The 72,089-nt window shown below is 37.7% G+C and overlaps 6 protein-coding genes across 7 annotated transcripts; all 6 read left to right on the forward strand.

The window, feature by feature from the left end:
• Nucleotides 1-8,714: 8,714 nt before the first annotated feature.
• On the forward strand, nucleotides 8,715-17,511 carry LOC139120549 (uncharacterized). Its single transcript, XM_070685024.1, has 7 exons — nucleotides 8,715-8,963; nucleotides 14,212-14,346; nucleotides 15,538-15,674; nucleotides 16,180-16,236; nucleotides 16,637-16,700; nucleotides 17,042-17,086; nucleotides 17,399-17,511. The coding sequence occupies exons 1-7, from the start codon at nucleotides 8,852-8,854 to the stop codon at nucleotides 17,509-17,511; spliced, it is 663 nt and encodes a 220-aa protein (XP_070541125.1). The 5' UTR covers nucleotides 8,715-8,851.
• Nucleotides 17,512-18,724: 1,213 nt separating this feature from the next.
• LOC139119777 (uncharacterized) lies at nucleotides 18,725-22,097 on the forward strand. Its single transcript, XM_070683664.1, has 5 exons — nucleotides 18,725-18,955; nucleotides 19,856-19,933; nucleotides 20,215-20,374; nucleotides 21,450-21,665; nucleotides 21,934-22,097. Exons 1-5 carry the CDS (start codon nucleotides 18,830-18,832, stop codon nucleotides 22,014-22,016), a joined length of 663 nt encoding a protein of 220 aa, XP_070539765.1. The 5' UTR covers nucleotides 18,725-18,829; the 3' UTR covers nucleotides 22,017-22,097.
• Nucleotides 22,098-29,337: 7,240 nt separating this feature from the next.
• Nucleotides 29,338-36,165, forward strand: LOC139119778 (fibroblast growth factor receptor 3-like). Its single transcript, XM_070683665.1, has 7 exons — nucleotides 29,338-29,593; nucleotides 30,580-30,761; nucleotides 30,896-30,985; nucleotides 31,707-31,921; nucleotides 33,695-33,832; nucleotides 34,409-34,637; nucleotides 35,537-36,165. Exons 1-7 carry the CDS (start codon nucleotides 29,431-29,433, stop codon nucleotides 35,726-35,728), a joined length of 1,209 nt encoding a protein of 402 aa, XP_070539766.1. The 5' UTR covers nucleotides 29,338-29,430; the 3' UTR covers nucleotides 35,729-36,165.
• A 5,212-nt stretch (nucleotides 36,166-41,377) lies between these two features.
• On the forward strand, nucleotides 41,378-54,723 carry LOC139119612 (uncharacterized). Of its 2 annotated transcripts, XM_070683453.1 has the most exons (9): nucleotides 41,378-41,448; nucleotides 42,209-42,390; nucleotides 43,145-43,341; nucleotides 43,782-43,834; nucleotides 44,929-45,027; nucleotides 46,199-46,369; nucleotides 46,587-46,723; nucleotides 53,259-53,501; nucleotides 54,282-54,723. In XM_070683453.1, exons 1-8 carry the CDS (start codon nucleotides 41,397-41,399, stop codon nucleotides 53,355-53,357), a joined length of 990 nt encoding a protein of 329 aa, XP_070539554.1. In that variant the 5' UTR covers nucleotides 41,378-41,396; the 3' UTR covers nucleotides 53,358-53,501; nucleotides 54,282-54,723. The 2 variants fall into 2 exon arrangements, with proteins under 2 accessions (XP_070539554.1, XP_070539555.1); XM_070683454.1 differs by lacking the exons at nucleotides 53,259-53,501; nucleotides 54,282-54,723 and adding an exon at nucleotides 51,101-51,119 and having other exon boundaries at nucleotides 41,379-41,448.
• An 8,111-nt stretch (nucleotides 54,724-62,834) lies between these two features.
• LOC139120551 (uncharacterized) lies at nucleotides 62,835-63,824 on the forward strand. Its single transcript, XM_070685025.1, has one exon. The coding sequence runs from the start codon at nucleotides 62,835-62,837 to the stop codon at nucleotides 63,822-63,824; it is 990 nt and encodes a 329-aa protein (XP_070541126.1).
• A 627-nt stretch (nucleotides 63,825-64,451) lies between these two features.
• LOC139120553 (uncharacterized) lies at nucleotides 64,452-65,948 on the forward strand. Its single transcript, XM_070685027.1, has one exon. The coding sequence runs from the start codon at nucleotides 64,452-64,454 to the stop codon at nucleotides 65,946-65,948; it is 1,497 nt and encodes a 498-aa protein (XP_070541128.1).
• The last annotated feature ends 6,141 nt before the right edge of the window (nucleotides 65,949-72,089 follow it).

The raw sequence follows: 72,089 nt of genomic DNA on the forward strand, positions 1-72,089 counted from the left end.
TACGCATTACGTTCATCAACATTGCATTTAATTCGCATGCACTGTGCAACACGAACATGAACACTATACAAAATATACCTGCTGCAGACACAGAAAACGGGTCAAGAGTTCAAATCAAAAGAAAAAGTAACAATTTTTTCGTAAATTTACATAAGAACAATAGCCCTTTTTTTTGGCATCCTAAAAATAGATTTGTCTCATTCTGTACCGCATACGCGATTACGGTATACGTCGATCGTCGCGACATTAAGAGGTGACCGGTGGTATTGTGAAGTTACAGTATCTATTTTTGATGGATAATTTGGACGTTAATTGTACCAGAAAACAAGCAGTTTGAAATAATCCAGAGTGCGATGACTGCAACTGTGATCATAACAGTTGTGCAGATGGTGTTGCCCGATGCAGCGAGAGCTGGACGCTGACACTGCTCATTGCATTTGATGTCAAATTTCGTCGCAGTCGCCGGGAGTCATCCCATTGTTATTTTGAACTTCTTGGTTTACATCGCTAGGACATCCTGGTCTGTTACAGCCCAAACTTTGGTAAAGAATATCTACCGTCACTGTGAGGAAGTGTCAATTTATTAGTGTATGAACAATACTAGCTTCATTTTAAAGAGCGGTAGGATATATCACGCCTCGACTCAAGCAAAGTGCACGGTGCATGCGCTGTCGCCCTAATGCAATAATATTTGTAAGTATCTCACACCCAAATGTGCTGCTTCACCAACTTATTTTCACCAAGAGGTGAGTTACAGACCAACACCTTATCTGTGTATCAAACTTAGGTCTTCCGTCTTTGAAACAAAGTGGACTGTTTCGGTTTATCTCGAGGGTATGGTGTAGATAGGTACGTTAAAATGCACCGACTGGGCAATTTTCGAAAATGCTGGCTTCGAGGCCCGTTATACCACCGCTATCAGTGCTAAAGCAGTATTTTAGCATCACTGGAATGAGCTCTCGTCCGATCAGAATGCGCATGGTAGCATGCTATTATGACATACTAGCATTTGCTCAATTACTCCAGCTTGTATGGTCAGCAGATGTTCATTAAGCACATGGAGTAATTTACTCCATGTGCTGAGTAAAGAACGTTTTCAGCAGTATTTTTTGTGAAAGTCTAAAATTGGTGACGAAATTAGTGGCGGCCATTTTGACTTTGAAGTGCCTCAGTGGCAATCTTACCATGATTAATCGATCCAACATAAACAACCAACCAATTAACCATACGGACAAACGAACAAAGCAAACCCTAAATTTGACAAACCAAAAAAAATCCAAATAAACAAAAACGCCTATCAAAACACCAAACAAATAATAACAAACCAACCGATAAAATAAACAAACAATTGATCAAAAACAAATAAACAAATATTGAACAAAATGAAAACGAACAAATTAATTAATAAACTAATAAATATATAGATTTAAGAGAAAACAATAAATTGAGTAAGAATTGAAATAATAGACCTAACAACACATGCACTAATACGTCGCATTTGTAAGGCCAAATAAAACAAATACGTATGTTTCCGAAAACCCGCCCTAACCTAGACAAATCCGCCGACAACGATAAACATGTTTTTTCATGTGTTCAAAATATTTCTCGTAACTTTATTAAATTCTTACGTATTTTATAGGTCTTAGTCAACAAGGAGGACAATAATAAATATTCTCCGAACTATTTTGTTTGGAGGCATGTTTACATCGGAAATACGTACTTTTGGCCTAATGTGTTTGCTTATGTTTGTTTTTGTGTTTTGTATATTGACAAAATATCTTTTACAAGATATTAAATAAAATGCTAGTATTTAAAGTGCCCTAAGTAACGCCAGCTGGTATGGTCGGCAGATTTTCATGTAGTAAACAACGTTTCCATCAGCATTTTTGTTGATTGAGTTGATGAGTAAACATTGTTTTCACCGGCATTTAAAAATCCGATGACGGCCATTTTGAATTGTGCCAATCTTGTCAAGGATAAGCCAGGATAAATAAACAAACGAACAAACAAATAATTAAACAAACATACACAAAGACCCAAACTCGAACAAACAAACAAACAAATAGATAAGCAAAACCAAATGTAACAAACAAAAACACCTACCAAATCCAAAAAACAAATATCAACTATCGAATCAAACAAATAATGAATCAAAAGCAGACATATGAACAAACAAACAAACAAATAAAGTAATAAAGAAATAAATAAATAGATTTAAGAGAAAACAAGAAATTGAATAAGAATTGAAATAATAGACCTAACAACACATGCAATACTTTCAAACAGCCAAGATATGAACCATGTGTGGAGTTGCTGTCCCGTTATTACACATCCACTTCACTCCCCTGTAAAACCAGTAATTTGATAACTTTGTATAAAGACTATTCGATCCGTTTTCAAGTCTTAAACAGTACGTAGATAGACAATTCGTTGTAAGTCACATAAACGTACATTTCTGCTAACCCTAGAAAAATCTGCCGACGACGCTAGACTTTTTTCCGCGCGATTAAGATATTTCACGTAAATTTACTAAATTTTAACGTATTTTATGGGTCTCAGTCAACAAAAAGAAAAATAATAAATATTCTCCGACCCATATTGTCTAGAGTCATGTTACCAGAAGCACAATTTTTTGGCCTGATGTGTTTGCTTATGTTTGTCTGCGACCAAACATCCTTTACATATCAAATAAAATGCTGGTATTTAAGTGCGCTCAATTACGCCAGCTTGTGGTCGGCAGATGTTCATTTAGCTCATTGAGTAAAGAACGTTTGTACCCTCATTTCTTTTGGTGAAAATCTAAAATTTTGTTTTCCGCCTCTGACTTTGATGGCGGCCATTTGGATATGAATCATGGTGTCAGAATTACACCGCGACCGACTACGAATTCTTTAAACAACACTTTAAACAACAGCGCTCTATAGCTCTTAAAACAACAGATCAGAGCATTGTATTTTGAGAACTGTCAGCTTTTATACTGGTATATAAACAGGACATGTTATAAATTAATAAAACAGTTCCCAGTAAATCATTTACATTTGAATAAACAATGACATCTCGGTAGGCCAAAGTGACTTATTCGTATCGCTTTATTCCTAGTTGATGAGGGATAGCTTATCATGCAACATGGTTGGATGTACAACAAGATGATAATTGGAAATAGTTGCAGGGCGAATTACATTGGCAACGAAATATCTTGACATCATTTATATCACATACACAGACATTGAATGCGTGGTATACATATTATAAAACTTCACTATTTCTCGAATCTACCGTAAAGTTCACATTTGTGTTGGCATTCCATACTGAACATCAATATCTGCTCTTATTTTTATTGATTACATGTGTTTACGTATGCAAATGTGATGAACTTTCATTTCAATATAATTTAATTAAGCAATAACCCCCGCCGCAGGAGGGTATACACGAGATTGTGGTACAATGCGCGACATATAGCACGAGCCGATAGGCGAGTGCTATATGGAGCGTATTGTACCAAAATCGAGTGGATACCCGACTGCGGAGGGGGTTATTGCTATTATGCAGCAGTCAATGTAATTCCCAAGGGACCCCACGTCGGGCGATACGGGACAAATATGAGAGATTACACTGTGTTTGCCATGAAACTATGCCTGAGGGGTGGGGCAATCGCCTCATTTTGATCAACCTACTCACTTTCACGGACAAGTGCAGAATTTAAGAATGTCCCATCTATCGGGGTGGGGGATTTACTCGCTTTAGGAGGGGATTTTCCAGATTGTCTTGCCCCAGGGGATGGGGCACTTTACAAATTTCATTGACTGCCACATCATATTATATCAGGTTGTGTGACTTTGTTGTCTCACTCGGGTAATTTCATCACTTTGAGCCCAAAATGCAGAAACGGACGTCTGAGAAATCGAACGTCGGAAATTCTGCGCCCGAGACTGATTATTTTTATAAATTGGGATTACGTAAATGCACAGAGTAGCCTACGATAAATACGCATTACGTTCATCAACATTGCATTTTATTCGCATGCACTGTGCAACACGAACATGAACACTATACAAAAAAATACCTGCTGCAGACACAGAAAACGGGTCAAGGGTTCAAATCAAAAGAAAAAGTAACAATGTTTTTCGTAAATTTACATAAGAACAATAGTCCTGGCTTTTTAGGCATCCTAAAAATAGATTTGTCTCATTCTGTATACGGCCTTCGCGACATTCAGAGGTGGTACGGTGAGATTACAGAAGCCATTTTGGGACGTTAATTGTACCAGAAAACAAGCAGTCTGAAATAATCCAGACGTGCGATGAATGCAACTGTGATGAACAGTTCTGCAGAGTGTGTTGCCCGATGACGCTGACATCGCTCATTGCTTTCGATGTCAAATTTCGTCGCATTCGCCAGGAGTCATCCCATTGTTATTTTGTCACTTCTTGGTCTAAATCGTTAGGACACCCCAGTCTGTTACAGCCCAAACTTTGGTAATGAATATCTTACATACCATAACTGTGAGGAAGTGTCAATTTATTAGTGTGTGAACGAATACTAGGTTAATTTCAAAGAGCGGTAGGATATATCACGTCTCAACTCCCGCAATATCAAGCAAAGTACAAGGAGCGCTGTCGCTCAAGTCTAATGCAATGATTTGTGTACATCACACCAAAATGTGATGCTTCAGAGATGTCTTTCATCATCGATCCCAACTTATTTTCACCAAGAGGTGAGTTACAGAACCACACTTTATCTGTGATTCAAAATTCGGTCTTCCGTCTTTAAAACAAGCGGACTGTTTCGGTTTTTCTCGAGGGCCTATGGTTTAGACAGGTGTACGTTCGAATGAACCGAATGGGCAATTTTCGAAAATGCTTGTTTAGGGGCCGTTTTACCGACGCTATCAGTGCTAAACAATATTACATTATACCATGCTACCATACGCCATTCTGATTGGACGAGAGCCCATTCCACCGATGCTAAAATACTGTTGTAGCACTGATAGCGGTGGTAAAACGGGCCTCTAAACCAGCATTTTCGAAAATTTCCCGGTCGGTACATTTGATCATAGGGCCTACCTATCTAAACCATAGACCCTCGAGAAAAACCGAAAGAGTACTTTGTTTCTAAGACCGAAGACCGAATTTTGATACACAGATAAAGTGTAGGTCTGTAACTCACCTCTTGGTGTAAATAAGTTGGGATACATGATGAAAGACATCTCTGAAGCAGCACATTGGGTAGTCTCGGTTTACCCAAACTGCAGTGGGGCTCTTCTTCCGGCCGCCCACACAGAGTGTGGCGTGTGGAGTGTGGGCGGCCGGAAGAAGAGCCCCACTGCAGTCTGGGTAAACCGAGACTAGACATTCGGGTGTGATGCACACAAATATTAGGGCGACATAGCGCACCGTGAACTTTGCTTGATATTGCGGGAGTCGAGACACGATATATCCTACCGCTCTTTAAAATGAAGATAGTATTCGTTCATACACAAATAAAGTGACACTTCCTAACAGTAACGGTATGTCAGATATTCTTTACCAAAGTTTGGGCTGTAACAGACCGGGGTGTCCTAACGATGTGGACAAAAAAATTCAAAATAACAATTGGATGACTCCTGGTGAATGCGACGAAATTTGATATAAAATGCAACGAGCAGTGTCAGCGTCCAGCTCTCGCTGCATCAGGCAACACACTCTGCAGAGCTGTTCATCACAGTTGCAGTCATCGCAAGTCTGGATTATTTCAAAACTGCTTGTTTTCTGGTACAATTAACGTCGAAATTATCCATCAAAAATAGATCCTGTAACTTCACTGTACCACCGGTCACCTCTGAATGTCGCGACGGTCGACGTATACCGTATATGCGTATGTGGTACTGAATGAGACAAATCTGTTTTTAGTATGCCAAAAAGCCAGGACTATTGTTCTTATGTAAATTTGCGAAAAAAATTGTTGCTTTTTTCTTCTGATTCGAACTCTTGACCTATTTTCTGTGTGACTGCAACAGGTATTTTTCGACAAATATAGTGTTCGTGTTGCATGCGAACAAAATGCAATGTCGATATGAACGTAATGCGTATTTATCGTAGGATACTGTGTGCCTGTACGTAATCCCAACTTATAAAAATGCTCGGTCTAGGGCGCAGAATTTCTGACGTTTGATCTCTCAGACGTCCGTTTTCTTCATTCTGGGCTTAGAGTGATGAAAGTACCCAAGTAAGACAACAAAGACACACAAGTTGATATAATTTAATTGCAATAACCCCCTTCGCAGTCGGGTATCCACTCGATTTTGGTACAATGCGCGCCATATAGCACTCGCCTATCGGCTCGTGCTATATGTCGCGTATTGTACCGAAATCTCGTGTATACCCTCCTGCGGCGGAGGTAATTGCTTAATTTAAGCATCGGTGGAATGAGCTCTCGTCCAATCAGAAGGCGCATGGTAGCATGATATAATATAATTTAAAATAAGCCTATTTGTCGGACAACCTATTAGTTTATGCCAGAATTAATCAACTAATGATTCGACGCATGAAATAAACCTACACGGGATAAAACCCCGCCTGAATTTAATTTTAGTATCGCCACACCTACATGACGGTACGGTTGCTTGTAGCTTCAGTACATGTTCGGAGAAGCCTCGTTAGATTCTCGTGTTCAGGAAAACTCATAAGGCAGATAGCGTGTTTACTGTGTATCCAGCTGGCAACATATGGTGGGTATTATTCATATGATGAATGCATTAGCAAACGGGTATCAACTTGGCGCCATACCTGTGATTGACGATCGACATATTAGGTTATTAACTTCTTTTGTGGGTACAAGCATGGAACCTATTGATTTCATTGAAACAGAAGATGAAAGATATACACAAGACGTGAGTTATATCCAAACTACGCGAATTACTGTGTTGGCAATCGCTTACTTGAAAGCTACCATTTGTGGAGACGGTGCGTGAACGCCATTGATCACTGTCAATTCACGATTTATGACAGATATGACTAAATACTGTTGGTTAACATGCGGTTGTACATCACAAAGGTGTTCAAAGCGTTCATGTTAGTGTAACATGTTTCTCAAATATGTTCACGACAGCCCTTATGTTAACCGCAAGTAGAACAGTTGTTATGTTGTGAGTTCGCCACAGATGTGATAATACTCAACCATAGATTACTTGACTTGAATCTGATGCGAAAAAAACACATGCGTAGAAGATACCTTAAGGCACTTAACAATTTTATTTCCAGCACGACCTTTACTTCGGACGCAGTATCAATTCTTCAGTGCCCCTTTTGATTTTACTTTTGTTTCTGTTGTGAAAGTCTGTCTGTCTGTCTGTCTGTCTGTCTGTCTGTCTGTCTCTCTCTCTCTCTCTCTCTCTCTCTCTCTCTCTCTCTCTCTCTCTCTCAGATGTGTACATGTCAGTGCTACTGACATTGATGTGGGGCATTTGAGATAAGTTCAACTTTATTTCCCGTCGGCGCCAGTTATTCGCCATCAATATTGCACTTTACTCAGGAGCCAATTCGCAGGCATCATTAATATTTGATGTACAAGTAATTCATCATGACTGTAGTTTGGGTTTTACATATCATGTGAAAAATTGTATGTGCAAATTGCTCAGGGCTAATAACCTTATTTTGTCAAACATAATTTTTAAATGTAATGCTGGACGACGAGATATCAAATGTGATATGAAGCCCCTTGGAGATGTTCTTATTGATAAGTATGAAGATTAATAAAACATTGACTATTCAATGTTTTTAGAATTTCATATCTAAAATGTTTGTCGAATAAGTATTAAATTTGATTTATAATTTCCTATGAATTACATCATCCAGTGTTGTTCAAATTGTTATTAAATTTTTATATGCAAATTTTGAAGCTAGTTTCTTTTATTTTAGGCAAAATACCGTTTTCTCTCCATGTCATTCAGTTTTGTCATATGCCGCTTTCTCAGCAATATCTGTTTAAAATTTGTATATTTAAATTTTAAATAATTTCTTTTATTATCGTTCGCTCAATTCTGTTGATTGTTTATTGTTCTCTGAAAGATTTTGTTCGATAGTTATCAAGTTCTGTTTGTAAGTTTCAAGCATGCTTTCGATCAGTTTTATTCAAGTGATGGTAAAATAAGCATGTGAAAATTTTTAGGCAAGTTTTTTTATTTGCGGACATTTTAATCTCAATAATATTCAAATTTAAAATAGGCTATTTAGCTTCTTATGGATACATCATTAGTGTTAGGGTCATAATCACTTCCTGGGTCATAATTCACTGTCTGGCTAGTAAAATTACGATTTTAATTGTGCACTTTATTAGTGCAAAGTTCATTATACTATAAATTAAGACTACAATCAGTAGTCAACGCTACATCGCAGACAACAAACTTATTTTTCCGTTGTATCTGACAATATCACATATCAGAATGCATATCTAGAGGTAATTCACTCTTCAAATACAGAGGAACGACACATCATTCGACAGATCTGTGTCAAAAGGGCAATTTTCTCTGGCAACATCGTTGAATTCAATTTTGAGTCGCTAGGTAGTGATCAATTTTTGTTGTTTCAAGCATAAACTAATAGCTGAGTTCTATTGGCCTTTGAACTATATTGTAATTTCTTCGTCACTGTTGAATAATTTTACTTGTCTTTACATTTCGATCGAACTCATAAAGACTTTATTGAATGAACTGAATTACTCTTCACTCCTTTTTCTAGGGTAAAATTGGAGAGCAACAAAAGCAAGTCAAGTCAAGAACAGAAGTAAGGAGTCAACTCACAAGTGGCAGTGACCAGATTGAACAGCTTGAAACCATAGACCCTGGGAAGTTTCTCTAGGGTCTCTCTTTGGATGAATGGAATTTCGAGATATCTGCTCAACGTTTTTAGCTTTAATATTTACAGTTGGCGCAGTACCCAAACCAGGTGCACATGGCGAATATCAAGATCGTGATATGTCCTTATTAGGTAAACTGGTTTCCAATTTTGCATTAATGTGTTTTTAAGGACTTGTTCTGTTGTCGAATCCCTAAAGGTGTCATTTAGCATTAATGGTTACTCTATATACTGTTTCATTGCGAGGCAATCTCCAGGAGGGAATGGGACTGTTCTTAAGGTACAGCAGGTTGGTATGCATATGCAAATTAGACGGTTGTAGCCATTAATAGGCCAGTCGTTAAAAGGAAAGAATTTTCTGCTATGTATATGAAACAGTCTGTAGAGGAACCGTTACAACTTCCACTATTTCCAGTATTATCGTCCTGAACTAAATACATTGAGCACCATATTTTGCCTGCATTGACAACTTAAACGTTTTTCCTGCACACACACACATACACACACACACACACACACACACACACACACACACACACACACACACACACACACACACACACACACATATATATATATATATATATATATATATATATATATATATATATATATATATATATATATATTTATTTATTTAGCAATTGCTTCTCTAACTCATGTTTACGTCCCCCTCGAGGTTTGAAAGGGAAAAAGTAAAAATTTTGGCAAAATACTCTATTTTTCAGACTCTGACTGCATTAACATGATAAATTTCTTATAATTACAATCTTGATAAAAGTTCCTTGGTAAATACTTTTATCGTAAGTCAGTATAAAATGGGCACACCGAACCAATATGATATTCATCAACTACAACGTCATATTCCAAGTAAACACACTTTCTATTTTTACGTTGAATACCTTTTGAACAATCAGTTTTTATCCTCAACTTATGTGTTGAGGATCTCAAACGACACAATGTTGATCTCTGTTTGCTGTCCTCACTACTCGTGAGGTAAGACTCACAAGTGAAAGTAACTTTAAGTACAAAATTATCATGAATTCTCTGCTTAAAATATTAAAAAGTGAAGGTGTTGGCACACAAAGCGAAAACCATACGATAGCAATTTTTTTACATTCAAAGCCCACTATTTATGACTATTTTCAGCTTCTTTGTATCGATATTTATAACATTCATGCGCAAAGCGATTGTGGCTCATATTTAAAATTTTTAACAAATACTTAACAATTCGCTCATATCTCAAAGAGTAAACTTATAAATGTATTCTTCCAAGCTCACCATAAATAATTGGGTTTGAAACATTTTTATAGAGACCCAACACAGTACTGGGAAAATTTACGATGAACTCTTTCAACATTTTCTGACATGTGGAAGCCCCATATTCATTTCGACAAAATTGTACAATGCAAATCTTCATTGAAATCTTTACATCAAGTGACTCGCACCTCGACAAAGTCTTCTTCAAAGCAAACATTGATTTATTTGCTGGATCATCTATTGTAAAACCACTGCTCATAATTTCTCAACCCACCAGCTTTTCTAAATACCATAATTTTAGTTTTACTAACACTACAGCAAAAAACAGGATGGTTGGACAGTCTCATATACATTACGTTTACTTTTTTGTACGTCCCACACAAGTTCTGTGGATAACATTGTAGATAAAAAGAACCGATTCATTTGAGTGAAATACTAATCATGTAACACTCCACTCCACTGTTTATCCTTGTGTGTCTATAAAAAAGGTTGGCATCAGTTGGTATACATTGCATTATGATTTGTCTAGCCAGAGTGCTGTCCTAATTAATTTCGGTCTCTGTGATCAACTCAATGAGTAATTTAGCAATTCCCTTGTGTGTTCTATTCAGACACTCAAATGAGTCGGTTCTTCTTATCTACAATGTAATCTATAAAACTTGTGTGCCACGTACAAAAAAGTAAACGTAATGTATATGAGACTGTCCATCCATCCAGTTTTTTGCTGTAACTTTCAATTTCCATTATGAATATGTTGACAAATTATTCAGAAATCTCTGCAAGCCGATGGCATTATAACTAAATAAAATGAAATCGTCGGCAAAAAGAAGGTAACACGATCGGACCTAATTTGGGATAATTGGATCTTTATATTTTTCAAATTTCTCTAAAGTGTTAGGTGCCATATGGCTGAATGTGGCAATAATACAAATTACTCATAAAAATAAGTGTATAAGTTAAAAAGAAAAGCAGATGAGCTAACATTTGCAGATTGAAACGACCTTACTTCACCATTTAATTATACCACAATAGTTCCAATCGTGTTATCTGTATCAGTTTCAAGACGCCAAAATAAGCTCTAGAAGACGTGTGCTCGAGCTGCTGCTCTAAATCCTTTAAAAATGATGCAAAAGCACAGGTGATAAAATGGCCCCTTGTTGGACTCCACAGATGCATTTAAATGCTTGAGTAACACCATTTGGTATTGCGGAATATTTGCACGGATATATTTGTACATACATTGAAGTGTTCTATTACATTACCATGGAAGCCACACTTCATCAATTTATAATATAATAAATAGTAATTACTTACGATCGAAGGCCTTTTCAAAATCAACAAAGGCACAATACAAACGTCTCCAAAAAGAAAAATATCTATTAATGATTGTCTCAAGTATAAACATATTATCAAAACAACTATAGCCTTTACGAAAACCTGCTTTGTTTTCAGAAAGGGGACAACTTTTCTCAGCTCATATTGTAGTCTATTGTACAGAATTGATGAAACACTCCCTAATAAAGAAAGAAGCGTTATACCACGGTTTATTATTTACATTTCAGGGCCTCCCTTCTTATGCGCAGGGACTGCTAAGCCCAAAGCTCATTCTATATGAAAATAACCTGCAAAGAACAATTTATTAAACATACGACCCAGAAGTCCTTGAACTTTATAGACGAGTTTTTTAGCAGTTCCGCTGGAATATCATCGTAGCATGATGCTTTTCCACATTTTAAATTCAAAACACGTCAAATGGAATCCCATTATCAAGCAGACTACAGTTAATATGATCAGAAACACTGTCACTAAACAGAGGATTAAAGTCATTTGCAATAATTTTAATCTCAGTATAAAACTTATCACTTTCTTCAGAATCACTCTCCAAGTTAAACAAGCCTTTACAATGTGAGAACCAGCCATCTTGTAAAATATTAGATGAAGGGCCCCCCAGAAATTATATTTTCATGAGGAACCATTATTTTTACATCAGACTCAGTAGCAGCTTTCATCAAATTCATCGTCTCTTTTGTTTCATGTTCTTTTCTTTAAAATGATAACAGTTTGCTGTAGTTACGAGGGTTGGATGACAGTTTTGAGCCTAGCTATGAAGGAGCGATGCCAGATCAATGAAGCTTGGATTGCATTTATTTTAACTCTTCAGATGACTAACTGACTGGTTTGTTATCGGTTCGCTTTCACTGCTGATACAAGACTTAAGGGAGGCTATCAAATAAAAACATCGAGGAAAGTTGAGGAAAAAGGTCTCTTGTTCCATCAGGACAATGCTCCACCTCACAAGTCAGTCATTGCTATGGCAACAGTGCGTGACTGCCGCTTCAAACTCGTTCGATACCCACCATACTCTCCTGACCTGGCACCCTCAGACTTTAATCCCTTCCCCAACATGAATAAACAGTAGATACAAAGCATTGTGATGATCATGATGATGTCATATCCGCCGTTCAGGACTTTTTTGAAGACCAAGAATAAATAGCATAGAGACTCATTCCAGTAGGACTTCATAGTTAGGCTCAAAACTTTTCATCCAACTCTCGACTTTGGCGTCGACACATTTTTTATCTTATTAACCTTTACGTATATTAATACCTTTACACTTGGACACTGTACATTCCACTTTCAAACTAGATGCAGCTGTTTACAGCATTTCAAGAAGTACAGCAAGACTGGAGTCATACTCATTATTAACAAGTTCATCTGATTTTTTTTTAAATAATCTGTCAGCTGTTGCACTAATTCCAATAATCGTAAAACTGAGAGGTTTTATCACCTATCCAAATAGTCTTCGTTAAAGTAGAGACACTGTGTTCACTGACAGCATGTACATTTGTAGAATTAGTGTGAGAATTTTAAGTTACAATGCTATGCTTACTTAATCGAAAGATAAAACGGTTGGTGATTAGATTCTATTCTATTACGTGGTAGATAATCTACAACATTAGCACCTGCACGAACGTTCTCTTAAACGATACAAAAATACCCCAACCAAAATCAGCTCTCTTTCAAAGTTGCCTTTAAGAGAGTATACTTTCTCACAAAAACTCAGACAACTACTGCATTGCTCAAGTAACTCATGACGTCATGTCAAGACGCAGTATAATGCATGGCAAGCATTGATAACAATCCTAGTATTGCGTGGTCCTCTCTGAATGTGTTATGTGTCGTTCTTCACATCCGTAGAAAATCATCAGATCGATCATTCTATCTTTAAAGTAACGAGCTTTTAGAAGTTTACAACACTCAAAAAATCAGCGACAGACCTGATGTCGCCTCTTCAACGCCTTCAGTCCGTGGCAATGACCCTCCGCCTCGATGCGTTCAGTAATTGAACATACGGATTGACAGATTAATCTATCGAAATAATTTGATGTACAAATTCTTATGACTGAACTATCTAATGATTCAGAGAAAATTAAATTCATTGGTCATATCAAGTATCATAGAACGCTTGTCATGGCCGCCACTTTTATTTGGTATGATTCCAAAGTACGATTCAGGTATTTCAATTATGACTGTTTTTAACAGTACTATACGTTATTATCCAAAACAAGGAAAATATACAATGTTCTTTCTAGCATTTACTACGATCAACCAGTATTTACACAGTAATCATTCACTGAACAATGAAATAATATGGCCATGTTGTACAGTCTCTGAATACGCCCTCTTTTTGTTTGAAGGTTATTAGAAAACCACGGTGTTTGTAGATTTGAATGATTATGCAATTTACAGACTATTTTGCTCTGAGCTTGTACATTTCAATTTCTTGAATGTGCAGACGACACATTTTAAACTTTGTGTTTTGGAAAGTGATGAAAGTTGGATGTACTTAAACAAAAAAATGTGCCGTTTAGGCCCGAAATATAATTCGACAGCTTCTATCTAATTTTGCTTCGCAATGTTAGGAAGCACACCATGTTGGGATAGCCGAGATGCAACACATGCACACACACAAACACAAACACAGACAGACAGACAGACGGACAGAAAGCACCAGCGAAAACTGTCTATGTCATAAATGTAAATGGTAGGACATTTGTGCACTTAGTTCAGCAAATTTTACTGTATGATAATATTTCTAATATCACATCGTTTTCCAAAGGATCGCCTGATGGACCACAAAGCGCAATTCATTTTCTTGATTTCGACTCTGTTCAAGTGAACTGGAAACAATCAGACGATCAAAATAATCTAAATGCGATCGTGTCGTGGAGATTTAACATCGAAATTGAGATAGGTACGTTTTTTTCTTTTACACTGCAAGATGAATAAAGATATCATTTGTGTTGGATATTTGTTTATCATCAAGAGTTTATCTATGTATGTCCTCAGTATACCGGTAGGCAAGAGGGATGTGATAATTACAGAGTTACAGATGACTTAAAGCTAAAGATTCTAAACTTTATCGTAACTTAATGACCTATAAGTGTTACCAATAAATCATGCTTGTCACTGTATATATATATATATATATATATATATATATATATATATATATATATAAACAAATTACTTCCAGTACAAAGTAATGAAATCTATAGTTTCATGCATCTTGCAATCCTCAGTTAGATCTTCTATCTGAGGATTGCAAGATGCATGAAGAAAATCGCAATCATACCCATCCATAATCCAATGACACTAGGTCAGACTTCGTAAGACAAACTTGAGTACTAGATTTCATTACTTTGTACTTGAAGTAATTTGTTTATTTATAACGCTCTGCTTTAAATCGAGCACTGTAATTTCCCACGAGGACATCTGCATACTTATATATATATATATATATATATATATATATATATATATATATATATATATATATATATATATATATATATATATATATATATATATATATATATATATATATATATATATATATATATATCCTGAATGCATGGGTTTAAGTGCCCGAGAGCATGTATTCAGGCAATAATATTTTTATTGCATGCTTCTTCACAGTAAACGCTATACGACATTTAGTAACATGCAGGGCATTCTCAAACAATTTTACCATTATCGATCAGCATCGAAGAGATTTTAATAAAAGTCAAAATAGCAGTGCGCGCATGGATATTTTACATCTAGCGTTAAGCGTCTACTTTGACATCGAAAACGTCGAAGGGCTTCATCGGACCGGGTAACTATGGAAACCGGTCAGTACGTCGTGCACACAGCTCGCTAGCTCTCCGGATTTTCCTTTCCAAATCAATGCACTGAATTGCACTCACATCGATGCATATAATAAAGTGTTACAATGTAAAAACGGTTTTGAAACAAGAAGAAGTCTTATAGATATCACACTTACTTCTTCGATCTGATTTTTCAACAAGTCATTGTATACAAATGTTACTTTCATACTGCGCCAGCAATGTTCTTTAACGTGCGCGCCTTTTTTGTTTTTGTTTGTTTTTCATTTGTCATTCAGAGATGAAGTCCTTGGTAAGATTCGTAACTGCATCGTCATGTGCGCAGAACGTAACAGCATCTATGACCCTATCCAGATGGTTGTCATGCAACAGGTTACCTGATGAAACGGAGGTTATGGCCATCGATGTTGTCACTGTTAGTAGGGTTTAAAGCATAGTCACATAAAATTAACAGTATGGGAAAAATGTTGCTATTTTGTGCATTGGAGAATTACCGCAAAATTCTGTTGTTAAATAGTATGTTTCCGGTCACCTGATAAAGGCCAGGCATATCTCTATCTCTGTGAGTAGTTTACCGGCTTCAAAAAGAGATAACGTCAACGCAATATTCATGACGTCAATATTCATTTAGCCAGCAGGAGCTAAAAGCAATCGCCGGCTTGAAGGCACGAAATCGCCGTTAATGTAGAAAGCGTTTCCGTGACACATTCTTTCTTCGTTCTATCCCAATATGATTGCCCGACAATGGTGAAAGTCTAGCTTTGTTAACGTGAACTCGGTTCAAAATGTTGTCCAATATGTAGTTCTTCAAGTGAACACATATTGGGAACTTAATGGATGTTCTCTCATTAGTATTTGACTATGAGGTGTGCTTAGTTCCGTGGAATCAGACTTCCCTCTGTGTCTATACTATCTTTCAGAACACCAATACCGCAGTGTTTCAAGACTTGCAGTTCGATACAAAATATTATGTCTGGGTAAGCTTCCTTTCCGAGATTTTAACCGCAAGAAATGGAATAACCTGTACGTTAAGTAAAACTTGGCACCCAATGTGAAGCTAAAGGGAAGATTGCACAGTAGTGACCATCAGATGAAATGTAGTTTTTGTACTATCAAAATAACTAAACCCAAAGCGTTTGCACTGCTAGAACTTAATTTCTCCATAATTTCAAATAACTCATTTTTCTATATGTGCCGGATATTGATCAGGAAATGTATTACAGAAGGGTTATCTATGCATTGTTCATTGAAAGATGATTTAGTGTAGTGTTATCTTATGTTTCTGTAATGTTAAGAAAGCATATGCATGATATGTATACGCATTGATTTAGATTTTTAATAAATCAGTATAAAACGTATTTTGTTTTTTATTTGAAGATTGGCTTACGATTCCCTGGTTCAGGGAACTTATGGCAGACATGTTATGAGCACACATCACCAAGTAAGTAAGACAGGTGTATCGGACACATTTGAGTTGCCATAAAGGCTAGTGATTTCGCTTTTAAAGACACATTCTAAATTAAGCATGCACACAAAAGATGAAATGATACAGATATGGTACTGAATAACGTCATCTAATTAGATGCACTGTCTATTTCAGAGTCATCTTATCAATCCTCGGTCTAATGATCTCCAGTCACGGATACTCTATCTGCTATTATTACTGTTCTTTGTATATTCATGTATATTTATGTTTTCATTTATCTAGTAAGAGTATGCTTAATGTATGTAGTTGACGCTATTTATTTGTCTCTTCACATTTGACACTCGCTGTGTTGGTAGGTTGTGATGAGAAAATATATGGTTATGATCGCTGCAACCGACAATGTAAGTTAAATTCACATTTTTCATCTTAAAAATCAGAAGAAGTCTTAGAATTGAACATATCGACACTGTAGTAAGTTTTCAAGTGATAAACTTTGATGTCCAAGAAGGTCGAATTTACTTATCTATCATTTTCTGAGAATGTTGTTGTAAATTATAATACCCAGACGTGTAAGATAATGTGAAAGGCAACTTGTCACTCACTCATTGTTCGGCTTGTTGGTGAGTTTCGATTCAATGCTGGGGATAGATAAGAAATATTGGAAAAGTGGACCGAGTGACCTTCAGTTGCACGTGCTGTGTTTTCATTACAAGGTCAACAGATTGCAGAACCGCCCAGATATTTCCATGTCGAGAGCATCAGCGCTGTTGATGGAAATACAGTCCCTCTATCCACCGGTCTGGAAACGTGGCTGGTTTCTTTGTGACACTCCGTGATATGAACCAACACACGATTCACACCTTAAACAAAGGACACTGACAATGTTCAACTGGCCGCTATATCGATGTCGCTACCCCACGATCCTATGACAACCGCAATGTGATCGTTCAAAAACATGACGTTTGTGGGTTGTTATTTTCAGAATATCACAAAACATTACAACTTGTTCCCTTTAGAAACACTAAACAATTTATTTTTTCATTAAATGGGTAACGTTGCCCCTCTAGATAAAGCTTGAAAGGGACCACACATTATGGTTGCATTATGATCACGATCGAAAAACAAAATGGCCATGCACTGTTCGCAAGTGTCATGGACTATTGCCCGAAATCAAGAAGACAGGCGAAATCAGCTGAATATTAACATCGACAGCTGAGTAGTTCATTACCAAACTTGTTATTGTGTTGACATGATAGCATTTTGTAAAAGGTATTTACTGTGCCTGAGCGCGAGCGTACGTATCGAGAGTTCGCCATATCACAGTCCCTCTAGTGGATAGAGGGACTGTGGCCATATTGACGCTACATGGGAAAATATATATGCGAAAAAAATCTACGTGCATTTCTGCAGTTGTCGTTCCTATTCTGCTCAGTTAACAGACATAATTTCACAGAATATTACACAGAAAACATATTTAGATCATATTTGGAGGCACTGACTACTAGCATTGCAAGAGAAATGGACGACAAATTTTCCGGTGTGTTTCCAGCCGTGCCTGAGCGAGCGTACGTATCGAGAGTTCGCCATATTGACGCTGCATGGGAAAATGTGCGACCTCACAACTAAAATCTACATGCATTTCTGCAGTTGTCTTTCCTATTCTGTTCAGTTAACAGGCATGATTTCACAGAATATTACACAGAAAACATATTTAGATCATATTTGGAGACACTGACTACTAGCATTGCAAGAGAAGGGGGACCACAAATTTTCCGGTGTGATTCCAGCCGTTGCTTGTGCTACGTACGTCAACACACTCGCAGCGGTCACCCCAGAAATTATCGCACACTATCATCATTTACGATGGGATAAAGATCACGAAAAACACACACCGGTTTCAGGATATGATAATTTCTGTCTTCGTGTTGTAGATAGACGCAGAGAACACTTAATAGAGCCAAAAACAGCGAAAATTCGAGAAAAGCGTACACACAATCGGGGACTGTGGCATGCAGGACAAACCCAAGCTACGCATTATCATGTGACTGGCCCTCGTATCGCGGTTTGGCTGTGCGGTCTAGGTGATTGACACCTTTAAGAATAGGCGTTTCCAGACCAGTGGATAGAGGGACTGTGATGGAAATATGTCAGCCCGTGTGATCTTGGCCTGGTCCTGTCAAGAGCAATACATTAACATCATTGAGGAATACTACGTGGTGATCGAAAACGTGGATAACATGTCACTTGTCTACTACAGAGTTAGGAAAACGGTCAGTATTCTAATTATTAAGGATATTTCTATTGCCCATTGTTTCTGATATGTTTGTGTGATTAAAGGGACAGTAACTGTAACTTTGGTATGTACTAATTTGTATTATTCTGCTATTGTGTTTACCGTCGATCAATTGCTTGTCCAATATATTTTTTACGATTGACTACAATGTGTTATTTGGATTTAGCACTTGTCTCCATTCCTCGTACATGCACCTTAAAAGTAAAACTGGTGCTTCGTACAGGAATGGGGGAATAATTGTTGCGCTGTAAGTGCCATCACAAGTGTTTCATTTGAAATCATTCTTCGTTGACTTTAGATGGACAAAAGTCACAATCAGGACGCTTTCATTTCTGCTGTGAGAAAACAAAGAAGACAGATGAAGGGAAATTGATACGTAAAACTTTCAAAATTAAATGGAAATGGAAGCATCAATACTTGGGATGAGCAGTATGTTGGTAAATCACGTGTGCTGCTCAGAAGCAACTGTCAGAAATGAAAGTTTGGCTTAGCAAAGTTGATACGAACACTCGTCAACAAATTTGAAAGGGGACAGACAAATCAAAAACCAAGTGTTTATGTAATTCTGATCAACCTACAAGTATAAATTAAAATATACTTATAAAATTGAAATTTACAGTAACTGTTGTATATATAATACAGTTGTGTGTGGTTAGTTTGTGTTTGTGTATCTTACATTTAAAGTAAATATATTTTACATGTTCTGGCCATCACTGTCAACATTAATGATGGAACTTCAGGGAAAGTCAGTGTTCTTTGAACTCAAAACTCAGCTGGCAGTCGTTCATGCACGGCACATGCAGTGTTTACGTTTCATTTTCTTTCTATAACAGTCAATGATAATAATGAATATTTTTTCTTCAAACATAAATTACAGGCAATTTCAACTGGTCAAAGCAGACTAATGCAAGAACTCGAAGTTTATTTGGTTGTGCATGATAAATATCGGATTATTGTAAGTATTCGGCAGCTTTGAATCGGTTCAGCTTTTTCAGTTCGTTAGCTTCTTATGTTATGCATGCTAAATATCGGATTATTTTAAGTATTCGGCAGCTTTGAATCGGTTCAGCTTTTTCAGTTCGTTAGCTTCGTTGATGACAATGAGATTGTGATAATACAGTAATGTCCGTCTTTTGGAAGTACAGTTTCCTGCTTATCCCATTTTGTAATGATAACAAATGCTTTTAGTGTACAAGAAGTAGAACGTTTTGTTATTTCATCATTTATGGTTGTCAGGTAATCCCCGTCGTGAGGGATATCTACCACCAGACTCAGTTAGGACTACCGGCAGAAATGCTATTAACTGTTGAACTCTTCGCCCAAACGACCTCAACGACAAGTAGTATCATCAACACAACTAAAAGAGACATGAATGCGATTGCTAATTATACATCAGGTAATGAAATAATATAATTCTCTTTTTGGAATTCACTCTCAGAATTGAAGCTATTAATAATCTTTAAGATATTATCATGATGTTAATAATATTTTACAACATGTGATCCTAGACTTACACAGTTATAACGGCACTAAACTTGTACCAAAGCAGCGTCGAGTGTCGAATCGAAACCGATGGCTAGCATGCTTGTTTCTGTTTTAGGAGAAGTACGTTTTGTTGTTATTATTTTTCTCTCTAAATATATCAAGCGAAGGGAAACATACTTGTACAGTCGTTTTTCATAACGGTATTAACAAACACAGGTGCAACGAACAATTAAAACACGTCCATTGTTAAACTTCCGTCTTATATCTGTACTTTAAAATGTATTCTTGATTCATACACTCCATTTGATATAAATTTGGTATTATGTAGAGATCAAAAACCGAAAACGCAAAAACTTAAGACAAAAATCATGCCCTTATGTCTGTCATTGGTACATTTACTTTCTGCCAAATTCAAATCCCGTTCAGCAACAGTCTTTGGATGCGTATTTTGCCAAAACATCATACATAAATATCCTTACAGAGAAATTTTGATTATCTTGCTAAAGTGAGTCAAACAGAGTTAAAAGAAACTCTGTGGCAAACCAGTTCGTTCTACCTGTACTTTTAACCTTATCACATAACTTAAACTTAATATCAAACGGTGACAGAACATTTAGTCCACTTAAGCTGGCTACTTATCAGCTGATCTTGCTTGGAGCGATTGAAAGGTAATCGAATGAATTCTACTTATAAGAGACCATGCAAGAAGTAGAAGCCCATACATCATGTTGATAAAAATATTGAAATTTAAATAAAACAAGTCCTAACAGATAGTAGTATTAATTTTAATCTGCTAAAAATGTCCTTTCAAAAAGGAAAACTAGGCAATTCCTACTGCATATGAAAATTGCTTTTCAGTATTTAGTGGCGTGACTCAACAACACCACGAACTGCTTCATAGGAAGAGTATAATAGATGAAATCTACAGTACAAAAAAGACTTACATGGGAAACGAATTGATGCAATATATTACCTCCTATCGACAGCTAGAGGACTGTCTTCAAACGTCATAACTTTACGGTATCCGAACACTGGGAGACCGTCGACGGTGTTCTTTTTTATTGTCGGCGGTGTCGTAGCAGCTTCTGTTGCCATAACGACAGCGATAAGTTGTATACTTATGAGAAGATTTTGCAAGCGACATGGAGAAATTGCGACAGTTCTCAACAATGCAGAATCGGGAATACAGATGGTCACCCTCGGTAAAGCAGCCTTTTTTTGACATTTCTTTTTAATGGTCGGTAAATTTTAACCCATTTATGATTTACCTTTACAGTTCAATTATGAAATATTGACCTACTACATAGTATGTATGCGTAGGTTTTGATATGATTTTAATGAATTCAGAAATACTCGTTGATTTGTTAATGACATAAATGACAAGATAAATGACAAGATTAAAGACAATTTTGGTTAAAATGTTGAATGTTGCAATATATGTCCATGTATGTATATATTTCTTTCTAACAGGAAACATTGGACAAAGTTCCACATATTCAGGCAAGTTTATTAAACAGCTTTGCTCTGTGTTGGCCTTGTACTACAGTAATTGACATTTAAACCAGACAATTCTCATGTTGTACTTAAAATGTTTTAGCATTTCCAAGTGTTCACTGAAGAAACAGTCCTTTTAGCTTGCAGACTTTAATAACTAAATTAGCCACTTCCTGTGTAATTAATCTGTCGTTATCTCTTCATTCAAGCACTTCCGGCAGGCATCATTAGCTGGTACACAAGTCAAATCTTGGACAAATTACATATAATAACATCTGTGAGATTCGTTCCTATTGTGTGACCATCCACTTATGTAACAACAGTCGCCTGTTTCCTAAAAGCCCGATCTGTGCCGAAGTACCCATATTTGTGTGTATTCACGCATTAGAATTCACGCATTAGATATATATATATATATATATATATATATATATATATATATATATATATATATATATATATATATATATATATATATAGTTATGTAGGTCATTTCCCCCACACTCATCATGACCTGAGTTCAATTAGTCTAGAACATTCTCAAGGTCACTGCCCTTAATGATCTCACAACCTTGAATTCAATTAGTCATGTTTGGAATGTTCTGGAAGGTTGATTAGTTGTGTAAGGGAGATAATTTTAGAACAGTAATTAGCATGTCAATAAAAATTCTACATTGTTCTTATATGCCTTTATAAAAGGGACGTGCACAGCTTCCTGTCAGACTTTTGGGATCGTGTCTCTTGTGTGTTACTAAACTCCAGCAGTAGTCATTCTCAAGACTTTTCAAGACCTTCACTGCCAACGCTGGATTTATACTGTGGAATTGCGCAACTACAAGCCTGCAAGCCGAAGGACTGTTCATTCATCTGACTGACTGTTACAACTCTGAGACTGGAGCTTTGCCGTCCCAGCTGAGATAAGTTGTCTGTACACTTTTAAAGCTTGTACCCTATCCCTGACTTAGCAATTAGTTTTATTTTTGTAATAAATTTTGTTTAAACTTAACTGCTGAGTTCACCCTTTTGTTCGTTTTCTCTGCACGTAACAAATTGGGGGCTTGTCCGGGATACGAATATTTTGAGCCGTTTGACAACATTTTGACAGCCTTTTCAAAACTACTGTATACTGTGAACTCAGCGAAATTTAATCATGGCGGAATTTAAAAAAGAGGAAATGGATGACCTTGATCAGGACACATTTGATTCCCTCAGAAAAGACGACCTTATTACACTGGCCAATTTCCGTAAAGTAGAAGTCAAAAGATCTATGCGCAAGAGGGAAATACAGTACCGTATTGCCAAACATCTAGTTGATTTAGGCCAATTTGAGGAATCCACCCTGAAAGATTATGAGCCCGAGTCTACCTCTGAACTCAGAAAATTAGAATTAGAAATGCAGACAAATTTGGAGATCAAGAAACTAGAATTACAAATGAGAGAGAAAGAATTACAAATGGAAAAAGAGAGACAGGCAGATTTGGAGCTTAAGAAATTGGAATTAGAAAAGGAAAAATTACAAATGGCAGAAAGGGAAAGGCAGGAAAAATTACAAATGGAAGAAAGACAGAGAGAAAAAGAATTGCGATTAGAGGAACAGCGATTACAGGTAGAAATAAAACGTTTAGAGCTTGGACAGTCAGGAAAATTCTTCCCTTCAGACAAGTTTGACATCACTAAGCATTTCAGGTTAGTTCCCCTTTCCAAGAAATTATGTTGATAAATATTTCCTTCATTTTGAGAAAATTGCTCAGAGTCTGAATTGGCCTAAGGAGTCCTGGTCTATGCTTTTGCAGAGTGCTTTGGTGGGTAAAGCCAGAGAAATTTACATTCAGTTGTCAGTAGAGCAGGCTTCAAATTATGATTCTGTGAAGGAATTAATTCTCAAGGACTATGAGTTGGTGCCTGAAGCTTAGCTACCGTCAGAAATTTAGGGATTGTGAGAAGGTGAAGGATCAAACTTATGTTGAATTTGCTCGAACAAAAGAACAAGTGTTCGACCGTTGGTGTTCTTCGGAAAAGGTCAGTCAGAATTATGACAAATTACGACAGCTTGTTTTGATTGAGGAATTTAAAAGGTGCATCCGGAGTGACATCAAGACGTTTATCAATGAACAAAAGGCAGATACATTGGAGGTTGCTGCACGTTTGGCCGATGATTATTCATTGACCCACAAATCGTCCTTTCTCAACAAACCATCCCAGTCCTTTTCCTACAGAAACAATGCAGGTAAATTTAACTCGTCCTTTTCATCCAAGAATTTCTCAAAGGACAGTAGGAAATCAAATGACAACAGTTCACAGAGTTCAAGTAACACTCCCACATCATCAGATCCCAAGTCTCAATCTCCTTCTGACAAACAGTTTGGTACACTTTCTTGTAATTATTGTAAGAAAGACGGCCATTTAATGTCAGAGTGTTTCAAATTGAAAAGAAAACGTGAAGGTCAAAGTGGTCAAAGTGGATCTAAGCCCACCGGCTTTATTTCTTCATCAACTCAATTAGAGTCTAATAATGTGTGCAACACATTTTCTGAGGTTAAACCCCTCTCATCCCCAATTAATGAGGTCAAGGTCAATTCTTCTCAAGATAGCATTATGGGTATTTTCGAACCATTCATTCATGATGGTTTTATATCACTTTCTAGTGATTTCGCTTCCGCTACCCCTGTCAAAATTTTAAGAGATACGGGGCTTCCCAATCTCTTTTGTTGGCAGATACCCTGCGTTTTCTGAAAAGTCATTTTCAGGTCCTAATGTTCTTATTAAGGGGGTAGATTGCAATGACTACATTCCTGTTCCTCTCCATAATGTCTATTTGTCTTCGGACTTTGTCTTCTGGACCTGTGACTTTAGGTATTAGGCCATTTTTTGCCTTTTGAAGGGATTCACCTTCTTCTTGGAAACGACCTTGCTGGGGACAAGGTCATTACTAATCCACTTGTGACTGATAATCCTAGTTTAGATCAGGATCCGGAGCCAATTGAACAAGAGATACCTGATTTATTTCCACCATGTGCCATTACTCGAGCCATGTCAAAGAAAACTTCTGAGAATCAAAACACTCTCAAAAATAATGTCACAGATGTTGACTTAAATGACACCTTTCTCAGTCAGGTGTTTGACACGGATCATTCCGTTATCCCTCGTGGATTTGAAACTTCCAGTAAAACTTCTGCTGACCAAAGTCAGATATTTTCCAGATCAAATCTCATTGCAGAACAACACAAAGACCCAGATATTTTGTCTTTGTTTGACAGGGTAGATGATGAAGGTAAAACTTCAGATAGCTCTGTTTCCTATTATACAAAATCTGGTATTCTCATGCGTAAATGGAGACCTCCAGACGTTTTGGTTGATGACGATTGGGCTATAAAACATCAAATTGTGGTTCCAAAGCCCTACCGTGCTGAAATATTGCGTCTGGCCCATGAAACCCCCTGGGCTGGTCACTTAGGAGTCAGGAAAACTTATCATAAAATTCTCAGTCACTTTTATTGGCCTAATCTCAGGCAGGATGTAGCACATTTCTGTAAAACTTGTCACACATGTCAAATGGTAGGAAAGCCAAATCAGACCATTCCAAAGGCCCCTTTACAGCCAATTCCTGCATTTCAAGAACCATTTAGTAGGATTCTAATAGACTGTGTTGGGCCCCTACAAAAACAAGATCAGGAAATGAGTACATGTTGACAATTATGTGTACATCAACTCGGTTCCCAGAAGCCATACCACTGAGAAACGTAAAGACAAAGACTATAGTGAGAGCTTTAGTCACGTTTTTCACTTTATTTGGCCTCCCGAAATGTGTCCAGTCCGATCAAGGCTCCAACTTTATGTCTGGTATTTTTCAACAAGTAATGGATCAGCTAGGCATTAAACAGTATAGGTCATCCGCCTATCATCCAGAAAGTCAGGGTGCTCTTGAGCGATTTCATCAAACTTTGAAAAACATGATTAGAACCTACTATTTTGACACAGAGAAGCAGTGGGATGAAGGAATTCATTTTCTGCTCTTTGCTATTAAAGAGTCAATTCAAGAGTCTCTTGGTTTTAGCCCATTTGAGCTTGTATTTGGACATACAGTCCGTGGCCCACTTAAGCTCGTTAAAGAGAAATTCCTATCAGACGATGATGATTGTCTGAATATTTTGCAATATGTGTCAGATTTCGTACAAAACTCTATAAAGCATGTGAATTAGCCAGAGAAAATCTTGAGTCATCTCAGCAGTCAATGAAAACCAAATACGATAAAAACACCTCCAAACGGAAGTTTGAACCAAATCAAAATTAAAGTTCTTGTTCTTCTTCCAATTCCTGGTAAACCACTCCACGCTCGTTACTTTGGGCCATACCTAATTGATAAGAAATTGAGTGATTTAAATTACATCATAATAACACCTGACAGGCGAAAACAAAAACAGCTATGTCACATAAATATGCTTAAGCCATATTTGGATAGGGATAATCCTACTATAACTCAGCCTGTCAGTACAGTCAGTTCTGGCCATTATGAAGATAGTGATACTGAAACTGACTTGAGTGAAAATACTCTAAACTCAAAGCTGGGCTCGGTCAAGCTTCAGAACTCAGAAATCCTGGAGAAGCTGGAGTCTACAAAGTTGGCACACCTCCAGCCAGAACAACAACAACAGGTGAAAGAACTGCTCCACGAATATAAACACCTGTTTCAAGACGTTCCAACGAGGACAAACGTAATCTATCACGACGTTGATGATGGGGACAGTAAGCCTGTAAAACAACATCCATACAGACTGAATCCAACAAAAGCGAAATATCTCCAGGAAGAAGTCAAATACCTGCTGGACAATGACTTTATTGAACCCAGTAAAAGTAACTGGAGTTCGCCGTGCATACTTGTTCCCAAATCAGATCACAGTTATCGTATGTGCACGGACTTTAGGAAGGTCAACACTTTAACAAAGACAGACACTTTCCCAATCCCGAGGATTGATGACTGCATCGACCGAGTGGGAAAAGCCAAGTATGTGACGAAATTTGACCTACTGAAGGAATTTTGGCAAGTCCCTCTGACGGATCGTGCTCGTGAAATATCCGCCTTTGTTACACCAGACGGATTGTTCCAGTACAAGTTGATGCCATTCGGAATGAAGAACTCTCCAGCAACATTCCAACGGATGATCAACGACGTCATATCCGGGCTAGACGGATGTGCAGCTTACGTTGACGACGTCGTCCTGTATAGTGACACCTGGGAGGAACACATCAAGCTCATGCGGAAGTTCTTTGAGAGACTGAGCAAAGCAATATTGACTGTCAACCTTGCCAAATCTGAGTTTGGTTGGGCGAGGGTGACTTACCTCGGACATACTGTAGGACAGGGTGAGGTAAAACCTGTTGATGCCAAAATCAGTGCCATTTCAAGTTTTCCCATACCAAACTGCAAACGACAACTGATGCGGTATGGCTGGTTACTACAGAAAATTCTGTCCAAATTTCTCCACAATTACTGAGCCTTTGACTAACTTACTTAAAATGAAAGTAAAGTTTGTTTGGTCAGAGCAATGCCAACAGGCATTTGATACACTTAAAGCCATACTGCAAAGTGCTCCAGTGTTGTCTGCACCAGATTTCACTTTGCCATTCAAATTAGCTGTGGATGCTAGTGATACGGCTGCTGGTGCTGTTTTATTGCAAGAGGATAGTCATGGTGTAGATCATCCTGTTTGCTATTTTTCACGCAAATTTAACAAATCCCAGAGAAACTACTCTACAATTGAAAAAGAGTGTTACTTTATCTTTGATATTAGCTTTACAACATTTTGAAGTTTATGTTACTTCTTCAAATCAGCCAATAGTAGTTTATATTGATCACAACCCTCTTGTTTTTCTGCAGAAATTTAAAGGCAAAAATCAGAGATTGCTAAGATGGAGTTTAATGTTACAGGAGTTTAATCTTGATATTAGACATATCAAAGGCAGAGACAATTTAATTGCAGACTGTCCCTCTCGTATTTAGAGTTTATTGTTGTTCACTTTCAAGAAATTTTACTTTAGAGAAAAAAAATTTTGAGTACTTAAATCTTTTCAAGATTACATTTGCAAAAGAAAGATTTTTCTTTCAAAAATTTTCTTTTTTTTGAAGAGGGGGTGTGTTATGAGGGTCATTTCCTCCACACTCATTATGACCTGAGTTCAATTAGTCTAGAACATTCTCAAGGTCGCTGCCCTTAATGACCTCACAACCTTGAATTCAATTAGTCATGTTTGGAATGTTCTGGAAGGTTGATTAGTTGTGTAAGGGAGATAATTTTAGAACAGTAATTAGCATGTCAATAAAAGTTCTAGATTGTTCTTATATGCCTTTATAAAAGGGACGTGCACAGCTTCCAGTCAGACTTTTGGGATCGTGTCTCTTGTGTGTTACTAAACTCCAGCAGTAGTCATTCTCAAGACTTTTCAAGACCTTCACTGCCAACGCTGGATTTATACTGTGGACTTTGTGCAACTACAAGCCTGCAAGCCGAAGGACTGTTCATTCATCATGTTCATTCATGTTACAACTCTGAGACTGGAGCTTTGCCGTCCCAGCTGAGATAAGTAGTCTGTACACTTTTAAAGCTTGTACCCTATCCCTGACTTAGCAATTAGTTTTATTTTTGTAATAAATTTTGTTTAAACGTTAACTGCTGAGTTCACCCTTTTGTTCGTTTTCTCTGCACGTAACACTATATATATATATATATATATATATATATATTATATATATATATATATATATATATATATATATATATATATATTTGTGTATATATATATATATATATATATATATATATATATATATATATATATATACACATTTTACACGGCGCAGAGCGGGATTCTGTGCAATTAAAAGACGTATGTATGACAGGCACCACTTGTATGGCTTTATATACTCACTATGCTCAGTGTTTTCCGAACACCTATTGTTTCTCAGTTAAAGGGAGTGGTCTTCCCGACTGCTGCTGCGGAGCGCTTTTGTTGATGTCCATTGCTGCTTTCCGGAGATTGGCGATGAATGTCGAGCAAATGTGAAGCAAATTAAGTATTTGATGCATGTTCATAGTTCATCAGTCTAGTAACTTTCTAATCAATGCAATACTCGGTCAAGTAGACTGCGGTTTCAGCCCTTCGTTTGTACGGAGCTGATTCGGCCGCGGTCACCACTTTCGATGCAGCCGCCATTTCAAAATTTTGGAAATGCATATTAGGGATGTTTGGATATGCTGTGCATAGCAACTGACCCATTGTACAGTGTATGGGTCCTACATGCAGACAGGACGAACCCTCCTTTTAATTACATTTGTCTATATAGCGCTTTATATTGTTTCCGTTGATTCTCCGTATAAATACATTTTTGAGTATGTAAATGTAAATTTGTTACTAGGACTGTCAGAAAGCGAATAGTGTTATCTTCTTTTCTCCACAGTTAACAAAACAGCAAAACCGATGAGACGCAAGAATGTTGTCGAAAAACACGAGTTTCCAAGACAACATCTCATCATTCGAAATGAACTCGGCAGCGGCCATTTTGGAGTTGTGTACGAGGCACTAGCCCTAAAAATCGGTAAAAATGGTGAAAGTATGATTGTAGCAGCTAAGATGTTAAAAGGTACAGCGTTTTGTATCAAATCTATCACTGCATGTTGGGGACAGTGTTAGAACTTCAACAACGATCATAAGATCGGAATCAAAAAAACTAATTTTTAACACTTTGTAACGAAATTTGTCTCTATAAGTCTGAGAGTCTTAAAATGAGTCTTTGATTGCCGTCAAAACAAGGCACGGATAATGCAACATTTGTGACAAAATTTATGTTTTAAAATATTCTTTCGTCGGAGAGGAAGAAGAGGATTTTTATGACGGATATCACAATGTGACCCCTTTTCAGAGCATCAAGTTAATTATCTAGCTCTAGATCCATAAAAGTACAACAGTAAACACAATAATTTCAACTCTAACATTTCCCGTCACTTTTATTTAATTGAAAGGATGCTGAAGGCGTTATTATAATAAGTGATGATTTGTTACTGACCTCTCCTTTCTGGTAATCAGCGAATCGACCTTTTGCAACTTTCGAAGTAATCTCTTGGAATCACAATGTCGCTCGTTAGCTCCAATTCAGCTCTGCGCCTAAAGCGCCCCCATAGACGTGTGTATATGCACATAAATGAGCATAAAAATACACGTCTTTGGGGCGCGTTGGGCGCAGAGCGGATTTGGAGCAAACGAGCGACTGCGTGAAATCAGTACGTCGAAAAAATCATAGCTATGGTGCAAAGAAATCACAGTTTGAGCGCCACAGGTACCGTCTTCGAACAGGCAACACTGTTTTCATTCTCACTTTAGTTGGTAAATATTCTAGCACTTGATTTTGTTTACTTTGCTTCATTCTGTTTAGGAAAGGTAGCACATATTTGAACCAGCTGTGATGCTTTTTGGCCACTGTTACGTTTTTTGTCAGTGCCAATTTCGAGTTCCTTTCACTGACGGACTTTCTGAGAATGACATGAAATACCATGACACATAATAAAATGACAAATTTACACATAAAAGGTTATAAAAATTCAGATGTATTAGTGTGGTTTTACAATACAGATGATGCAAATAGTGACCAAATGGAGGACCTTCTGCGTGAAATCATCACTTTACAAGAGATTGGGACTCATCCAAATATTCTACGGATGTTGGGTTGTTGTACAGCAGACAAGCCATACATCTTAATGACAGAATACATGAAGTATGGAGATCTCTTGAATTTTCTAAGGAAGACTAAAGAGGTTATTATTTATTCACATTATGTCCATCTGGCGTTTGCCTATCGAATTTTAGGAAAGTGTGCTTTTTAACAGAAACTAAAATTTTACTTATGTCGAAAAACAGATATTAACAACGCGTATTTTATTTATTACAGCCAACTTATGAGAATAAGCTTAGTGACCCTACTTACGAGCTGAAAGAAGTGAATTACTATCAGATTGCAAGGCAGATTGCCCGTGGAATGGTAAGTGGGTACATGTAGACGCCTTATATCACAAACTTTTATTTCACCAGAAAGAAATCAATGAGATACAAATAGGAAAAAATGACAAAATTGAATAAATGCATCTACAAATACGCGAATTCAGCAATATTTAAAGAGCATCTGGTGATCTGAGGCGATTCTTCGGGAAATAACTGATTTGTTCCAAAGTAAAATTAAAAAAAAAACGTGTATCGTAATTGCCCGTTTACGATTACCAGTAGCAAACCATCCTGTATCACGGATCGCTATGTTCTTCAACTAAGAGGTGGTTTCCTTGTCATCTTTTATGAGAAAAATTGTTTTGAAAAAAGTGTGTTGGTTACGCCACCTTAAGCAAATGACGAACAGATAGTTCCCCTAACTTCGCAGATATAATAATGAACGCGATTTGTATCGACAAGACAACATTAAGAGTTGCGGTAAACAAGCTTTCTACATTGTTTTCATTTTTGTCGTTATTGTTATTCTACCCAAAGCTTTCAGCCCTCGGTTCTTTACGCTTGCTTTATCAACGATGGCTGTAAATTAGTCTTTGGGATTGGTTCCGGAATTAATTCATTGATTAATCCAGTAAATAGCTAAAAGAGGAAAATAAGATGACGCTTACACTACATCAGTTTGGTATAAGTCAGCTCAGAATAAATCAAATAAACTGTAACAATATGAAAACATTAATCCTTATTTTAATTTTTACTACCAGAATTTCTTAGCACAGCAAAAATATGTCCATGGAGATCTAGCAGCGAGAAATGTGCTGGTAGGAGATGACCTCTTGGTCAAAATTTCCGACTTTGGACTTGCCAATGATGTATATCTGCAGGGGTGGACAGCATGGCCGTCAGGTCGAAGGAGAGCTGCCAAGTGGGTCAGCTTAGAAACTAACCTAGAAGGGTTGTGTACAATTCAAAGTGACGTGTAAGTGAACTATGACATCTACCTAAACACAACTTGTACTCTCTCTAAAGTGGCGAATGTTAGAGTTTTTCAAAGATAATCTATAATTGCTGGTTTGGATTCATAAAAATTAGAAACTTTCCAAGAATTAATGGTGTTTTAAGTTCAAGGTCCTCCTCAAATGAAAGTATATTATGCCGTTTTACTATATTATTGATTACAAAAATGTCTAACATCAGCGAATTATGAAACTCGCTGAAGGCCTATTAGCTACAACTTTTTGTAATCTTTTCGTGATTTTACTTAGAAACTATATTTAGTACTAATGAATTCAATACAGAAGTATGTATGTACAGGTATTGTCATCTGAAGATTGGCAGTGAAATTGTGAATTTGAACTGCAGATGCTCCGATCATTATGAGTACCTTAATGCAGATGCAAAAAAGAGCTGATGTGTTGCATGTACATAAACAATAACAGAGCGTTAGCTAAGGGACGCATGGCTCTGAATTAAAAAAAAACTGTCATGTTTACTTGCCGTTCTGTCACAAATGACTAGTTTTGTAATGAAGAAAAGTCCACTTTATAATGGAAAGCATGCCTATACAATGTCTTGGGAAATGAAAGATGGTTGGATGTCAAAAACCTACGACGAGATACAGCTCATGGGCCTTTACGGTAGATTGGGCTTCAGGAACATGTAGTCGGACTCTAAAATTTTACAGTTAAGGTCGGACTCTACTACTAGAAGGGACTGTCTTTGAAGCTCTCGGAGTAAGAGAAATTTTCACCCTATTAGTTTTGTGAAAACCGCAAATTCAATTTCCGAAAGGGGTTAACATGGGGATGGCGGCAATTTTAATTTTTTAGATATCGGTAAATGTTAGGCAACTTCTTTCTCTACTACTAAATTTACACAGTAACCCATGACATCTTTATTCTTGCTTTGTTAAGAGAATGGTTGTTCGTTGAGGAAAATTCGAGCAAAAGTTCAGGCCTTTTAATTTGTACGCGCGTACTATCTGTAAGTATTTAAGAAAAAACTCTCCAATCATCACCATCATCATTATCATCATCGTCAATACACGTCTACTCTAAAACGTTACCTTAGAGGGGATAAAATTATTTTATATGCTTGTCACAAATTTGTGAACAATGAAAAGTAATATAAGAAGTTTCCGTAAGGTATTATGCGCCTCGAAAGTGAAGGATTTAATCTTTTGTTCAAACTTTCTTCAATGAAACGTCCGACCATTCTCTTACCAAAGCAGAAAGAAGAGTCAGGGGTCACCGTGCAAAATTTTGTACTAGCGAGACAAATTATGTAAGATTTCGCGATATTTAAAATTCAAAATGCCGCCATCCCTATGTTAACTCTACGGGGGATGCAATTTTCGATTTTTTGAACATTAGGGGACGACTGCATTAAATTGCATGGTACCTGAAACCCGAGTCCTTGCCTGAGCAACTCGGGTGACAAACAGAAGACTTTTAATCCCCAAGGTGTGAATGTTCCATTGTTATATTTATCTAATCCAGCTGGTGCTATTGTAGTGCCATTGTAGGAAAGGCAGGTCTGTGAAATTGATCATTTAGGGAAGTAGGGTATTCCTAAGTTAATGGAACCTTCCCATAATGAAAACTAAGACGGTAAAAACTTTTCTTTCACTAAGAGCTTTAAAATGAGCCCCATCAAGTGGTAGATTAGAAGAGAATTGATGAAATTTGAAAGCCCGAATTTATGTCCCCGAGGCGCGTTATCATTAACACAATGTCAATGTTTTCCTCTTCAGTTGGTCTTTCGGCATTGTCTTATATGAAATCGTCACTCAGGGAGAAACACCGTATCCGGGTATGTCAGCAGCTTCAGTGGTGACGTCAGTGAAAGAGGGGTACAGAATGCCGAAACCAAAAGGTTGTCGTGAATCGGTGTACGTGTATCCATTCTTTTCTCACTTTCATAGAATACAGTAGTACATTTATCCATGTAATTCGGGCAGTGCTCTGCCTCGTTCAGACATACATACCTTCCAGAACAACAATGGCTGCGCTCTCACAATCGTCTTAAATACAACGCTGTGCCGCCGCCACAGGATATAGAACACTCTGATTTCTGACATTTGCAAATATCAGGCTTCTTTCTTACAATTATTGCTTTAACAATTGCATGCGTTTCCTTCCACTTACCAACTCGCGACATGAACTCAGAACATGAAGTACTTGACCTCATTCTAGTTTTCATCACAAGTATATCTGGAACTGCGCGCTGTTGACGATTTCAAGACGGGGCTGATGTCACTCAGTGATGCTCTATCGATGCATTATCAGCATTATAGTCGTTACAATTATTTCTGTATTGCCCGGCAACCATTCAAATATTCTGTTTGCCTCACCTCAGCATAATAAACCTAAATATCAACATGTTGATTGTCATTAAAACAAAATTATGTACTATTTCTGACGGGCCGAATAGCTAACAATGAATTTGTAATACCTTCTGGACACAGGTATGCCATTATGCAGCGATGCTGGCGGGAAAACCCAAAAGATAGACCACAATTCAAAGTGTTGATCCAGGAATTCGACCACCTTTTGAGTCAATTTGCCGACTACATCAACGAACCACTTCCCAAAGTTGTTAACAACGACGATAGCTCACATCCCCTAACAACCTGCGTTATCGATCACAAAACCGACTACAATCCAGTTCCCAGTCGCGACACAGGAAATGAGTGGGTAAGTCAACACTCTCTGATAACATGTGAAATAACATGAAGGACATGATTGTGTATTCTATGCATATTTTTTCCATATCTTGTGATTTCCAAGTTAGCCATTCATGGCACAGTTAAGGTGCTGTAATTGCTCATTGTTGGACTAAATGGGGTAGGAAAAATTAATACATTGAAGTAGGCATGCTATTCTCTCAAAACTAAGAAACGTGCTCATCCATATATATCAGATTCTAGCTGAATTTTTCCTGTATATCGTTTTTGTCAGAATAATGTTTTGTCAAAAAGGAAACATTGGCACAAAAAAGTCTACATTACCTTATTTTGTTTTCATGAAATCTTACAATGATATCAGCATGAAGTACAAAACTACTAAACAGATGCTCTTGAGACATTGTGTTGACACAAATTGTCAAGAAACAGAGTCCAAAGTTTCATTTATGGAAATTTTATCATCAGTTGAACATGTGTGAGTGACGTACTCCCTGCAAAGTACAGAGTACAAAGGCCGTCTACTGGGTATCTACAAATAAACATTAAATTTGAGACCTATCAGACTAGTTCTTACAGAGAAATCACATTTTGGCCAGAGGGGAAAATCTCTAAACAAATGCGTAACCTCCATTATAATTTAATAATCAAAGCGAAGCCGTACCTCATGACTTACAAACTAAATCTCATCAGATTTCTCATAGCTGTTGTCGAGATATCCAAAATCAGTGATTAATAAGTTAAATGCTAATTATACAAATCTCATCACCCAATCATGTTTACATCTTCACACAGCTTTGTATTTTGCTGGTATCATTACCTATTACTCTTATGTAATTTAACATCAATCAAGTAACATATTCTTTGCTTTTGCTAATTTTGTTGAATATTAGTTCTGTTATTTCTTGACAGATCAGGGATAAAAGAAACAGAAGAAGAAAGAACTACTCAGTAGAAGAGAGTGCTCTGGGAGAAAGTACATCCACACATTCATTTGATGATGATGATAATTTTCACAGAGATAGTGACATAGAAGACTTTAGCGATACCATCGTGTTTGAGGCAACCTCTGACAGTGGTAGTGACGAAGGATTTGGTTTGTAGGTTGATCAACGTGTGATTATCAAGACAATACTGTAACAGAGAATATAAGTATGAAGTGTGAGACACGTGTCTTCCTGAAAATCTACGGAAAATATTTTCGGTCGTATTCGTACACGTATTTTAAATACATTAAACAACTTCAGTGTGTGTATAATTTAATTTGCATTTGTACACTGTCGCAACATTTCACATATAATCCAAACATGTAAATTTACACTCTTTTATGAAATCAAAGCACGTTTTTTGATAAAGACGTAACTTAATCTTATTTCTTCTTTTTGTGAACATGGATAAAAGTACACTTCAGTACAGCTTTGCTACAGGTGTGTTTTTAACTCGGGTAGCATGTGTTGATCCTTCCGGTAACTAAAAAGAAAATATTATGACTTAGAATAATTGAAATTACCTATACAAAAGGCAGTGCAATAAATGGTCAGAAACAATTGACTTACGTCGATTGTCGATTAACTGTAAAGTAATATAGAGGTGACCATATCAAATGACGACCTGTGTGTTCCAGTATAAATGAGGATTTGTATGTTGTGGTTCCATTCCAGTAAAGTCTCCTTTAGATTTGAACTCACAACGTACAGTGCCTATTATCTTACTGGAGACATCAGAGAATCAATTGACAGGAATGTACTGTACAAGTAGGACACAGCCTCAGCATTGACGGTACAAAGTTACTTTTGCTGTTTTGTGAGAAAGACTGGAACGAAGTGATAGATTATCAATTTCTGTGTGGGAATGACCTTGATGTTGGATGTACACAGAGTAATTATCATGGAAAGGAAGAAGTGTGATTTTTTCTTTCATTTATTCACATAATATTTTATTTACTATGTACTGTATCTGATATACAATAATACTTACAATGTTACAGTTATAATAATAGATGGTAAATAGCCACTGAAACTATTGCATATGGTGAAACCTGCGAGGCGTTGCCAAACTTAAACATCATAAGTCTATGAATACAGTAGTAGTTTTATTCCGAAACAATATTCATGCAGCACCATTATAATTTTGATACCTTTAAAAACTTGTAATTACAATCTGAAAGTCGCATTAAGGCCCCCTGTAATATACCTAGGCCTCCCCTGTAGTCGGTATTTCAGTCAAGCGTAAGCACGTTGTATAGTATAATAATCGCAATCATACCAATCCATAATCCCATAACACTAGGTCAGAATTCGTAAGACAATAGTCGTAAACGTAGACACAAAACAGCACAGAAGAACAGACAGTAAATAGACGGTACACAAACAATGTCAAATTCATGAAAGAAAGATATATGGACCTCTGGCCCAAAGACCAAGAAGTGATGTCAGGTGTTTCGAAAATAGTATTGCATCGTTCCTTGTCTTGTTTTGTCAAATATATTCGATGTTTGCTCTAAATATCAACATTTTTTTCATTCAGTCAAATTATTAGGCTGGGAGAGTGGCACAATAATCATCACTTATTATAGCAGAGCTGTCTTGTTTTGCTCTGGCTGGAACAATACATTTCTGTGAACGGATCAAAAGATATTTTATGTAGTATTGTTCTGGTATGTTTCAAAACATGAACACTAATTTAACCCTTTCGCCGCCGTAGTTTGGCGGAAACCCATTGTTATGAAGGATGGTTGTGGACACATTCTAGTTGAATGGAGGTGAAAAATTACCGTCATTCTTGGGTCTACCTGATGTATATTCTAGTGTGTTTAAAGATTTGTCTTCAGTTTACATCGATATCCATGTACATCACATTGCCAGGGGTTTCATCACTGTGTGCAGACTGAACGTGTGAAGTTAGCGTATGTTTTAGTCACATTTGAGTGTGGGCTTTTGATGAGTCAGAGCATGGACTCGTGAATTAGAAGTTGATTTGAAGCAACGGCCACAAACTTCACAAAGACGTTCAGGCTTAGTGCAGTCCCTACGAAGATGCTTGGTATGTTCAGATCTCTCGTTGAAAACTTTGCTGCATTTTTTGCAAGTGTATTCCTTGTAAAACTCACCATGGACTTCTAAATGACCTTTCAATTTAGACTCACTGTAAAATTTCTTTCACAATAGGAACATTGAAATTCATGGTCCAAGTGAGCATGCCTTAGAGGGTTAGACATATGTGACCGTGTGTCAAATTTGTCACCACAGACTGTATAGACAGCCGACACTTTACTGTGCACACTCTTTCCATGTTCTGATCTGATCCCTTTTGTTGTAAACTTCATGTCACAATATCTATAATGCAGCTTTATTTCACTATGGATGATTTTATGAAGGGTTAGGGCACCGCGACTTGGTAAGACACTCTTGCACACATCGCATTCAAATTTACCCTTTTCGTGTTTTGAGAGTTTGTGACTTGATCTCGTCGCATGGCTAATAAATATTCGATCACAATACCTGCATGGAAACACTGGTATCTGTTCTGCATGAGAATCAACCAAATGCTTTGCCAGTCCTTGAGGAAAAATTCCATTCCACAATAATTACATTTCTGTGTGGCACAAATGCCCAATGACAGATGTAAATTCAACCCTTGTTTTTTATAACCCTTACCACGTAGGTATATGGTTTATCATCAATCATGGCTTTCTGTATTCCCTCTTTGTGAGTTTCCAACCTTTCGTCTTTCGTACATCGACTAATATCATTCACTGCATGTAGACGCTGCAGCATGTTATATATTGGCGAAACAAAGCGTCGCCTTGGCGATCGCTTTGCTGAACACCTTCGCACCGTGACCGACAACAAACTTGCATACCCTGTGGCGAAACATTTCTGTACACCACCCCACCGCGGTCGGTCTGACATGGCAGTGTCTGCTATCATCTCCATCACCGACTCTACCCGCCATCAACTCGAACAGGCCGCCATTTTTAAACTTGGAACTCTGGCACCAGCCGGAATGAACTCATATTTTAATGCATTCGACCGTTCTCTTATTTGATTGGCTGTTTTTATCTTTTGTGTTTCCACGTTTTTCTAGCGAGTTTTAGTACTGACGAAGGGTCGAACCCGAAACGTCTGCGTTTTTATTCTCTGCGCTTTGCAAGTGTTTTATTTCCCGCTGGTCGGTCAGTATTTTACTGTATTTGTTTTAACTTGTTGCAGTTTTTATCCTCTGCCTTTTACAAGTATTTTATCTCTCGCTGGTCGGCCAATTTTTTACTGTATTAATTTTCACTTGCTGCAGGTTTAGCCCTCTTTTAGGTCGTTTGTAAATTTGCTTTCCTGTGCGTGCACGGTACAGCCCTGGGGCTTAGTGGGCTAGGGTCGGGTGTTGGAGTATATTTCTACTCTTTCAACTATCATCATAAATTCCTGACGAACTGTATTTAAAATCCTTTCCCCAAAAATACCACGGACAGGTAAAACAAATCTAAGTTGGCAAAGAGAGGTGCAGCAGCTTATGAGCGCACGCACTTCCATAGTTCTAGCTCTGCGTTATAACGCCGGAAACACACAGCATCGTACGCAGGGCCATCATTGTTCCAACATGGCTGAATTGCGATGTTTCTGTGCAAATTCACTCAGTGTAATTTAATTTTGGATGAAGACAATCAGTACTCGTATGAAATATAACGTCGAGCAACAAGGTTGAAACTATTTGAGCTGGTACTCACTCAGATATTGGTTGAGGTTGATGGGGTACTGGTAGGCCATGGAGATTCGTACGGTGATCGGTTGTGTGCAGCGCAAACTCCCATGATGTTAATATGAGACACCCTAACAGAGGAAAAAAATTTGACGTGCAGTTTGGGCTGGTTTCGCATAGTAAAATGCATCGGAATTTTGAAAAAGTGATAAAAGTGAGCGCATATATCAAAAAGGACCAAAATAACAGATTAGTATTGGCAATGTTACAAAGTTCAACAACTTTATGCAAATATATGAATGAAAAAATCCCTGGACTGCGTAAAACGTTAGTTCAATTACAACTACGGGGACCACTTTGAAGTCGGGGACCACTTTGAGGTCTTCACACACGTGACTGCATCAATTAATTTCTGCAGTATATAAATTCGTTTAGGGTTTTGCCGCAGCTACATGCATTCTTGCGGTTTGGTTTATAACGCTCAACTTTGGAGCGTTCACCTACGACAAAACACATACAGTAGTTGGTAAATTCCTAGAGACGTTCGACATAATTGGTTGTCATTTGTTGTCAATTTTGGGGCAGTATAAATCCTCTGAAATCTTATGTTTGCGACAACCGCTAATGTCTTATTCACTCGCATTTGACTATAACTGTACTTTTATCATGGACGACAGTCACGTCTGAAGTTCTCCATTTTACGAGTGGATGCGCACATTTCTCAAATGGTCGATGACTACATTTGGGGCCGACCAAGCAATGGTACCCTCGTTGAACTCTCTGACGTAACACAGTCTACGGCCATGAGACACCACCCTTCACCCATATTTTTCACGGAAGTAATGTTAAAGAAATTCGATAAAAATTAACTTTGATGATGTAAACTCAGTCACAAATTTTAATAATAATATTTATTTCTTCAAAGCGCACTATACATACTTCTCAGTGCGCTTTACACATTTAAAATAGATAAAAATACCAGCAAAGCATGACAAACTTAAAATGTAAAAACAATCAAATTGTTCTAAAAACGTAAATGGTTAAAAATAATGGAATTTCTGCAGGGTAAAAACAGTCAAAATACAAAAAACATTATTAAAATGCTACAGAGTAAGTAGCACAAAACGTTAAAATAAAATAAATAAATAAATAAATAATAAATCAAGCATCAGCGGTTACGGTAAAATGGTGACCCTTCCAAAACATTAGTAATAGTGCTTTACAAAAAGGTAAGTCTTTAAAACGCGCTTAAAACAGTCAACGGAGCTAGCGTTACGGATTTCTGGAGGTAATGAATTCCATAGGGAAGGTGCGCAGACAGAGAAAGCTCTCTTCCCATATGCTTTGTTGAACATTCCACGCGTTGGCATTAAGCGTAGCGAATCACTCGATCTGAGATTTCTGGCAGGGGTGTATATCTCGATCAGATCCATGAACTAAAGTGGAGCAACATGATGAAATATTTTTAAGGTCGTCAACAAGATTTTGAATTTAATTCTAGCTTCAACCGGCAGCTAGTGTAGATCAATGAATACAGGCGTGATATTATAAATTTTTCGAGTACGCGAGACAAGGCGAGCTGCAGCATTCCTAAGTGATTAAAGACGTCCGAGCTGAAATTTCCCGCCACCATACAAAAGACTGTTGCAGTAATCCAGTTGAGAGGTGACAAATGCATGGACCATCTTTTCTGTAGTGGGTCTGTCCAACAATTGACGGATCTTGCCAACTTGAATTCTACGCAATGCATAAAATCCATTCTTACAGATGTGGCTGATATGGTCTGACATCGAGCCATCATGGGTAAGTCTCACACGGAGATTGCGAACTGTAGCAGAAGGGGCAATATCTGACTCGCCAATCCTTAGACTTGAGAGTTTCACTGCATCGGATCTGAGACGAGACAAAAACTGAACAAACTCTGAGAAAACTGAACAACCTCTTTGAGACAGTGCCCCATAAATATATCAATCACTGTCAGTTCAGTGTGTACGCTGAATTAGCATACAATTGGTACTCATGTCAGCTTCAATATTAATGTTCTCATTATTAAAACCCAGTTACCCTGTAGCTCAACATGAAGGGGTTCGTAGCTCTTGCTTTACTGTTCTTTAGTCACTCTGCCGCAGGTACGTTTATAGTAACTTTTTTCACTTTTTCACGTTGTTCGGCATGATTTTTGAATGTATAATCAAAAAGGCATACTGAACCTAGGAAAGTTGAGTAATGTTTAGATTATTTCAGTACAGACCTGTGCTATTATACATATGTAATAGCTGAGGCTTTAAAAAACAAACAATTCAGCTTTTGAGCTTGAAAGTTCTGTATGTAATAACTGGGTGTATATATAATGTATATCAATCGTTGTTTATGTGATGCAGTACATTTTGAATCAACTGTTAATTTATGAGTCCGAGAATCAAGCTTGAATATAAATTAAAGCCTGCTTTGAAGGAGTGTTTTGATAACAGTTGCCAGTCTCGGCTTAACTGGAGGTCACTGATACTGGTCACAATTTCACACGTCGCATAAATGTAAAGCAATCCAATGCCCGGTCCTCTGAACGCCAATAATTTCTGTACATCTTTGTTTTGTTACGCTTACATAAATCAAGAAGGAATCAAATACAATGAATATGAGGGTTATTTTCATGGAAATACCTAGTCATCCTCCAGAGAATTCATGAAATATGAAAGTCAAATCTGAAACATTGTAAAAGCTGATTCTCCTCATCAACAACTCTGAAGTCATCTCATGATTACAACCGGAAAGGCAATGTGATAACTTAGTTTAAAGGTTACCCTATCTTATTGTTATCATTTGACCTTAGCTATTATTCACCAGGACATTAATATTCATAAAATTTTCTATCACTCAACTTTGTTGCAGGGTCGTTGTTTACCAATGGTGTAGAATATAACGACCTTTATCACCGTCGTGTTCCTTTACACCATGACGAACTCAAATCTATGCTTGGATCTTCAATGCAGTCACAGCGTCTTCTCGCTTTGATGTCTGGGCGAGTCCATGTTCCAGTGGCCCGTGCAATTATGTCGCGTTACGTCAACCAGGTTCGATTATATTATAGAGTCGATATCTTTAAATTATATTTTATTGAACATAAAATGGATGCTTCAGCAATTAAAATTTAAAATGACGATTTAAACTTTTCAATTCAAACCGCAATAATTGGGTATTTGATATATGTCTGTGATTTAAATCAAGTTTCCAAAATTACAACGTATGAAATGCTCTGCAGGCATCTATTTGGCTTTCATACAATATTTTAATTTCAATTTCGAATACATTGAGGATATTTTCTATATCATATATCAACAATATTGAAATCTGTCTAAATATTCGGTCACATTCACTTTAATACCTGTCAGCTCATTATGATACCATGATTGTAAATGAAAGTGCAAATCTTCGTAGATATATCATTTGCTTTACAAATTATCCCTTACGGGTTTTTACGGGTATACTACCATACCAGTTTGTTTACATGTAAGCTTTCTTGACCTTCAAGTATGCTCTGTGGACTCAGCGAGAAGTATGCATAGAAGTTAGCACATGCTGCATGGTTTGATGCTGAGCTTAGATTGGCATTATTGGCATTAAACGTTGCCGTTTTGAATTTTTTCCATGGCTTTATTTATCTCATTCAAAGCTATCAAAGGCTTCAGATTTAAAGGCCGGATCTAAGCTTAAACTCCTGGTTAAAAATGGCGGTCACGAAGAGTGCAATTCCTCAGTGATTTATATCAATTATATCAGAATACATAAAAGCGCTGAAATTGAGTTTTCTGTGCTTATCTCTGGCAGTATGGGTTTGGAACTTTTCTTCGCCCTGCTATTCAGAATGTAAGAAGCCGGGAAGATTTGGCATTGTCGATGATAATGTTCCTACATATGGCAAAGACTGTAGGAAATACAATAATTGATCGACTGCAGGAAGACGCAGACTCCAGGATTTACACATTTGCTGACGAGGCCTCGTGCAACTGCTCGTGGTTTTATGTGTGAGAAAAGCCTTAAATGTTATTGATTTTATTCTTTTTCCAATTTTTTTACATGAAAACACTCGCTTCAATGCGGTATATATGGACAAATGTGACATTAAGATAATTCCATAATCGCAGATTAATTTCGATCATATTTGCGAAGACGCCCAAAATCCAATCAGAAGCATGAAAGTGTTTAATATTAACCATCCCCTAAAAATTAAGTATTTCATTCTATAAAATAAATTCAGCTTCTAATTTAAGTATGATACAGTTACCTTTAAGATATGTGCAGCAACTTATGTTATGATGCAATATGTTTCATCTCTATTAAATGAAGCAGCAATGTTATTTGACCGAACCCCTCCAATTTTCACTTGAGGTTGTGTAATAATAATTATATGTGGATCAAATACGTATAAGTTATATCTGTGCTTTAATCTCTTTTTTTAACGCAGAGACGAGCAGGATCATGAACTGAAAGGTTTCTTTAAAGATTTCGTGCTGGAAGGTAGTATATTAAGAATGTTTTATGATTTACGGAATGCATGAATGATGTAAACTCTTCTTAACAAGAGTAATTCCATTACACTCCTTGGCTTAACTTAGCACTCACAAATTATCGAAAGGATCGATCTGTTTAAGATAGATACAATTTTTCCCTTTGAATTAGGTTACAAACGCTCATGTTTGCAATTCCTGGCAACGTGGCATACCCCACAGCCCTTTGTAACGTAAAAATATGTTTTCCCGCTTTTCAGTATGCTTACGTACATACTTAAACACCTATAATATCAGAGAAATTATTGGTTAATTACTCACTTGTTGAAACATTCTGTCAAAACTTCAAAAATAACGTCACAAAGATCAAGAAAATCACGAATTTCTTATATTCTCCGCGATTGTTGAAAGAGCGTCGGGAGCTATTCCAGTTTGAACAACGTAAGGAAGTGCGTATTTTAAAATGTATTTTATGTAGTTTTTAAAAAATATTCTTTTCGCGACTGTCTGAATCTATGCTGTTGGTCGCGGAAATATATGTTCATATTTAAGAACATAGGTATAAATTTCAATATGTCCTGAATTATGCATGGTGTCGATGAACCATTCTTAATGAGTGATTATCGCTTTTTGAATTTCTCATAAAAAAGTGTGGTGTATTGTTAGCATCTACTCCACTGTCCATGACAACAACATGCTTATTTTAAAGGTATACAGTCACCTGTAATCTAAATATGCCCATATATGGTCAAAGGGGCGTTCCTTGGTATTCAAAATGCCCATGTGATGGCGCTATTTTTAAAAAGTGGACACCCGCTTAAAATCTGTGATTGGTTAAATTTTCTCTTTCTACGGTCACGTGGAAAATAGGAAAAGTTGACAGTATACCTTTAGTGAATCACGCATTCCCCTCTAGAAACAGTATATGAAGTGGGACACTACATTCTACTAGGTTAAACACGTAAGATAACGAGCTAATAAATGGGTCTCGATAATTTAGATTAACTGATTAGCTATTTTAAGGCTTTTGAGTAAGTATTTCACTCGATATGTTCTTGTAAAGCTCTGAACATTCCAATTTTGTTTTTCTTATTGTCGAAAAAGTCTGCAAGGAAGCAAATAAGAAGTGTGTTTTGCAAAATGTGCCCTACAACATGTGTCTTCGTACCGATCCTTCAAGTGACCTAGAAGCTGCTGGAGTAGGTAAATACAGCAATATCTGAAATCTGTAAAGTTGAGTAAATATCTTCCGCAACCAACAATGACAGTTTACTAGATCAGAAATCGAATAATTTATACGGCATAAATGCAAATTGCTAATAAATTATACGAGAAAAAAATCTTAAGCTTGTATATGGAGAGTCCACACCAAGGTCAGGTTTATTGAGACTGTAGATTGTGGCATATTCTCACAAAATCATGGAGAGATGAACAGTTTCTTTGTTTTCTCTCATGGAAGATCCTTTTTTTAAAATTTGCACCTTAATCTCAACAGTTCTTTACAGTGTTAAGTAAACAGTATATGATTCCTGGGTAATGTGACTGGGGTAATATCTTTGCTTAGTAACATTCCATACAGAGTAAACGTAATAGCTAAATTAATGTTTTGGAAGCAAGTTGACAATTATGTTTAACATTGAATTGTTAAATTCTTTCGCGACTTTGGTATGAGCAACGAAAAAACATTCAAGTGTAGAGAACTTAAGGTTCCAAGACAAGCAATTGACCTTTTTAAGCTAACGATTCTCTAGGGGTTATGAAGCTCAGAGCCTCGTAAATTATATATTTTCATAAAGCCTAGATAAAGGGAAATATTTTGGTTACTGTAGCGTGACCATTGTTTACTTAATTGTCACGTGACAGGTAATTTGCATAACCTTTCAAAAATTGGTTTTCCCTATGTTTGGTTTCAATGCTTTGTGATGTGGTTGAAATTTGTGTGTGTGCAAGCTGTCCATGTCCTGAAGATCTTTCAAAGAATGTCGCAGAAATTTTTTTAAACCTTGTAAAACAATTTTATGCCAGAAAAACTTCCAGATCCGTAAATTTAACCCTAGTAGATTTCTTTAAAATTGTACTCCAAACAAAAGTTAGCAAGATATAAAAAATCTGAGACACACTTTTGAAGAGCGTTGTTACAGCTTGCATTCCAGTAAGTTTGAGTCAGATATTTTGAAGTATTGAGAAAAAACATAGCGAAAGCAGATTTTTGAAAGGTTATGCAAATTACCATTCACGTGATAGTTATGTAAACAATGGTCACACTGTGGTTACCAAAATGTTTCCCTATATCTAGGCTTTCAGAAAATGTATAATTTACGGGGGTTCGGAGAATTGTTAGATTGTCATCATTTCATTTTTATCTCTTCGTAAGGCTTACTTGCTGGATATTTCGACGTCTGCGCTTTTACGAAGACAACAGAGCTTGTGCACACCGTAAAGTTATCCGACAAATTTATGAATTATGGTGGAGAGTCGCGATTCTTTGTTCCCGTTGGAAACCCGGGAAATTTTGACCCTAATGATATAAGTGGTAAGACTATAGGTAAGTGTTTGTTACATTTCATAATGATTTTACATTCTGACTCCGTCGATAGGTTACCAAATTGACGTAATCAAAATTCCAGACATTTTCCACCACAGAATTGTTTTCTTTTCAAGTCAGTGTCACATGACATACGATAACCACACAAAATCTTATCTCTCGAAATATCTTCATTGCTATATTCGGGAAATTATTTTGAAAGTCACTTCTCACACAGGTTTTATGAAAGGCTGGTACAGTACCAGACGATGTCTTGTCGCCAATAATGTCGATGGAGCTCAGGCACTAACATTCAATCGAATGCATTTTATGGACTTCCTCACCGATATTCCTCGTAGTTTTGATGAAAACAAGGTAAACTTTATTATATCAAATATTGAAGCAAGATATATTCTCGAACAACTCAGTAAATCGGTTGAAAAATCTTTAAAACACAAAAATTAACTTATTTGGACATTTAACAAATATCTTAAATGCAATTAGATTCAACGATAAATTACAGTGATAAATGTTATATATATATATATATATATATATATAACACGATTTGGAACTAATTTGGGATAATTGGATGGTGAAGTAATGTTAATTTAATCTACAAATGTTATGTCATCTGCTTTTCTTTTTATATTACACACTTGCTTTAATGAGTAATTTGCGATATTGCAACGTTCATGTCACATAACAATTTGCAAAATATGCAATATTAGTTTCAAACTTGTTATATATATATATATATATATATATATATATATATATATATATATATATATATATATATATATATATATTGCTCGATGCTAAAAGCAGAGCGTTATAGATAATAACAAAAATTAGTTCAAGTATAAACTAATGATATAATGTTCCATTATTTTGTCATATAATCACTTCAAGGCAAATGCACACTGTTGTAGCTAGGTTACTGCTTTGTATTATTATTTGACATCTGTATTTGATGTATTGGTCCAATCTATAGAGGAGTTATAAACCTCTTGTGTGTTTGTTTGTGTCTCTGTCTGTGTTTCTATCTTTCTCTGTTTGAGCCTTTGTCTGTGTGTCTCTCTTAAGTTTAACGTATCTAGCAATCTTTAGACTAACTTTTCTTGATGTTACAAGATTGCCAGTTGCATGAAACTTCATAACAGATATCATTATTATTTACTTGAAGTAATATGTGTTATTATTTAAAACGCTCTACATTTCGATGTCTTGAAGGTAAGGTTGCATTCACTAAAAATGGTTAGGGGCCGCTGGAGGAATTCAGGGGGATTCGAAAATTTTTGGTGTAGTAGAGGGGGACTTTAAAATTTTGCTCTACCTGCAGGGGGCGACTTTAAAATTTTTCGGTTTCCTTTTGTGTTTTACATTTTTCAAATTTTTATACGTAATTCAATGAAAAATTAATACCATTTTATGTCATCCAATTGTTGTAATGTTAGTAATAATTTAACAAAATCTAGAACCATTTTGTCACATTTCATGACTTTTATCTCCGAAAAATCTAAACTTGTGTGATTTGTCATAAAAAACAAACTTGAGCCTAGTAAGGCAGAAGCAGCGACTGTTGATGATTTTTGCAATATTTATATGTTATAAACGCAGTTTCTTGTTGTCTCCCTACGGCATGCTCAAACACACAATATTCAGTTTGTTGACAAAGTCTGTGTATATAAATTTGTATTAGGTGATAATTTATTAGAGTCCAGACTGACAGTCAGTTGTCAGTTACACAAGTGAATGGTACACATACACAGGCTGTGATAGCAAGCTGAATACTGGACAGTTCAACGTGCTGTAGGGAGTAGAACAAGAATGCAGTTGTATAAACCGAGCAAAAATATTGTCAAAGTTATCAAAGTTAATACAGCTACTCCCTACGGGCAGTGTCACTCTTACCTCTTACATACTGCCCTGCTACTGCAGTATCACTGTCACTGCATACCTGAGCAGTGAAAGAGATAGCTCTGACTCCGATGTACATGGTAGTTGAAGAAGAGTTTGGGTCAAATGACACTCATGACAGTGAAAAATACTTATACCCAAGATTAGGCCAGAGAGCAACAAATGGAAGACCAGGGATTTTTGAATTTTGGCATATGAGAATAATCAAATATTAAAGAAAAAAGAAAGGGTCACCATGCTTGTTTTCTAAATTTTCAAATTTTCGTCATAAAATAATACAAAAGTAAAACTTTGAACAGTAAAGACTAAATGAAAGAATATGTGACTCAATGGAATTATTTATTTTTTAATAAAATTTGGCATTATTACACCCAACATTTCTGAGATTGAAACATTTATTTAATGGCATATTGTAACTTTCCAGTATCGGCAATTTTGAATAGCATCTAATTCATCATATATGTCTTGTACTTTTGAAACAAATTTTTGGTGGGTCACTGTGCTGAGCTTTTTACAATATGGCAATTAGCCAGAATTCACAATTTGCCTTCTCTCATGATCGTCATTTTGTGTGCTCTTCGACAGGAGCAATTGACCTACCCAGAGTTGGATTAACTCAAGTTGGCTTAGACTGATAAATCAAAAAAGTTCACTGATGCATTTAAAAATTAATCAATTTAAGAACTTGCCTTAGGAATATGACTTTACAAAGTGCTAATAACAGGTAATCTTGAACACCTGTGAGCGGAATTTGAAAATATTTTAGGGTATTGAGGGGGATTTGAAAAAATTAAGATTTCAATCGCGATTCCTCCAGCCCCCCCCCCCCTAATCGTTATTTGTGAACGCAGCCTAAATACGGAAATATGATATTGAATCTCAAAATACCGACTCGGAGATTTATGTCCGATCGCGCACTTGAGGTGTTATGGTTCTCCAAGCTACGCGTCTCGGATATTACAGAAGCGTACGATGTACAAGGACATAAATCCCGGTATTTTGTGAATAACCTTATTATTGTACAACTTTTTAGTGCAGTTTTAACCAGAACAAATCGAAATCAAGGCTTTGGCTCTATGAGTATGGCAAGAGTGTCCGACTTTGGCCTCGCCGCCTCCCAAACGGCGTAGCCAAAGCCAGACACTCTCGTCATACTCTTAGCCAAGGTAGCTCCATGCTCTAGCCTAGGGCTATTCTGTGTATAGAACCGATCAGGCACGGTGAGAAAGAGGTAATCTGCATGTCACTGCAGTCTGTACTCCTGAGTTGAGAGACTACGTACAGTACGACGACCGTTTAATCCTAATGTTTTGGAAGTTACCAGACTTTCTCCACCAGTCTATGTAGCCGATACGCCACTCGTGTATTAAAAAATCGTGAGCAAAAAAAAACCTACAGCAGATTATAAAAAACGGCGTACAGAGTCCTGATTATAAGTAAAATGGACATTATTTCCGTTCAACCGCTCGCGGGAAATACATATTCGTTGCTGTTTCTTTTTCATCAATGATTTTAGACTTGATGACAGCTGTCGTTGTTTGCGTATTGATGGTCAATGAGAGTAGTTTTTCACACCTGCCTCGTTTACATGACCACTGACGTACATGATATGCCGTGTGTCGAATCTTGCATCACACAGTACAATAAATAACCCACAATTTAGTTTGATTTGTACACAACATATTAATTTTTTATAACTTTTTCAGTAATGCCTGAAAGCAATAATATATAAAACCTCTAGACACTTGATTAATTATTATACCTCTAGACACTTGATTAATTATATCTATTGAAAGTACGATTACATATTTCAGTATAAATTTCAAAGAAACCATTAAATAACCATAAAAGTCACATTCTGCAGGTACTACAAATGCTATACTTTTAGGCAGCAAGTTATGACAAACTGAAGTATTGACAAACATGCAAATTTCTTTTGTCTTTCTGTTTGGAAAAAATCAATATCCTTTTGTTTCATAAAACAGGTGCAACTAGTCTCCCTACTTTCAAGCACATTATTCTGTATGGCTGAAGACACAGTCAGTGGAAAATTTAACAAAAATGCTATCTCCTCTCTCAATCATGCATAATTTTCTAAATCATTTAAAATGGGAATTGGGAAGAATGGTGTCCTCAAAAGTACGAGTTCAGAATTTTAAAAAACTAGTCCGTGAATTTGTCTACACATGGGAGACCCGGTAGATTTCATTGAGGAGTTTCCGTGTACAAATCATGATGAATTATGGGAAATCTTCAGTACTGTGCATCATCTCCGAATTTGTAAGCTGTGGCTCAAATACGGTGGTTAGTATAGATATTCCATTATAGTACGGCCTTTCTTCTCAAGATTTCCATCATGGTCCACAATATACTTTCTCCCTACTGGCCCGCGTCGCAGTGACTTGATGACTTTTCCACTTGATAAATTGAAAATAAAAAAAGAAGAAATCTACCTGTCAATACTCACAGACCCCTTTTGGGGTGTGCGAGTATTGAGAGGTACTGGCATACTGGCATTTTCCAGCGCACTTAGTTTTTTTTCACCTACATGAACGAAGCTAACCATTATGAAAACAACCTAATACTGCACACTACCTCGGACGGGAATGATGAGCGCCAGCGAGATGGAGCAGACGACAAGTGCGCCCAGGAGGACTAAAAAAATGGATAAATCTTACAGAAAGGCATTATTATCGTTGTGAACCATTGTCAATAATTATCGTTTGCTGTATTAGATGGTTTACCCCTTAATTTTATTCCTTTTAAATGCCCACTCCTTTATTCGTTTACAAACAAAACCTTTGTTTGTTTTTTTGTTTATTTCACCAGTGAAAGGGTTACAAGACACATCGTACAGTGAAAGAATTGAAATAACTAATGGTAATAGCAAGTTAAAACAGTGTTTGTCATCAAAATGTTTTGAAGACCATGGAAATAGTTCTTACAAATTAGTCAAGTCCATGGCCCAAATATACTAATAATAAGGAATAACACAACATGACTTTAAGGTGACGAAGCATTTAAGATAAATAAATAGAACAAGCACACACAAAAGAAATATATCGAGTGGGAGGGAGAAAATATTGCATGAAAATATAAGTCAAAGAAAGGGAGTAGAGAGTCGAAAATAAATGAGAGTATGTAATGTCAATTTATGTCTAGTAGATATGAGTTGCATCTTGAAAGAGTGCCGATTTGTTAAGTTTTTGATGGTATGTGGAAGGGAGTTCCAATGTTTTACTGCAGCATACTTGACATTGTGTTGACTGATTGTAAGCTTTACTTTGGGAATAGGGAGATTTTCCTTAATCTTAGTGCGGGTATGATAGCTATGGGGTACATAAATTTGATATTTACATAGTTTGAGAACATTTAGGATGTTGAACTGCTTGAAAAGGGGGGATGAGGAACCATTATAAGTTGAAAAAGAAATAAGTCGGACAATTGTCTTTTGAAGACGAAGAAGGGGTTCAAGAATAGTGTAATAGGTGCTACCCCAGATTTCAATACAATAGCTTAAACGAGGGAGAATTAAAGTATTGTAGAGTAAAAGGAGAACACAAATTGGCACATAGTGTCGTAGCCGCAAGATGATGCCAACCAATGGACTAATCTTTTTGCATACTTTATCTATGTGCGATTTCCAAGTCAGTGAAGGGTCAATAGCAACCCCAAGATAAATAGCAGAAGGAACTACCTCTATAGGTGTGCTACCGACACCCAATCTGCCATCGACAGTAACAGATCTTTGGGGAGATTTAATTATAATGTAATTAGTTTTCTCTACGCTAATTGTAAGTTTGTTAGCATTACACCAATCACATACTTTTTCAAAGTCGTCATGTAAGTTATCAAGGTTATATTTTTAATGTTAACGGATTTGAAAAGGTTGGTATCATCTGCAAAGAGGCGGAAATCAAAGACATCAGTAGAATTGGTAATGTCGTTGATATAGAGAAGGATAAGGTTGGGTCCGAGTATGGCTCCCTGAGGAACACCACATGAAACTTGTCTTGGATTTGATGACGTGCCATCGATACGGACTGCTTGTTGACGGTTATAAGGTAGCTTTTGAACCACTACAGGGGTAGTCCTCCAACACCATAATGCGACAATTTTTGTAACATAATACCATGGTCTATTGTATCGAACGCTTTTTTAAGATCTATAGATATACCACAGGTGATGAGACCCTGATCCATGTTATCGGTAATATCTGACACCAGATCAGCGAGGGCAAGTTTACTGCTGTAGTGTTTACGAAAGCCATACTGTGTGTTTATGAGTATATCAAATTTGTCAAGGAAAGTCAATGGGGGAGGAAAGTTTACTACTATTCTTATTAAGAAGTTCACTAATAGTCTTCCATGTTTTGTTAGTGTTACTGGAATCAAGAAAAATTGTTTACAGTAATAACGCTTTTTTGCTATCTTTAGTATCTTTGTAAGCATGTTGCGATAAACTCTGTAGTTATTGTTGAAGTCAACATTCTTAGGTGATCTCTTCAATTTAGTGAATAGCTTGTGCTTTGCCTTTATTGAAATAGATAAACCCTTTTGTCAACCAAGGCTTAGACATTGGTTTATGCTTGATTTTGTACTGGCGAACAGGGGCATGGTTTGACGAAATGCTGCAAACGAGATCGCAAAATGCCTTATAGGCATCATTGGGATCGCACACTCATAAACTGCTTGCCAACTAGTACTATTCAAATCGGAGAGAAAACCTTCCCGATCGTAGTGTGAAAAGTCAGATTTGAAGAAAGAGGCATCATCAGAAAAGCTATGCTTGAAATTTTCAATAGCTGCAATATGATGCTCGGAATGGGGCCAAAATGCTGGATAATCGGATGCACGATCTGTAATCATCTGGTGAATGACGTAACAAATTCACTGGTATTGACAAAACTGTAATATATTTGAAATCAAAGCAGAAACATTTATTGTTCCTCTGATAGCAGAATTAATCTTTTTCATTTCACCATCAGTTTGATGCACTGTTCATCAGTTGGAATTTTACACAGAAGAGGGTGGTGTTGAAAAGGCAACTATGTATGGCGGCACACCGCCTGGACTGGAACCAATAGGAGATGTCATCCGTTGTACTGATGGTGGACATTTGGGAGTGCGCAAGGATAGCCATGTGTTGGATTGGTTCAATGCTGCTCTGAGAAGAATGAAAGAAAGTGGAAAATACGCTGAAGTGTGCAGGAGGTCTCGCATTGAGCATGGTATGAGTTATTATGTATTCAACTTGAGATACTATGAGCAATTGGCACTTTCAAATGATACTCAGCTCGCAGTTTTAGTGTAAAAATTTTCTCTCTTTTAAACGATGTAGAAATGCAGACTTTTCTCATACTTACAATGATTCCACCGATATGTGTCCCTTTTGCTTTTTCATCGGACATTTCGAGAGATTCTTTCACAGTTCCAGATCTAAATTGACATAATTTCTATTGGCCTGATATGTTATAAGGTCAAAAAATTGTGCTGTTCAGATAACATGGTTTTCAAAATTAGGGTAGGTAGGTCGGTAGGGAATTTTTTTCAAAATATTTTTATTTTTAAATACGCATTTTTCAGAGGTTCAAACCCGGTAGCTATTAACATTACAATCATCAGATTGGATAACTGGTTGACGTGTATGTTAGTTTGAATATCATAGAAACTGGACCGTCTGAATCGTAATTCTTTGAGAGCAAATTGTACCGTTAAATCACAGTCCAGTTTCAGACCTGCTTGTCTTCGTTGGTGCTTGGTTACGTCCAATGGCGGGGGGGGTGCAAACTGCCGGTTGCCCGCCATTAGAACTTCAAATGCATCAACGGTTTTCTTGGCTCTCGTAATTTCTCAACTTTCGCAGTCGTTAAAAATAAACCATAAACCCGTGCAAACAGTTTTAAAATGCTATCTCATGATCTCAATGATTTTTCTCGTCTTCCTATATTTGAGACACTTTACACTGAATTATCAGATAATTTATCTTTGTCTTCTTTCTAACATGGTAGGTGATAAAGGATGGATCGATTGTGTCCTGTGAGAAATATATGGACATCAAGAAGACTGGAATGTTGACTTACGTGTTATGACCAAGATTAAATTGATGAGTGTATCAAATTATGTTAAGATGGATGCATGTCAAGCTTTGATCGATAATATTTTTATTGGAGTCATTAATTGTAAAACATTAGATGAGAGTTTGGATAAAAAATATTTCAAAATAGATTTATAAACCTTCATAGAAGAAACTTTTTGACGTCTGTAAATGGGTTGGTAGCATGCATCACCGATAGCCCATTTTCTGAACATAGATACCACTTTTACTTTCTCTTTCCATACATGATGTAATGTTTGAAATTTAGTGCACCAAAATTCCTCTAGTGTACTCCATTTGATATCACGTAAATCAACAATTGAACCTCTAAAATTAATTAAAGAATTTATATCAACTGTCCTGGACTTTTATTTTGTACAGAAGAGTCGATCACGTAGAGTAGTATTTCAAAAGTATTATTCGAAACATTTTACACGTAAGTCTCTCCTCCATGCTACTGCCACCCCCCTTTCCCTCTCAGTCTATTATTTATAAAAGGTGCGATCATATCATCAGGTGTACCCAATTCCATATGTGTTCGTCAACGTGTTACTCCTGAAGAATTGTCAAACACCAATCTTTGATGAATCTTATTTGTCTTGAGTGGCTTAACTGTACATATAACAATATAATCTCCAATCTCCAACACTTCAGTCTACAGTCCGCGATTAACTAAAAATACGTAGTTTGTACAAGACAAGAACTTAGATATTTTTGAACGGACTGGTATTGTCCTGAGTAATCTGACATCTTGGTGAACTTGAGGGGGGATGGAAATGTGTATTTTTACTTATAATTATTATTTAATTCGTTCTTTTGGTTAATTTTTGTTGTATATGATAGACCTCAGGACAGTTTAAATAACACACACCATTTGTCTCACTGTACCCAAACAATCAGGCTGCCTTACTTTTCGTTTAGCATGGGTCTATATTCCGATATCTCGCTCGGGATAACGCCCGGGAAAACTTGTGAAGCCTCTGTTTTCCAATGGTGCAGATTAAGATGACCTTTATTACCTTACAGTGAAACATTTGTCTCCGTAATGAGATATACAAAGTTGATTTTCTGTCATACTTTGGACTTCTCAACAGTCAGTCTACCTTTTTGTTGCAAAAGCTGAGTTCGTTCACACTCTTGTGGCTTGGTATTGCTTCCGCATTGTCCGAGCCAGGTGAGATTACATCGCGGCGCAGAAGCACGTGTACGGAGGCTTATATTTTGATAATCTCTTACAATCAAGCACCTGAATGGAAAAATTACTTTACATTTACTGCCACAGCAAAACTCTCCCGTATCGTTTGAAAATCAACTGAAAGTGCACTTACATGATTCACTAGTGATGGAATTAACTTGCAATTGCAATATATCTAATCTTAAATTTAATATTCTGAACAAGGTCAGAAACACATGCAGGTAAATTTGTCGGATCTGCTGGCGGTAAAGAAAAGGATCAAAATGCCAGGTATTTGTTCTGCAGAAATTATGAAGCGCTGACAGGTAGACTCAATATATCTGGATTTCAATAAAACTTTCGATAGTGTCAGCCATCCTCTTCATAAATTAACTTACTATGGTGTTAATGGTAACATTCTTAGGAGGTCTGAGTCATACTGACAACAAAGTTACCCGAAATGGGTAGTTTTCACACTGGAGCAATGTTACATCTGGTGACCATCAGGGGTCTCAACAAGGACCTCTCTTAAACAATCTCAGTACAAAGGTAACTTCAATTTCAATATATCTTTATGCTAGGGAAAGAAGTGTGCTCGACCAGAGTTCCCGTCTGACTTCAAGAAAGTAATCTTAATTCAACCAATGTTTCCGAAGTGCACAGACTGCGTTCTTCAGCGTTACACTAATGGAAATAAATAAAATAAAACGAAGATGTTACGAGAAGTAAAATCTATGTGGGGGAAAATACAGGGAAAATGTTACAAATTAGTTACTGCCGAAGAGCTGAAAAAAAATGAAAGAGAATGAAGTATAGCTTGCGACTCAAATAAGTGAAAACGTTTAATAGCTTACGGGGTAATAAAAAGACAAATTTAAATTGCAAGTAAAAATGTCAAACCTCCATCATGGCAAACTGAGAGAGTTTTATAAACTAACTTTGGTGTGGTGTTGTCGGGTCGAGATTGATGTTGTCGTGTGAAAGGGTGGGATACAGACTGACCCCCTAAAACTGTTTGAAAAGCTACGAAGCCCCTAGCTGCGCTGATAAAAAAAGTGCCGACAGTCAACTTTCTTTGAGGTCAATGCCATTTGGTGACATTGTGCCGAATTCAGAATTCGACGTGTAAAATAATTCTCTTTCGCGTCTTTCCTTGGTTTGGGGTTCGGACATTTTACAAAGACCGCTGATAATGTCTTTCTCGGTATAAACAACTTTAGCATTGGTAGTATTTTTTACAAAATATGTAGAATTATACCCTAATACCACATATTTAAGGGCGTAAACCGTTTTTGTAGAAAAATGCTTGGTTGATGATGTTTTTCAAGCGTTTTTCAAGCGTTCTTTCAATTTATCATGTGGTATTGTGGTATACAATGTGTGTTACGAGGGAAACGCCCTCTATCATTTTTCTTGTGACCAGGTAACATAGTTTGAATTCCTTTTTGTTTTCTTTGGCTTATTTGCGTGACCAGGTATTTATGAATAATGTATTTTTGTCGTAGATAAACGTGTTCATTGCCACGTCACTTTGACTTTCCGCAAGTGCAGAGATCCTTGGAAGTCCACGTCCACTGAGTTTACCAGTTTCGCTCGTGCCAAAATTGTGACTGCAGTCTATTGAGTGCCTGTTGACGCCTGAGGAAGTTCTGGTATCAGAGTTCCTGTGAGTACATTACAGTTATTTTGAAAAGTCCTATAGTGGTAGGAGTTTCACGCTGTGACTTTCTACGAGGATTATTGTACTTGTGCGTCGAGCTGCTACGTGGCTGTTCTCGTTGGACTGATGCGTCCGGACGGAGTTGGTACTGTGGACCAGCGTGTTTCATGTTTAGAGATCTCTCGTCGTCGCGCCTGTGGACACTTTCTGTTATTTATTTAAAAGCTAAAACTAATACGTTTTGTTACTTGGTCACGCTTTGAGTAGAGATATTTTAAATATTGTAAAGTTATTTTCTTGCTGTCACTCCGTGACGTTCTTCAATGAGAATAAGGAAATATTCTCAATAACTTGCGTGTAGTTTCCTCTATTTGACCATCTTTTGTTGCGGCCAGCGGGTTTGCTTTGACTGCACTAATTCCCTTTTTCGTTGACAAACAAAACCTAACAGTATTATGCTTGCTGTTGCGATATAGTTAGTGCTGGATAATACATGATCAGTAATAATCGGAGGATGACGTTACAGAGTCAATGGTATTGGCAAAACTACAATATAATTGAAATCGAAGCAGCAGTATTTATTATTTCTCTAACAGCAACATTAATGTTTACGTTTCACCATCAGATTGATGCATTGTTTGTGCAATTGGAACTTTTCAAAGAAGGGGTGATTATGAAAATGCAAGTGTGTATGGCGGCACACCGCCTGGACTGCTGGAACCAATTGGGAATGTCATTCATTGTACTGGTTGTGCTCATTTGGGAGTGCGCAAGGATAGCCACGTGTTGGATTGGTTCAATGCTGCTTTAGGAAGAATGAAAGAAAGTGGAAAATACGGTAGGGTGTGCAGGAGGTCACGTATATAGCACGGTATGTAATTTCATTGAATTTGATACTGTATTTGCTGTAGATACATCTAAAACGACCTAGTTTCGCACTCTCGTCTGTAGAGTATATCCGTGTAATCAAAGTAGAACGCAGTTCGTAATCTTGGTGTTACCATGGATACAGTCGGTAGTATGTCGGCCCATGTTGTTAATATTTGTAGGGTCAGCCTCCCATGCGTTGTGGAAGATAGGGAAAATTCGTAACATCTTAGATCAGAGCACTACGCAGAAACTTGTTCACGCTTTCATCACGTCTCGCTTAGATTATTGTAACAGTTTGCTTTTTGGCCTGCCAGCTTATGAAATTAAAAAGCTGCAAACGATTCAGAACTCTGCAACTCGTTTAATTACTAGAACAAGAAAAACAGATCATATCACTCCTTGTCTTTACAGATTACATTGGCTTCCAGTTAAGCAAAGGATAGAATTCAAAATTCTTGGCATCACTTATAAGATACTCAATGGTCACACTCCAAAGTATTTAGGTGAATTGCTTAAAGTCCGTGACACTCAGCGCACACTTCGCTCTCACTCTAGTGTTGTAAATTTATATCAGCCAATAGGAAACACAGTGTATTACGGTGATAGGGCTTTCTCAATTTGTGCACCTCGCTTATGGAATTCTCTGCCATTACATATTCGAGCGGTTCAGTCATTCGATGTTTTTAAAAGTAAACTGAAAACTCACCTTTTTACGTCTTTTTATTCATAATTTTTGTAGTTTTTATGATGAATTTTTATAACATGTTGCTAATTTTAACTTTGCTTTTTTTACTGTCAGTTTAAAACAATTTTATGTTTCATCCCTCTCTTTGTTGATTTTAAGTGCAAAGCGCATTGAGATTATTTTTAATGTAATGCGCTGTATAAGAAATAAAGATTAAGATTAAGATTAAGATTAGAAATGATTAATGTTTAGATATTCATTATATATAATTCCACAAATAAATTTTTTAAAGCTTTTAACATAAGGCATGTACAATATATTGGTTTAATTGCCAGAAATGTCAAACTTGCAATAACATATGATGCCTATATGCTTATGTCATTCTTACATGACACTTAGAATAATCTGAAAAGAATCAAGCATTGCAATGTTTTATAATAAACGCCTGACTCAGTTGTAAATATGGTCTCGACCGTTTAAATCTAATGGATCGTACAGCATCGTGCAATTGATTTATTTTTGTGTATTTTTTAACTTTTCAGCTGTATATCGATTGCGTCCTTTGAGGGCTATTACATATATACAAAGATGACCAGATTATCGAAGTATACGAACCAAATATTTTAAACGTTTAATTTCATCATGATGGCATATAACGCTTAACAAACTACAAATGTATCAACCTTAATTTCAAATTTCAAGGCGATCGAACTATTATTTCACATCATATGAACGTATAACAAGTTCCTTTGAACGTTAACTGAATTATGCTCATTTACTTTGTTTGACTTTAGAACGAGTTTATACAGAAATGCAGACAATTCTGTTTTCATACTAACATGTATTAGATGAATAATTTTCCTTCAAATCATCATTCGTTTATTAATGCCTAATTTTGTTTACGCTTGCGCTCAAGTATGCACTCAGGCACGTATTTACGTAAGTACATGCGTGCTTACGTATATATGTATGTACGTAAGTATGTACGTATGCATGTACGTACCTACGTACGTATGTATGTATGTATGTATGTATGTATGTATGTATGTATGTATGTATGTATGTATGTATGTATGTATGATTGCGTGTGTATGAAGGCAGGTAGGTCGCTAGGTAGGTAGCTAGATGGGTCGGTTGGTCGGTCGGCATGCCGACCGACACATGTAGGTATGTGTGTGTTTGTGTGTGTGTGTGTGTGTGAAGCGACAGTTTCCTTTTGCCCATTCATTGAAGGTAAGTTTTCCAAATGTAGTGCCTGTAACTATTGTGAGTGATACGTCGTTATATTTAAAGATCAATGTTACGGTCAAAATCAACATCCCCTTATTTGGCCATAGTTCAAATTCAAAGTCATGAGTCACCATCAACTTCCGTCCTTCAATGTTTACCTTTTGTATTACGCATTGCGCACATGTACCCATCCCAAGCGTGCTTCTGGACACTTTAAGTTAGACCTTCAGAGAGTGGACATGTCTCTGAAAGTGAACGGCTATAGTTCTCGCCAAGATTGCTTGTAAAGACCATTTTGATGAAACAGCTTTGAACCTGTTGATGCGATAGTTTATAGAACTCCACACAAAATCGGTTAGCCATTCAGTTGATTCTTTTGTGACTTTAAAGCAGACATTCTTGAAGGAACATTGAATAGCTTTATTCCATTGTGAGACTCTAAGAGCACGTGTGCCTAACAAAAGGCCAAGGTCTGATTGAAGTATGCGAACAATGAACACTATAATGGACACATTCAACGGACTCTGATTACGTATAGTACAACTTTTTGAGACCTTTTAGTTAAAGTAGATTTTAGTGATTGTATTCTTATGCAACTTTGAGTTAGTGATTGTTTCAAAGCAGCTAATTCATTAAGTCAAGGCTGCCTTTATGCAAATGAGATTTTGTCAACGAAAGTAAACGTTCAGTCACCGTTAGAGGGCGTTTACTGAGGTGGGTCAAGTGACCGCCCCACCTATTATGACCTTTGGCCCCTGAGTCATCTTAGAGGGAGTATTACTTCCTGTTATTTACTTCCTGTTTCCAATTTCCTGTGTCATAGAGTGTATTTACTTCCTGGTCAAAGAGAGTATTTACTTCCTGTGTCATAGTGTGAACATAGCTTAGTTCTCACTTCCTGTATCCTTTTGTTTGATTTGTTTTCAGTTAATCGTTCCCAAACGTTCTCAACGTTTGTAGTACAACATTCTATTCAGAGAGTTTGTTGTTCTCAGTCTGGAAGACATGCCTATATTCGAATAAACCACGTGAAACTTAGATCGGATATTTGCTTCGTCTTATTTAAGAGGGAACGCATTACGGAATATCAGCTGTAGACGACTATTGCATAGTAGTTGCAGACAAATAATTTTGAGTCTTAAGGAATTTGTTTGCGCGCTACATTTCTCATTAACGATTTTGCATCGGACTTGTGATATTCATCTAAGTAAAACCATGGAAGACGAAGAAAAGAAATCAAGAACTTCGTCACCGGAAAAGGAATTGCAAGAACCCAGGCGTAGCGGACGTGACAGAACACTGTCCGAAAAAGGACTTAAATATGAGTTAGCTACTAAAGCTGGCTTCTTAGAGAAAACAGCGAGTGCACCAGCCTAAAAGTCCACGAAAATACAAGACCTCATCGCTGATAAGGCAGACCTATTCACAGTCAAACTGAAGTTTGAAGTGTGGAAGGAGCTGCATCAAGTCTTTGCAGACACGGGCTATGAATACGAAAGTTTACTCCCAAAGGATCAGGTGCCAGACGAACACCTTCGTTGGCTGGCCGATGTCGAAGACGTTTTTGGGACCTTCTTTAAAGACACCACTGCATGGTTGAGCGAACAAGAAGCGAAGCCAGCACCAATTGCGAACCCCACACCAATTCATCCACGAGAGGATGTAGGACCAGAAGATAGTGTCTCTCAAGTCGGCACACCGAAGCCGTCTGTAGTTGGCAGACTGAGTGGGGTCAGCCATCATACGAGCCACAGTGCACTCTCAGCCACCAAACTAGCAGATGAAAGGGAAAAGGCTGAACTGTTGGCAATGTCAGCCAAGCTCAAGAAGAAGCAAGAAATTGAGCGTGCTAAGTACAAGCTTCAACTCCAAGAAGAGCGGCAGAGGCAAGAAATGGAGCGTGCCATGGCAAGACATGAGCTTCAACTCAGGGAGGAGCAACATGAACTTGACACGAAGATTGCCGTAGCCGATGCTAGAGCTAGATCTCTCAATAAGTTTTTTGGTGACGAATTCGAGGACGATATCGCCATCAATGTTAAGACTGAACCACTGGAGGACAAATCCATTGTGTCCAGAACAAAACCACAAAAGACCACAACACCAGTACGAGTGTATAAGAAGGAAACTCCTATAATAGAAAGGGAGAATGACAGTGAGGCGGATGATTTAGAAGAAGAAGTCAGTGTAGCAGCTTCCAGAATTTCCATTAGAAGCAATGGCAGTAACATGAGTAAGATGATGCGTGACTCTGCACAGTGGGCCATGATCAGAGCAATAAAGAAAATGTCCACATGTACAGTGATAAAGAAGTTTGACGGTAACATCATGGAGTACAGATCATTCATAGATGAGTTCGAGACCAAACTAGTACCAACTGCCGAAGATGATAAAGATAAACTCACTCTGCTGAGACAGTTTACGGAAGGCACAGCCCATGAAATAGTTCAAGGGTATGCGGGTATAGATGCAAGTGAAGCATATCAGGGTGCCATGGAGGAGCTGGAAGAGCGCTATGGTGATCCACACAAGATAGCCAACGCCTACCTGAGGAAGGTCTTGGACTGGCCTCCAATCAAGCCAGACAACGTTGCCTCGTTAGACAAGTTCGCCATCTTCTTGAATCGATGTAAGACAGCAACCCGATGTGTTGATGGCCTAGAAATACTAGAACATTCAGAAATATGAAACGGATCGTCAGAAGCTTCCTTACTTTATTCAAGATTCTTGGAGTAAACGCACAGCGAAGATACGCAAAGCCAAGAAAAGAGTAAGATTTGAAGACCTCGTCGATCTGGTGAAGTCCGAAGCAAGCAGACTGTCATGCCCGGACTACAGTAGACAAGCAATGGCTAGTCTCGACAATCCAGTGAAAAAGAAGAGAGGTACAGACAAAGTGGAACAATCTTTCGCCACTAGCGTTACAAGCGCAGACAAGAAGACGAACCAAGGGAGCAAGAAGAGCAACACTTCAACCTCCAAACCACACAAGGCTCAACACAAACCATGCCTGCACTGCCAAGATAACAATTATTCTTTCGACAGTTGCGAACAATTGATTGCAGCCAGTCAAGAAGATACTGTTAACTTTCTGAGAAACCAAGGTGTATGTTTTGGTTGTCTGAAACCTGGTCACCGGAGTAGGCAATGCAAACAGAAAGCTAAATGCTCCAAATGCCAAGGAAAACACCCAACAGTACTACATCAGGATCGTCAACCGACGACTGATAAAGACGATGATTCAAAGAGACCAGTACAGACGGAGAGTGTCGCAGTACACTGCACCACGGTAGAGGTGGACCAAGTACAGTCCTTTATGGGGACCGGTGGTCAAGACGATGACACCGGTGGTGATGATGATAACTGCAAGGTCCTGCTGACTATTATCCCTGTCAAGGTGAAGTTGAAAGGCTCAAATAGAATGGTACAGACTTATGCCTTTCTGGACACAGGTAGTGTCATATCATTCTGCACAGAAGCGTTACAGAGAAAACTTGGAGCCACAGGCAGAAAGACAAAGCTGACAGTTAATACAGTGAATGGCTTAGGCAGCCACACCTGCGACAAAGTCACTGGCATAGAAGTTTACAACCTAGACTGTTCAGAGCCACAGGTAGAGCTGAAAACAGTATACACTAAACCAGAGATAGGCGTCTCTGAAGACTACATTCCCCGTCAAGAGGATCTCATGAGATGGCCGCATTTGAAGAATATAAGGCTTCCAAGAATAGATGCCGAAATAGGACTGATGATAGTACCGGAGAAACAGCAGTATTTACCCCTCTGGAAACAATACGTGGTCCGGACTCAACCCCTCATGCATGCAGAACACGCGTAGGATGGATCCCCTGGCACGTAGTCAGATTGAACGAACAAGGGCAACATCCTCCCAGCTACAGAACAGAAGTGGTGGCCGTAGAGGATATGGAAGAATTGGATAAACTAGACAGGTTAGTGCGACATTCCATTGACCTTGATTTTCCTGAGCGCATGATAGATGACAAGAGGGAGCACTCCCAAGAAGACAAGAAGTTCATGCAGAAAGTAAAGGAAACCATTGAGCTAGTAGACGGACACTACAAAATGGGACTTCCATTCAAAACTGAAAGAGTTCGACTACCTGACAACCAGCAGTATGCCTTACAACGTTTTAAAGGCCTTGAAAGAAAGTTGAGAAACAACCCAAAGTTCCATGCCGACTACCAGAAGTTCATGGCAGACATAATTGAGAAGGGATACGCAATACAAGTCCCTAACGACGAGTTAGATCGAGACGACGGAAAGGTATGGTATATACCCCACCATGGAGTATATCATCCGAAGAAACCAGAGAAGATCCGCGTTGTCTTTGACTTCAGCAAAGTTCCAAGGAGTGTCGTTGAACAACCTATTACTACAAGGGCCGGATCTGACGAATAATCTACTAGGAGTGCTATTACGATTTCGACAGGAACCAATCGCTTTGATGGCAGACATAGAGGCTATGTTCCACCAGGTAAAGGTTAGAGAAGAGGACAGTGACTGTCTACGCTTCTATTGGTGGCCAGATGGAAACATAGAAAGCCCTCCAAGAGTCTATAAAATGATGGTTCACCTGTTCGGTGCAGTATCATCCCCGAGCTGCGCGAACACAGCACTACACAAGATGGCCGACGACAACAGCCACCTATTCAATAAGGAAGTTGTCAAAACAATAAAGAGAGACTTCTACGTAGATGATTGCCTCAAGTCGGTAGAAAGTGCGAGGAAGGCAATCGAGTTGACGCAAGATCTGACTGCTGCTTGCAAGAAAGGCGGTTTCCGTCTAACAAAGTGGGTGAGCAACAGCCGTGAAGTATTGGAGACTATACCAAAAGAAGAAAGAGCTAAGGAAATCAAAGACCTGAAGCTGGAATACGACTGCCTACCAGTAGAGCGTGCCCTAGGTACTTCATGGTCGGTCGAGTCAGACAGCATAGGATTCCAGATCAACATTGAAAACCGGCCTGCAACGAGAAGAGGCATACTATCAATTATCAGCTCAGTATACGATCCCATTGGACTTGCAGCCCCATTCATCCTACCTGCAAGAATATTACTTCAAGACTTGTGTCGTAGAGGTATTGGCTGGGATGCAAAGATCAAAGAAGACGATCGAAAGAAATGGCTAAGATGGCTATCAGATCTTCCAAAACTAGAAAACGTATCAACTCAGAGGTGCTACAAACCAGCAGACTTTGGCGAAGTCAAGGTACGTGAAATACATCACTTTTCTGATGCCAGTGAATATGGATACGGTGTTGCATCGTATATCAGACTCATAAATGAAAACGGAAGAATTCACTGCGCCTTCCTTATGGGAAAAACAAGGGTTGCACCACTGAAGAAAATTACCATCCCACGCCTGGAGCTGGCAGCAGCTACAGTGGCCGTGAGAATGAACAGAATGTTGGAGGAAGAACTCGACATTAAAAACAACAAGGTGTACTTCTGGACAGACAGCACATCAGTGATTAAGTACTGCGCCAATGAAACATCCCGATTCCACACCTTCGTAGCCAACCGGATCAACATTATACGTGAAGGTTCGGATAGTAAACAGTGGAAGTACGTCGACACAAAATCCAACCCAGCAGACGACGCATCTAGGGGACTAACGGTAGACAAGTTCCTGCAAAACAAAAGATGGCTGCGAGGACCAGATTTCCTGTGGAAACGAGAAAGTGAATGGCCTACACAACAGGACATCTCCAGAGCGCTATGTAATAAAGACCCAGAAGTCAAGCAGGAAGCATCCGTGTACAGCACCGTACTAGTAGAGCAAGAGTTTGGGGTAGAGAAGATCTTACTACGCTACTCCAGCATGATGAAACAAAAGAAAATAGTCCGATGGTTCCTGTTAGCGAAGAAAAACCTTCAAGATAAATGCCGCAAAAGAAAGGAAGGCGATGAAGACACCAACGCAGATACTAGTGTTATGTAGGTCATTTCCCCCCACACTCATCATGACCTGAGTTCAATTAGTCTAGAACATTCCCAAGGTCACTGCCCTTAATGACCTCACAACCTTGAATTCAATTAGTCATGTTTGGAATGTTCTGGAAAGTTGATTAGTTGTGTAAGGGAGATAATTTTAGAACAGTAATTAGCATGTCAATAAAAGTTCTAGATTGTTCTTATATGCCTTTATAAAAGGGACGCGCTCAGCTTCCAGTCAGACTTTTGGGATCGTGTCTCTTGTGTGTTACTAAACTCCAGCAGTAGTCATTCTCAAGACTTTTCAAGACCTTCACTGCCAACGCTGGATTTATACTGTGGACTTTGTGCAGCTTCAAGCCTGCAAGGACTGTTCATTCATCCAACTGACTGTTACAACTCTGAGACTGGAGCTTTGCCGTCCCAGCTGAGATAAGTAGTCTGTACACTTTTAAAGCTTGTACTCTATCCCTGACTTAGCAATTAGTTTATTTTCGTAATAAATTTTGTTTAAACGTTAACTGCTGAGTTCACCCTTTTGTTCGTTTTCTCTGCACGTAACAAATTGGGGGCTCGTCCGGGATACGAATATTTTGAGCCGTTTGACAACATTTTGCCTACCTTTTCAAAACTACTTTACACTGTGAACTCAGCGAAATTTGATCATGGCGGAATTCAAGCCAGACGAATTTATGGAGGACCTTGATCAGGACACATTTAATTCCCTCAGAAAAGACAACCTCATAGCACTGGCAAATTTCCTTAAAGTAGAAGTCAAAAGATCTATGCGCAAGCGAGAGATACAGTTCAAGATTGCAAAACATTTAGTTAATTCAGGCCATTTTGAGGAGTCTGCCCTAAAAGATTATGAACCTGAGTCTTCCTTTGAACTCAGAAAATTAGAGTTAGAAATACAGGCAGATTTGGCACGTGAAAAGTTAGCAATGGAAGAAAGACAGAAAGAAAAAGAATTACAAATGAAAGAAAAAGAAAGGCAGGAAAGATTAGAAATGGAAGAAAGACAGAGAGAAAAAGAATTGCGATTAGAAGAACAGCGATTGCAGGTAGAAATAAAACGTTTAGAGCTTGGACAGTCAGGAAAATTCTTCCCTTCAGACAAGTTTGACATCACTAAGCATTTCAGGTTAGTTCCCCCTTTCCAAGAAAAGGATGTTGATAAATATTTCCTTCATTTTGAGAAAATTGCTCAGAGATCTGAACTGGCCTAAGGAGTCCTGGTCTATGCTTTTGCAGAGTGCTTTGGTGGGTAAAGCCAGAGAAATTTACATTCAGTTGTCAGTAGAGCAGGCTTCAAATTATGATTATGTGAAGGAATTAATTCTCAAGGGTTATGAGTTGGTGCCTGAAGCTACCGTCAGAAATTTAGGGATTGTGAGAAGGTGAAAGATCAAACTTACGTTGAATTTGCTCGAACAAAAGAACAACTGTTTGATCGTTGGTGTTCTTCTGAAAAGGTCAGTCAGAATTATGACAAATTACGACAACTTGTTTTGATTGAGGAATTTAAAAGGTGCATCCGGAGTGACATCAAGACGTTTATCATGAACAAAAGGCAGATACATTGGAGGTTGCTGCACGTTTGGCCGATGATTATTCATTGACCCCAAATCTCATTTCTCAGCAAACCATCCCAGTCCTTTTCCACAGAAACAATGCAGGTAAATTTAACTCGTCCTTTTCATCCAAGAATTTTTCAAAGGACAGTAGGAAATCAAATGACAACAGTTCACAGAGTTCAAGTAACACTCCCATATCATCAGATCCCAAGTCTCAATCTCCTTCTGACAAACAGTTCGGTACACTTTCTTGTAATTATTGTAAGAAAGACGGCCATTTGATGTCAGAGTGTTTCAAATTGAAAAGAAAACGTGAAGGTCAAAGTGGTCAAAGTGGATCTAAGCCCACCGGCTTTATTTCTTCATCAACTCAATTAGAGTCTAATAATGTGTGCAACACATTTTCTGAGGTTAAACCCCTCTTATCCCCAATTAATGAGGTCAAGGTCAATTCTTCTCAAGATAGCATTATGGGTATTTTCGAGCCATTTATTCATAATGGTTTTATATCACTTTCTAGTGATTTCTCTTCCGCTACCCCTGTCAAAATTTTAAGAGATACGGGGCTTCCCAGTCTCTTTTGTTGGCAGATACCCTGCCGTTTTCTGAAAAGTCATTTTCAGGTTCTAAAGTTCTTATTAAGGGGGTAGATTGTAATGACTACATTCCTGTTCCTCTCTATAATGTTTATTTGTCTTCGGACTTTGTTTCTGGACCTGTGGCTTTAGGTATTAGGCCTTTTTTGCCTTTTGAAGGGATTCACCTTCTTCTCGGAACGACCTTGCGGGGACAAGGTCATTACTAATCCACTTGTGACTGATATCCTACTTTAGATCAGGATCCAGAGCCAATTGAACAAGAAATACCCGATTATTTCCTTCATGTGCTATTGCTCGAGCCATGTCAAAGAAAAATTCTGAGAATCAAAATACTCTCAAAAATAATGTCACAGATGTTGACTTAAATGACACCTTTCTCAGTCAGGTGTTTGACAAAGATCAGTCCGTTATCCCTCGTGGATTTGAAACTTCCAGTAAAACTTCTGCTGACCAAAGTCAGACATTTTCTAGATCAAATCTCATTGCAGAACAACACAAAGACCCAGATATTTTGTCTTTGTTTGACAGGGTAGATGATGAAGGTAAAACTTCAGATAGCTCTGTTTCCTATTATACAAAATCTGGTATTCTCATGCATAAATGGAGACCTCCAGATGTCTTGGTTGATGACGACTGGGCTATAAACATCAAATTGTGGTTCCAAGCCCTATCGTGCTGAAATATTGCGCCTGGCCCATGAAACGCCCTGGGCTTGTCATTTGGGAGTAAGGAAAACTTATCATAAAATTCTCAGTCACTTTTATTGGCCTAATCTCAGGCAGGATGTAGCACATTTCTGTAAAACTTGTCACACATGTCAATGGTAGGAAAGCCAAATCAGACCATTCCAAAGGCCCCTTTACAGCCAATTCCTGCATTTCAAGAACCATTTAGTAGGATACTAATAGACTGTGTTGGGCCCCTACCAAAAACAAGATCAGGAAATGAGTACATGCTGACAATAATGTGTACATCAACTCGGTTCCCAGAAGCCATACCACTGAGAAATATAAAGACAAAGACTATAGTGAAAGCTTTAGTCAAATTTTTCACTTTATTTGGCCTCCTAAATGTGTCCAGTCCGATCAAGGCTCCAACTTTATGTCTGGAATTTTTCAACAAGTAATGGATCAGCTAGGCATTAAACAGTATAGGTCATCCGCCTATCATCCAGAAAGTCAGGGTGCTCTTGAGCGATTTCATCAAACTTTGAAAAACATGATTAGGACCTACTGTTTTGACACAGAGAAGCAGTGGGATGAAGGAATTCATTTTCTGCTCTTTGCTGTTAGAGAGTCAATTCAAGAGTCTCTTGGTTTTAGCCCATTTGAGCTTGTATTTGGACATACAGTCCGTGGCCCACTTAAGCTCGTTAAAGAGAAATTCCTATCAGACGATGATGATTGTCTGAATATTTTGCAATATGTGTCAGATTTTCGTACGAAACTCTCTAAAGCATGTGAATTAGCCAGAGAAAATCTTGAGTCATCTCAGCAGTCAATGAAAACCAAATATGATAAAAGCACCTCAAAACGGAAGTTTGAACCAGGTCAAAAAGTTCTTGTTCTACTTCCAATTCCTGGCAAACCACTCCATGCTCGTTACTTTGGGCCATACCTAATTGATAAGAAATTGAGTGATTTAAATTACATCATAATAACACCTGACAGGCGAAAACAAAAACAGCTATGTCACATAAATATGCTTAAGCCATATTTGGATAGGGATAATCCTACTATAACTCAGCCTGTCGTGCAGTCAGTTCAAACCATTATGAAGATAGTGATACTGAAACTGACTTGAGTGAAAATACTCTAACTCAAAGCTGGGCTCAGTCAAGCTTCAGAACTCAGAAATCCTGGAGAAGCTGGAGTCTACAAAGTTGGCACACCTCCAGCCAGAACAACAACAACAGGTGAAAGAACTGCTCCATGAATATAAACACCTGTTTAAAGATGTTCCAACGAGGACAAACGTCATCTATCACGACGTTGATGTTGGGGACAGTAAGCCTGTAAAACAACATCCATACAGACTGAATCCAACAAAAGCGAAATATCTCCAGGAAGAAGTCAAATACCTGCTGGACAATGACTTTATTGAACCCAGTAAAAGTAACTGGAGTTCGCCGTGCATACTTGTTCCCAAATCAGATCACAGTTATCGTATGTGCACGGACTTTAGGAAGGTCAACACTTTAACAAAGACAGACACTTTCCAATCCCGAGGATTGATGACTGCATCGACCGAGTGGGAAAAGCCAAGTATGTGAAAAATTTGACCTACTGAAGGGATTTTGGCAAGTCCCTCTGACGGATCGTGCTCGTGAAATATCCGCCTTTGTTACACCAGACGGATTGTTCCAGTACAAGGTGATGCCATTCGGAATGAAGAACTCTCCGGCAACGTTCCAACAGGATGATCAACGACGTCATATCCGGGCTAGACGGATGTGCAGCTTACGTTGACGACGTCGTCCTGTATAGTGACACCTGGGAGGAACACATCAAGCTCATGCGGAAGTTCTTTGAGAGACTGAGTAAAGCAATGTTGACTGTCAACCTTGCCAAATCTGAGTTTGGTTGGGCGAGGGTAACTTACCTCGGACATACTGTAGGACAGGGTGAGGTAAAACCTGTTGATGCCAAAATCAGTGCCATTTCAAGTTTTCCCATACCAAACTGCAAACGACAACTGATGCGCTTTCTCGGTATGGCTGGTTACTACAGAAAATTCTGTCCAAATTTCTCCACAATTACTGAGCCTTTGACTAACTTACTTAAAAAGAAAGTAAAGTTTGTTTGGTCAGAGCAATGCCAACAGGCATTTGATACACTTAAAGCCATACTGCAAAGTGCTCCAGTGTTGTCTGCACCAGATTTCACTTTGCCATTCAAATTAGCTGTGGATGCTAGTGATACGGCTGCTGGTGCTGTTTTATTGCAAGAGGATAGTCATGGTGTAGATCATCCTGTTTGCTATTTTTCACGCAAATTTAACAAATCCCAGAGAAACTACTCTACAATTGAAAAAGAGTGTTTATCTTTGATATTAGCTTTACAGCATTTTGAAGTTTATGTTACTTCTTCAAATCAGCCAATAGTGGTTTATATTGATCACAACCCTCTTGTTTTTCTGCAGAAATTTAAAGGCAAAAATCAGAGATTGCTAAGATGGAGTTTAATGTTACAGGAGTTTAATCTTGATATTAGACATATCAAAGGCAGAGACAATTTAATTGCAGACTGTCTCTCTCGTATTTAGAGTTTATTGTTGTTCACTTTCAAGAAGTTTTACTTTAGAGTAAAAAAAAAAAATTGAGTACTTAAATCTTTTCAAGATTACATTTGCAAAAGAAAGATTTTTCTTTGAAAAATTTTCTTTTTTGAAGAGGGGGTGTGTTATGTAGGTCATTTCCCCCTACACTCATCATGACCTGAGTTCAATTAGTCTAGAACATTCTCAAGGTCACTGCCCTTAATGACCTCACAACCTTGAATTCAATTAGTCATGTTTGGAATGTTCTGGAAAGTTGATTAGTTGTGTAAGGGAGATAATTTTAGAACAGTAATTAGCATGTCAATAAAAGTTCTAGATTGTTCTTATATGCCTTTATAAAAGGGACGCGCTCAGCTTCCAGTCAGACTTTTGGGATCGTGTCTCTTGTGTGTTACTAAACTCCAGCAGTAGTCATTCTCAAGACTTTTCAAGACCTTCACTGCCAACGCTGGATTTATACTGTGGACTTTGTGCAGCTTCAAGCCTGCAAGGGCTGTTCATTCATCCAACTGACTGTTATAACTCTGAGACTGGAGCTTTGCCGTCCCAGCTGAGATAAGTAGTCTGTACACTTTTAAAGCTTGTACTCTATCCCTGACTTAGCAATTAGTTTTATTTTCGTAATAAATTTTGTTTAAACGTTAACTGCTGAGTTCACCCTTTTGTTCGTTTTCTCTGCACGTAACACTAGCC

The sequence above is a fragment of the Ptychodera flava genome, chromosome 20 (genome assembly GCF_041260155.1).
Source record: "Ptychodera flava strain L36383 chromosome 20, AS_Pfla_20210202, whole genome shotgun sequence".
NCBI lineage: Eukaryota > Metazoa > Hemichordata > Enteropneusta > Ptychoderidae > Ptychodera > Ptychodera flava.

Coding starts and splice junctions, on each gene's coding strand:
- LOC139120549 (XM_070685024.1), top strand. CDS start 8,852: ATGGAATTTCGAGATATCTGCTCAACGTTTTTAGCTTTAATATTTACA. Junction 14,347..15,537: donor TAACATCGAAATTGAGATAG/GTACGTTTTTTT, acceptor TTTGTCATTCAG/AGATGAAGTCCTTGGTAAGA. Junction 16,701..17,041: donor TTATGAGCACACATCACCAA/GTAAGTAAGACA, acceptor CTGTGTTGGTAG/GTTGTGATGAGAAAATATAT.
- LOC139119777 (XM_070683664.1), top strand. CDS start 18,830: ATGTCAGCCCGTGTGATCTTGGCCTGGTCCTGTCAAGAGCAATACATT. Junction 19,934..20,214: donor ATGATAAATATCGGATTATT/GTAAGTATTCGG, acceptor TATGGTTGTCAG/GTAATCCCCGTCGTGAGGGA. Junction 21,666..21,933: donor AATACAGATGGTCACCCTCG/GTAAAGCAGCCT, acceptor TCTTTCTAACAG/GAAACATTGGACAAAGTTCC.
- LOC139119778 (XM_070683665.1), top strand. CDS start 29,431: ATGAGACGCAAGAATGTTGTCGAAAAACACGAGTTTCCAAGACAACAT. Junction 30,762..30,895: donor TTCTAAGGAAGACTAAAGAG/GTTATTATTTAT, acceptor TATTTATTACAG/CCAACTTATGAGAATAAGCT. Junction 31,922..33,694: donor TGTACAATTCAAAGTGACGT/GTAAGTGAACTA, acceptor TTTCCTCTTCAG/TTGGTCTTTCGGCATTGTCT.
- LOC139119612 (XM_070683453.1), top strand. CDS start 41,397: ATGAAGGGGTTCGTAGCTCTTGCTTTACTGTTCTTTAGTCACTCTGCC. Junction 42,391..43,144: donor TGTCGCGTTACGTCAACCAG/GTTCGATTATAT, acceptor TATCTCTGGCAG/TATGGGTTTGGAACTTTTCT. Junction 45,028..46,198: donor CCTAGAAGCTGCTGGAGTAG/GTAAATACAGCA, acceptor TCTCTTCGTAAG/GCTTACTTGCTGGATATTTC.
- LOC139120551 (XM_070685025.1), top strand. CDS start 62,835: ATGGCTAGTCTCGACAATCCAGTGAAAAAGAAGAGAGGTACAGACAAA.
- LOC139120553 (XM_070685027.1), top strand. CDS start 64,452: ATGGCAGACATAGAGGCTATGTTCCACCAGGTAAAGGTTAGAGAAGAG.